A 72,089-nucleotide genomic window follows, 5' to 3' on the forward strand; every position below is an offset into this window, starting at 1 on the left:
GATAACAGATCATTTTGACAAATTATATATTATCTTATTATATAAAATTAGTAACATTTCAATGAAGAAATTAAAAAAAAAAAAAAAGAAAAAAAAAGTGATATTTCTGCTCATTTCCTAATGAAGTAATGTTATTGTCATGACAGACTGACAGCAAAGCTATATGTACTTTGTACACCAGTGCGTAGGCAGCTGACTACAGAAGAATGGGTACAGCGTGTTACCCACACGTTTTTTTCAACAAAAATTTGTGTGACATGTTTGATAAATAAAGGATCGATATAAATTAAACTTATAATTTTTAAGTACGAAAATTATTCTCCATCTAAAAGTTTAAAAGTCTAAATTATGTAGAAGAGTGAATAAATATGTGAATCATTTGAATAATCTAGAAGTCTAAGACACACAATTGTAAATAGTGGAGTTCATTCAATTAATAATCGAATCGAATTGACTTAGGCCTTGTTTGGTAAAAAATTAGCTTATAGGTCAATTTTGGCATATTTGACCACTATTAATTGTTTGATTTAGTTAAAATATCAATATAAATGTTTGGTTAATTAGCTTTTTGCAACTCCAAAAGGTTAAAATTCAAAAAGCTACTCCAATCAACTTTTTCAATTAACTTTTTGAAAAAAGAACTTATACCAAACAGCTAACAGCTAACAGCTAATTTACCAAACACTTTTCTACAATCAGCTAATGTTATCAACTATTTATACCCTCTAATTAACACAATCAGCTAACAGCCATTTTACCAAACCGGGCCTAAATTTCTAAATGTTTTAACCATTAATCAAGTCAAAATTTATATTTCTGAATTAACTGAACTTACGTTTTTTTTGGGTTAACCGATTAACTGAAATATTTTAGTCCAATTTTAAAAAACCTTCAAATTTATAAATAAAATTTCTAAATTTATAATTTCACATAACAAAATAGTCATTACATCAATATCAATATATAAATGATAAATTTTGAAAAAAAAAAAAAAAACTAATCTAACTATATTATTTATGAATTATAAAACATTAAAACATATATATACACCAATTAAAATATTATAAATTTTAAGATTTTTTTAAAATAGGACTAAAATATTTCTGTTAATCGGTTAATCGAAAAAAATTTATGTTTGATTAATTCAAAAATAGGAATTTCGATTCAGTTAATGGCTATTAAAGACTTAAAGCATTTAGAATTTGGCTAATTTAGTTTAGTTATTAATTAAATTAACTGAATGAACACCTCTAGTTTCAATTTTAGTATCTATTATTAAAATTTTATGGTATTATATTTCACATTACTTGAGATTAAGGTTACAAAATATGCTAGGCACGAGACATGTCTAGGTGAAAGTCTTTAAAAAAAGGATTGTGCGTGTGTGTAATATATATATACACACACGCGCGCACACGCACACACAAAAATAAATTACATGTGCGATGCATGAATAATATTTTTTTTATGAGTATGTGGTTGAAAATGTAAGAGATAGAATAAAAAATGGAGAATTATGATAAGGTAAAAAAAAATAAAAAGAATAAAAAAAATAAACTTAAAAGGTATGATTTATGTATTAGTCTCGAAATCATTTAGATACAAATTATATTTGAAAAAATATATCAAAAGGAACCTAATAAAAGTATTAAAACGGCCTAATAATTATAGTACATTAATGAATAATATTATACTTTAAGTATAAAAATATATTAGTATTTTACTTGTGCGATGCACGAAAAAATAGATTTTTTTTTGGGTCAGACTACGAGGTGTTGTGAGCAAATTCTAACTGTAGAATGTACCTTTAACCCCGTATCATACTTAGATTAAAAAATATAAATACATTAAAATGTACAATATAATAATATAGTTACAATTGCATACATTTGGTTAAGTATCTATTTTTCTTTCCAAAAAAAAAATTAAAATTAAAATTTTGTACAATTAATATAGTCTTTATTCATGTACACATATAAATAAATTTATAGAGAAAAATTTAGATAATTAAATTGATTTATTCAAAATTGTATTTCATATGTATATTATAATTCCAATGAATAATAACTAAGAGAATTATATTTGTAAATAAACAAAGATGTAAATTTAAATTTTTGTATTAGTAAATTTAAACTCTAATTTGATGCATTTTCTTAATGATTGTATAATACGTCGCATATGTAAATAATATTCTCTCAATCTCTAATTGATTGTCTCATTTGCTTTTCGTACGGTTTTTAATACAACATAACAAATGTTATTAACTTTTCAATTTTGCCCCTCAAAAGTATGTGTTATTTGTACAAAGTACAATTATACTTACCTCTAGAAATTTGAAAAGTCAAAATGGTAAATTGAAAAATGTAGAGTGATAATTATGTTCAATTTTGAAAGGGTGTTGTCATTTACACCATCCTTTAGTCAAAATGGGGTATAAAGTACCTTGAAAATGTAAAAACTTAAAAAATTTCAATGATTATGTAGGTGGTGTAAATAGCCAAAGTAGTGTTTAAATTGCTATTTGCACCACCTTGGTCAAACCTCATTAAAACATTAATTAACTAAAATATTTTTAAAAAAAAAAACATTAAATAAAAAAAAAAAACGAAGGACATGTCTTCTCCGGTGAAAAGGCACCTATCCAGTGGGTTGTCTTCTCACCAGAGAAGGCAACCTGGGTCGCCTTCTCACCAGAGAAGGTAACCTGGGTCGCCTTCTCCTGTGAGAAGGCAGCCCATCTAGTGGGTTGCCTTCTCACCGGAGAGGGCAACCTGGGCCGCCTTCTCCGGTGAGAAGGCAACTCATCGCCTGCTCACCAGAAAAGTTTTTTTTTAAAAAAATTAGTAATTTGATTATTAAATAAAAATAAATAGTTAATGTTTGACTATATTTAATGAGGTGGTGCAAATAGCACTTTTGTATTTGCACCACCTATAAAGCTACTACACCTATTAAATCAATCGTTATACCCTGCACCCATGGTTGCAGTAGGCGCTAGGCGCTAGTCGGGCGCCCGGACAGCGCCTAGGCGACGCTAGGCGGGCGCAAAAAAAAACAGTGGTAGACTTACAGTTTGACAATTTTAATGAGGTTGTTTTCAACATTTAATCAAATAACACATCCAAATAAATGAATTAATGATAATTCATAAGTCATAACATCAAAACAATGGTTTAAAAAAAAAAAAACATTAAAACAATTTTAAAATTAAAAACACTCAAATACTCCAGTCATTCAAAGTTTCAAAGTATCAAACTAGTCTACGAGTGTATATATGTCATATTATATATATGTATGCGCGCGTGCGCGTACACACACACACACACACACACACACACACACACACACACATATATATATATATATATATATATATATATATATATATATATATATAATAAAAAAATAGGCCGAGCCGATCGGGTTAACTCGACCGAAATGGACGAGTTAACTCGACTAACTTAGACGCTAGGCGGCCAAATCGGCCGAGTTAGGCGCTAGATGGACGCCTAGGCGGCCGGTAACCTAGGCGGGCGCCTAGGGGGAAAATCGCCACGGTCTAGAGGCGCCTAGCGCCTAGACCGATTTTTACAACCATGCCTGCACCACGACGTATATTGCACTGTGCATCTCCCAAAACGACGTCGTTTTGGTAAGTTATGTAGGTAGTTGCCGTGATTATGTATATTATGATATACAATTATGTGTATTTGTTTATACAATTATGTACATCCGAAACAGAAAATTTATGTGTATTATGTTAAGAGTTTATGTGTATTATGTTAAAAGTTTATGTGTATTATGTATTATGTTAGAGCATGTGTATTATCTTTTTAAAAAAATATGTGTATTTTGTTATACAGTTATATACATTCATGTATACAATTATGTGTATTCTAGTATAAAATTGTGTACATTTTTGAACATGAAATTTTTTTTAAAAGAAAATTAACCGCCAACACAAGGTAGCGAAATTTAAAAAAAAAAAAAAAAAAAAAAAAAAAAAAAAAAAAAAAAAACTGAAACGACGTCGTTTTGCATCAGATTTGTTTTGCACTGTGAGATTATGGTGTAGGAAGCTTTAGATTTGTCTTGCTATGTATATGACTGGGATTTTAGTTAGAATATGAACTCTTTATATTATAAACACCTATTGATATTTAGTATTGTTTCCCCTACATGTTTCATATGTTGTGAGATGTGTATCATAGGTTATCATGTGAAAGTATTGAACAAAATATTAATATTTATTATATTTGTATAAAATACTTGGTAAATAAATGTATATAACATGTTTTGTATTATAACTTTGATTTAATTAGAAGATAATGTAAAAAGAAGACAATGGACAATATAGTGAATATAATAAATTAATAAATTTGAAGGTAAGGAATCTTTTAATTGTAGAAAATAAAGATAATATAACTAATGAAATTATATTTCTTTTAAATTTGTTAATAATGAGTAATTTTTTTAAATAAAGCATTATAGACATCTAATTCTAAACTAATTAAATGTATATGTATTATTTTTTGTTGTAACTATTAATTTATTTAATTTTAAAAAAAAAAAGTAATAAAGTGTCGTACATACTTTTCATCAGCAATAATGAAATTAATGATTTTTTTTTTTAATTTACATTCCTTGTTGAGACAAATTATTTTGAGAGTTTGTTAATGACAATTGCTACAATTGCTGCCAATAGAAGATGATCATAAATAATTCAAAATATATGATTAAAATAGATATTGTTATAATGATATATTAAAAATTAACTTACAAATTTCTTTAGAAGTTTTCATGCATTGATAAAATTCTGATGTATAAACTTGTTCAATTAGTAGGATGTTAACATTGTCAATTATTTGGAAAATTGTCATACCGTTTTAGAGTCCATGTGTAATTGTATTTATGATCAACAACGTTGTAGTTAGGCCGCGCAGATCTGACAATGATTTAAGAACAATTTTGTCCGATAAAGAAAAATAATAGTATAATATTTGTAAAGTAATGTACAATTTTACCATTATAAAAAAATACAAAAATTATTAATACCATAATGACCTAAATCATTCCAATAATGCAAAATCTTAATTGCAATATTAAGTTTTGTTCTAAACAATCAAAAGAAGATTAATTAAACGTTAAAAAAAAAAAAAGACTTAAACCTAAATTTATTTATTTTTTTAAAATCCAAGAAAATCAAATGACTTTTAAAGTTTCCGATTTATAATCTTTGATTCTCAACTTTGAATGCTATGTATTTAGTCGGGCTAGTTATATGAACAAAGTTTATGTTAAATTTTATATTATATATTTTTAATACATTTTAACATATTCATAATATATGTTTAATAATTATGTCAACTCTAATTGGGAAGGGTTCGAACCTAAGACCTTTCTTATATAAATTAATGAGTATGTTAAGAATAATAAATAGTTAACTAAATATTCCGTTACTAAAGTTTATACTAACGGAGTTTATGATTATTTAAGGGAAGAAAATCATTTATTTTAAGAAACAACTACTGTCGATATTTTTATTCCAATTAAGAACCTAACATTATTGACTCTTATTAAATTAGTAGATTAGTAGATAGTAGATAGATTAGTAGATATGAGATTCAAGAAAAATATCTATATTAAAATTTTGAAAATGGGAATATAAATTAAAAGTAAAAAATGAGATTCCACATAGTTTTTTTCACTATAGTGTACATGATAGATGACCTCAGTACACGAAAGGACAACACATTTGACAAGGAATCCATACACCTTAGGCATTAAGGTAATGTGGACCACAAGCTTATCATCTTATAATTTAATATATTAAACACTGCCCACACAAACTAAAGCTGAATCCAATTGTTTATACACCAATCAACAATTGCAGGCTTGCAGCTACCTAATTCTTCTGTGAACAATGCATCAGCAAGAAATGATAATCTAAACATTATACCTCTCTTTTTCATGATGATCACTAAAAATGCAATGCACTCTCTATGGATCAACCTGATCTTCAATATATTTGACCTAAATTTGGAATCTTTTTTCTCTATGCACAATCATAGTGTAGATAAGATACAGAAAAATGGTGGGTTAGATCAACAAAGTGTGTTTAGTGGATGCTTTTGCAAGATTGGTGTCCAGATTTCAACTAATTCTCAGGTGTATTTGCATGTCTGTATCATAAAAAGTGTGTGTAAAAAGCAAGAAAGTTGACACAAAGTGAAGATAGCAATTAACAAATAGTCTTTAAGCAAAGAAACACAGACAACACATAGCAGTGCACAAAATTTCTGAGGTTCAAGATGCTTAATGTTAATTCGAGCAGTTTCATCTGGCAAAATAAAAGGAGAGATTCCCTACCCTGTACACTACAGCTAGGAACGGCGGGTGGTGAAAAGAGTCTGTGTTTCTCTCGTCCAAAAGAACCTATACGATAGAAATGTATGTATGTTACAGGGCTCCAAGGTGACGGCTCCTACTCGCCAAGGTGGTCAAAGCCCCCGTTTTCTGGTGACTGGTGCACTCCCTGGCCCGATGCATCAGCCCTCCATTGTAGAGGTGTTGGTTGCATGCCCCGCAACTGAGTCATGAATTGACTTCCACCCATATTTTGATGAGAAGAATTAACCCCCGACTGGAAGCCAACACCTGGCATTGGCGGTGACACGCCAAATTGTGCAGGTGTTTCATGTCTTACACCCCCTGTTATATCCCTCTTTGAGTCAACAACGAACGTTCCTACAATAACCTGTCAACAAAAATCAACAATACAATGATGGAACATAAATTCTTGATGTCAACCATCTTACACCCTAGAGAAAAGGAAACAAAAAACTCGTGATCTTTCTTGATAAAGCACAATCTATCAGGCAATTATATTTACCCAGTTTTCAGTTTTCAGATGATGTTACATAATTTTTATCTTGGTTTACAACCACCCCTAATCAAGTAATCAGAAATATTTGATTTCCTCTTCTTAATATCACACATTTGAGATGGTATAAAACCAAGATCCATTGTCCCAAAAATCCAGTCAAGGCAGTTACATATGCTCATGCACAAGAGTATACTTAAGAAAATTTGTAGAAAATATTTAGCCAAATAGTATGTTTTAGTAGGGTATCTACTATTTAAAAAGCGGTTACTGTCTATATATATGGAAAGGCTCCCAGTGTTTTTGAAAATTAAGAAGACGGGGTTGGCACTTGGCACAACTTATCAGGGTTTTCCATGTTCTCTTAAAATGGATAGAAGATTAATGGAAGTTCTTTTTATTTTAAAAGTATCTTTCTGGTTAAGCCCTTTTCTACAACTGAAAGCAAGCTTTGCACAACAGTTATCCGCTAGAGACATCATATACAACAAAGGATAGCTCTACCAATCTAATTAATTGGATGATTGGGCTAGCATGGCATTCTATTGGAACATTTAGAAGAAAAGGATTGCATCCAGGATAGGATTGTAACACAAAAACAGACCTGGATTTGACCTGCAGCTTTCAAGGGACCCCCAACTCCACCTCCAATGATTTGACCATCACTGCTAGCCAGACATACACTAAGTCCACCAGTTTTCCCTCCACGCCCATTATTTACATATGATCCAGATAATGAAAGGATGTCAAATCTTCCCTGCCATAGTGAAAATAGTTAGAACTTAAAACAGAACTATCAGAAGTGTAGAAGCAGTGCTAATCCAACACAAGCTCTGATCAAAAGTAAAATACGCAGATACAGCAAGAAACATAAGCTTTTATATGCTTATAATAACATCTTAGAGACTTGCTAGCATGCTACAAATAAATCTATATGACCAAAAGTACAATGGTTCTTCAAAAGATTATATAATTTACACCATATCTGATCAAGCATTTTAAAATTTACACCAATATAGATAAAGCAAGACTCTTGTAACACAGTTTATAAGACCACAGGAGATGTAAATTGCTGAACATTTCCCCATTGCTAATTATAAAAAGCTTCATTAGGAAGCACTTCAATATTTCAGGTTAATGATTACTTTTAGATTATGTTATACTAGAACAGACATAGTGATGTTTTTCAAAAATCAGCATTCCATTGATATTCAGCACTGCCAACTTAACTCTTTAAACCCAAAAAAAAAAAAAAAAAAAAAAAAAAAAAAATCTACCTCATATGTAACACTGCCTCCAGAAGTTGATGGTTGGAGCAGAGATGCACTGGAGACTGCACCAGAGGCTGAGAGAATGCATATTTCACGCTTGCTTTGTTGCATGAATGTCATTATTTTGTTGCCCACATCCTATCATATGCAACCAAAAAAAGCAAAAGGAAACAACACAAAGGAGTGATCAATCTTTGCTTTAAAATTTAGACAGGGATCAAGGATATAAATGCAATCACAATATAGGAATTTTCTATAACAGGGCATCCCCTGCTAACCAACAATAATTAGTATTAATGTAAGTATGTAACATGACCATGTAGAATTTGACAACTTTTGCATGTTTTCCTTTTAGATCACCAACAAATTTTCAGTATTTTAAATCTTTTGTTAACTAAACAAATAATTTTATACTATGATGTAAAAATAGTCACATTGAAGCATCCTTTCGAGGAATCATACAATTGCACCAACAAATTGTGATATTAGAAACAACAAAACTACATTAATATTCAAATTTCAATTTGGAACCATAACTCATCAGCCAAAAATAAATCAGAACTCACTATACCATTTAAAGGAGACAAAGGCAACGCAAATGAGGCTTTCTAGCGTAAAATTTGTTATTTTACTTAATTAGTTATTCCATAACTTCAGAAATGTAATAATATAGGCACAGGGAACCTAAGAACATATACACAAGTAGCCACAAATTACTAAGATTCAACCAATCATTAAAAGAAAACCAAAAACACTTTTAGCTAAAGATTACAGCATATACAAGTCCAGGAAATATAGATAAACCATGGATGTGTCGAAATAGAATACAAAGCGATATGAAGAAGGTCTTGGAGCATACCTCTCCAGCAAGCACATTAACGACGTGAGGTGTAAACCCTTGCCCCGCATCACCTGCACCAATAGGTCAGATCTTCAGTAATATTGCACAACCTTATCGCCATGAATACGGAATCATTTTTATCATACATTCATTAGGAGAAAATAAATTCAACCAAAATTTATGGATGATATCTGATATATGGAACATTTGAAGCCAAATTTTCCAACATAGCAAATACATGCAATATATGCTTAAATACCCTGCATGTCACTCATATTGAGCAACTTTACTCTCAAAAATCCCATTTTCATTATCCAAGTAATGACAAGTGAAGGCAGGGGCAGAAAGCTTGTAATCCACATAGGGGTAGCTCCATAATTCCATTTGGGAATTAAAAATAGAGGACATTTCCAAATTCCAAGAAATATCCCATCCATATACCACTTGCATGCATAGAAGCCCATATATATATATATATATATATATGCATATCAATCAATCAAGTGAAAGTGGGCAATATAAATGCTTAAGATTTAGCAATAACTTATAGTTCTACCAGCAAAAATAAAATCAAAATCAAATAAATTATGGCTTTATAAAGGGAAACAAAATGCATAAATGCTTTGACTATAACTTTAGGTTAAGAAGTTGATTAGCCTCGGCATGCGTGAGACTGTGAGAGAATTTACCAATACCAGCAAACTGAGATTTCTTTAAAGAGTATGAAGAGCCGCCGCCTCCTCCTTGTCCTCCGCCGCCACCCAGCGCCGCCTGATCCCTCTTCTTCGGCAGAGAATTAGAAGCGGAAGCAGCGGAAGACATCCGCTTCGCAGCAGCCGCTTGCTCAGGAGTCCCGTACTTCCTAGGCCTCCCGCGCTTCCTCTTAACGGTCTCCATCGGCGACGACACGGCCGATGGCATCGAACCGGGGTACACCATGTGAGAAGCGGCCCCGCCAGCTGCGGCGGCGCTACTATTACCGGCGTTCGGCAAAATTCCATTGGTCGGAACGACGTTGGAGGCCGCTGCAGCCGCTGCCGCCGCGTTGGGGTTAGCGGTGGACGGGTGGACTGTTTGGTGGTGGTAGTAAGAGCTCAGTCCAGTGCTTTCATTCGGCTCCATGGGCGTAGAATTTTTGGATTTGGGAAAAAAAAATTTAATTTTTTTTTTTCGATTTTCAAAAATTATAAATTCTTTTTTGATTTTGCCCTTTTTTATTGCTTTACCGTTCTGCTTTTCTTTTTCGGCGGCTTGGATGCGTCTGTCGTGCCAGGTGGCAACACAACAGCTGTCAGATAGGGTTTCTCCCAATCTTTTCAAGTTTGAAATACTAAATTCAAAGAATCAGATATACTTCTTGAATGCATTTTTATCAATTTATTTATTACTTTCTTTTTCTCTATCAATTCTATTTCATTTCTTGATTCTCTATAAATATTTTACTAATTATTTGTTACTCACCAAAATTCCTTACCTAATTTAAAATTTAAAGATTAATAAACCCTGCTACTATGTTAATCAGATAAGTCATGTATATAACAAGTTACAATATTATCTGACAATTAAATTTACGTGATAACAAATTGAATATGATTGGTGTAATAAATTAAAATCTTTATGAACAACATATAAAGAAATTGTAAATCTTTACGAACATATAAAATATTTACAACACTTATTTAGATAACGACATGCGAATCAATATTGTTAATTGAGTTAATTATTAAAATAGTCCTCTGACTAGCGCAAAATTATCAATTTGGTCCTCAACTATTTTTTTTTATCTAATATAATAAAGTCCTCAACTATGTAAAAGTTAACCAAAATGGTCCTCCATCAGGTCAGCTGTTAAAAAATTGTTTAAGTCAAGGGCAATAGAGGGATTTCACTTTAATTGTTTTTTTTTAAATAAAAGGTTAATTCATTAATCATAAACTGAAATGTTTACAATACATATCGTTAGAATGACAGTGCATTCTTTATAGTCAGACATAGAAACAAATTTCCTAGCAATGTTATAGAAAATTTGGATCGCGGACTGTTTTATAAATTTGAAGCCGAAGTTGTTGGATGAACTCGGTGCTTCTTCACAGATATGGTCAAACATAGTCAAGTCTGACTATGATGTGGCCATTTTATCATTCCACGCTTATAAGGAGAACTCACCAAAGAAACGAGAGGAAAACTAGCCAAAGAAACGAGAGGGAAACACTCGCCAGAGAGACGAGAGAAAACAAACTAGTCAAAGGAACAAAGGGATAACGTAGAACCAAAAGAAAACAAAATAAATGGAAAAGATGATAGAAAACCTGTCAGATCTGGAGAGTCTCTGACGCCTTCTCTGAAAAAACGATCAGAGATAATCTGAGATCTAATGCTTATTCCTAAAACAGCCAGATGATGGAGTCTACAAATGGCACCGCCGGCTCAACCCTCCATTAGAGCGTCAGCCGGCAGCCGAATGATGGAGTCGCAGGAGCAACTGTTATTTTTCTCCTCTTATTTAGCCGATTGAACCCTAGCTTCACGCATCCTTCTTCCATTTGTGAATTCATTCGCTGAATCTCCATTCGAGGACCACGCTTGGACTTCGACAACAATCTTGAAGATATGCAACGTTCGCCGACAGCGAGGAGAGCAATTGTCGTCCCAGTCTGATGCGCTCTCGCTCTCAATGTCGAACCCTAACATTCGAATCAGACATGGTTTGGGGATTTAGAATTAAGAATTAGGATTTTACATTATTACTAAAAAAACTTTAAATTTTCAAGTAAAAATCGTGGGCCGTCCGGGCTGATCGACTAGCGACCTAAAATTTCTTTATTGCCTTTCAATTTAATAGATGTTACACGCTTATTCTGACGGAGGACTATTTTGGTTAACTTTTACATAGTTGAGGACTTCATGATTATGTAAAAAAAAAAATAGTCGAGGACTAAATTGGTAATTTCGCAATAGTCAGAGGACCATTTTGGTAATGAGTTTTTACCCAAAATGGTCCCTCGACTATGCCTCATTCTCAATTTTGCATTTCGACTTTCAATTGCACCCAATGTCGTCCCCTGACTTTTAAAAACTCCCCCAATTTGGTCCTCCGTTAGGTTTTGTGTTAACTCACCGTCAGTTTTGAGGGCATTTTGGTAACTTCACATCCAAATAACAGTTTCAAAGAATTCAGTCAACCAAGTAAGAATTTCAGCCAACCAATGTGATCTCTGTCCTTTCGGATATTCCTCCGAGTTGGTTTTGAGCAACGTTGTGTCGGCGACAGCACCATAAAAGCAGAGATCTGTGGTGGTTGGCAGGGAGCTAGGCCGGCGAAGAAGCCGCTGGATGAAGTCGCCAATGAAGTGGAAGAACTCAACATCGCCGCCGTGGGAGTTGAAGTAAGAGAGAGGGAGAGCAACGCTATGGTCGCTGGAATTAGTGTTTCTGGCCTTCCTTCTCTCCAAAATCCACTATTTTTAGTGTGGCTCTCGAGAAGGTCCAGACGAGTTAGAAAGAAATTCCCGATGTTCGACAAGGTCTGAGTTGCCGGAGCCGGTATTCGACGCGCTTGTGCATTACGCCACGGTTAATAACACGGCGGTGGCTTCTCTCGGCCGCGAAGGTGAGCGTTGTGGCCGTGACGCTCCGCCCGGCTAACACCCTTCCAGGCGTCTCAGCTACAGAGCTTTCCCGTCGTGATCTTTGTCCTTCTAGATAAAGCCTGGTAGCTCCTCACCTGGGAGCTGGACACCACGGCTACCAATCCCCATCGCCTCTGACTTCGAACACCTCTCCAGCCACCACCAAAAGGATGTCCTAGATTTTCACCGCATTGTCCCCGCGTTGCCGGCGGCTCATCCCTCCCATGCAAAGCTGTCGTTCTTGGCTTTTCAAATTACTCTTTTTGCCCAACATGGCATTTCGATTGGGTTCTCGTTGAGCAACATGGCGTCCGATGAGAGGACTTTCGACCAATTATTGAAAACTTGGGCGGCCATTTTCAAGTTGGTATTACAGCTCCACCGGCCGGTCTTGAACAAGAGCTCCTCCAAGGAGTTACGTCGACAACTGCGTCGCGTTCGACCGTGCAACGGCGAGGCAAAACGAGCTGCCCGGAGATAACGGAGTCCTGTTCGCCGCAAAAGAAATAGGGAACACAATCAAGAAACTGGATGAGGATGTTTTGGATGGGGCGGATAATTGGATTGCCGGTGCGACACAGATGACGGAGAGAGAAAGCTAAGCCCAAGAGAGAGAAAAACCTCACAAAACACAATGAAATGACCGAAATGTCCTCAAAATTGACGGTGAGTTAACACAAAACCTAACGGAGGACCAAATTGGGAGAGTTTTTAAAAGTCAGGGGACCACATTGGGTGCAATTGAAAGTCAAAATGCAAAATTGAGAATGAGCCATAGTCAAGGGACCATTTTGAGAAAAAACTCTTTTGGTAATTAACTCCGGTTAATTTTATATAAGGATATGTAATTTAATGTCGTTAATTATATATAATGATATGCAATTCAATATTGTTAGCAGTTCTTGAAAAGTAATATAACCTCACGAAGAATTTAAAAAATAAAAATAAAAAAGTGAAGCCAAATAAAAATTTCATTAATTTTAGATGACAATATGGTATTCAATGACACCATAACAGTGTATACAGTTATATATTACCGGTGCATCAAATATTAGAAAATAATAATTTCTCCATTGAATTGAATTAAGTGGCTTACAACACTCACAAAATGGAATCCAGATTTGTATAATTTTTCTGTATTTATTTGGCAAATACATTCAAAAGATACACAAGCCAATCACCAGGAAAGCAGCATATATATATATATATATATATAGGTCTCAAAGAAATTAATGATTACACTAAAATGTATGTATCACATTACAAGCCCTCATTAGAGTGTGAATACAGAAACCATTTTCCAGGAAGAATTCAAGAGTTCACTATGCAATTGACAACTCTTTAGTAGATGTTTCTATGCTCGAAACGCCTTCGTTAGGATCGTCCGCCTTGGGGTCGTTGGTCTCCTTGGCGAATGCTTTAGCTCTCGAGTTTTTCAGTTCTTCTAACTGCATTAACCGTACAGAAGAGAAGGGAGGGTTAGATACCAAAAACGTCAAGGTTGGAATTTCCGACCACCTGAAAGTGATCTTAAATCAAGTCGAAAGTTTTGTTCCGACCACTTTTGGTATCCGGAAAAACATTTATTGCTATTTCCGACCACTTTTGGCTTTCGAATTGATTTAAGATCACTTTCAGGTGGTCGGAAATTCTATAATTTCCAGTAGTGCGTGCGGGAAGGCTTGAGACAGTTTAGAAAGGGAAATCGTCTTGTCAAACCACGCCTAAAAGTCTCGAGTTACGGGCAGGAGTGCTGGATAGGTATCGCATTTGGACAAAATACAGATGGTTAAAGCCAGAAAAGCATCATTGATTAAGCAGATGTGAAGGGAACTATCAAATAAAAGAGAGAACAGTTAAGAAATTAGGTACTAGGATAGCAACTTGTCTTTGACAGGATTCGAGATTCTCAAATCTTAACCCGATGGAATCCTCGTAAATTTCCTTTACCATCCATGTTGAAGAATGATGGAAGATAAACAATGGAATAAGTTTATACCTCTCTACATTTTTCCTGGTGTGCGGTTAGAAGTTCATTGTACCGAGTTTGCAAATCCGAGAATTCAGCTTGTAGCTTTTCATAATCAGACACTGCCGGGCCGCCCAATTTTTGTTGGACGAATCTGTGAAACAAAACAGGAAGCGGGCATTCAGCATAGACTGGTAAAACTAAAATGATAAAGAGACTAGAGAGCACTTATACATAAGAAAGTAGTTAGTGTTCTAGGCACGTCAAAAATACTATTCCATAATCCATAGTGTTGAGCACATAGCCATTAATGTGCAATCCAACTATTAGTTTAGGCTTTTAGTTGAGATGGAGCACATGCTTCAATTTGGTATCAGAGCCAAACCAAACTGCTTTTAGTTGAGATGTAGTATGAAACTACAAATAGTGATGAATCGAGCAGGGGCTGAACTGTTTTTAGTTGAGATGTAGTATGAAACTACAAATAGTGATGAATCGAGCAGGGGCTGAACTCGGCCGACGCCCAACAAATAGCATTCCAACTTCTAAATGATTTAATCTTTGATTTTAAATGCATCAGAAACTATGATAGAGAACGAACTTCATATTTGAAATGTTGAATTATAAGGCATACTTACTCGATTGCAGAAGAAGGCTTGTCGTTCTGTTCATACAGTGCAACAAGAACTAAAATAAAGTGGGTAGAAGAGACGAAAAATCAGATTGATAACATTTAAAAAATAGAATCGAAGAGAATAAATTGTTCTCTGATGAAATAATAATAGACCTTTTGTCAGACTATCGAGGACTCCACTTGACTCCAGATATTTTCTGAACGCTTCTTTCTTTGCTTCCTTTTCCTGCCAGAGCCACACAATGATGACGAAACCAGAGAGCGGAATATCAACAAGAAAAGAGGCGGCCTTAAAGAACATTGGTTAGAGATATACCAAACAGAATTCATTATTGACTTGTTTTACTCACATTATGAGGGATATGAGAACCATATATTATACACAAATAATTTTTAATGCTCCCAAGCAAACTAATAAGCTTTAAGGAACACCATATTTTGCAGACTTCATATTTATGTTCTCTCAGCATTAACACACTACACAGCCTACACCAATCAACACAAAGTTCATTACACTAAACATTCCCAATTTCCCGCATTAATTAGATAACTAGACAATAAATCCCAAACTTTCTCTTTTAATATTCTCCTTTGAATTTCTTACAAAAAAAATCATCACTCAGAACATCTTTGTTCCGTTAAAAATTTCCAGAATACTGAAGTGCCATGGCCTAAGCACAAAAGTTCATTCCACCTACATTGGACCAGACCCAACTCACACACACAGAGAACCAAGCAAATAACAATAACACTGCAAAGGTTAACATGAACATTCTTTCAAGAGAAAACTCAGATCCTTGCTGCACAGACACGGGTGGCATGGCGCTGAGATTCGAACATGACCTTTGGTCTAGCTCTGATATCAAAATGAAGCATGTGCTCCATCTCAACTAAAAGCCTAAGCTTAGTTTGCACATTAATGGCTATATGCTCAACAGGCTGAGGTCATCCCAGAAAGATCCAAACTTTCCTCAACATTTTCTTGGTTCTCTTTTCCTTTTGCTCCAATAACTTTTGGAATACCCATTTCAGCCCATATAAATTATATATTATCTAAATTATGTATATTGAACTGGAAATTAACTCATTTAACTGCCTAATGCAGCAGAATTTGGCAGTTCATCTAACAATGGGTTCCAAAAAATGAAGCCCCTTATGGAGTTATAGATCTTCAAGCATAATTCAAACAAATTATCAAATATATAAAACATAGCTTACCATTTTCTCCTAGAGTTCAATGCTGAAAATTGTAGTTCAGGCGAGCATGAATGGTGGCAGTTGTGCGCCGGAAGGTGCCGGAGTTGGATTGGGAGGGGAACAGATCGGACTGAATCTTGGATGACTTCCGCTCTCCGGCCTCTGGTTCTCCTTTTGGGAAATTACGCTGAACACCTTGGTGCAATCAACATCTCAGACTTTCGGATGTACCTTTTAAAAAGTTTTTGCACTTGTGTATAGGGTATAAAAGGAATTTTCTCTTTCAAATTTGTAAATTAACTTCCAATTTAATTTTAAACATTTGAATTATGTATATGACCTGTTTAGTAAATGATTGTTAGCTGATTGTGTTAATTAGAATGTATAACTAGTTGATGACATTAGCTGATTATAATAAAATATTTGGTAAATTAACTTTTAACTGTTTGGTATAATTTCTATTCTCAAAAAGCTAATTGAAAAAATTGTTTGGAGTAATTTTTTGAGTTTTAGCATTTTAAAGTTACAAAAAGTTAATTAACCAAACATTTATTTGATATTTTAACTAAATCAAACAATTAATAGTGGTCAAATAAGCCAAAATTAGGGCAAATTATGCTGTGCATCCGTATGCACCATGCATGGTACATACGGATGCCAAAACGACGTCGTTTTAATAAAACGTGCGTCTCCCCTTAAAAAAAAAAATCAGGTTCGATTCCCAGCAACAACATATGAACTATAATTCCATAATCGATGAACTATAATTCCATAATCTAATTTATGAACTAAAAATTCCAGAATGAATGAACTAAAATTCCATAATCTATAAACTAAAATTTCAGAATCGATGAACTACAATTCCATAATAGATGAACTATAATTCTATAATCAATGAACTATAATTCCATAATCTATGAACTAAAATTCCAGAATGAATGAACAATATAATGTTGTTGCTGGGAATCGAACCTGAATTTTTTTTAAAGAGGAGACGCGCGTTTTTTAATAAAACGACGTCATTTTGACATCTGTATGCACCATGGTGCATACAGATGCACAGCATGACGATTGCAAAATTAGCTTATAGGCCAATTTTTTACCGGGGCCAATATCTTTCTAGATTCTTTTTGGAATAAGGTTCAAATTGACCACTGAACGTAACCTGAAAATGCAATTAGGCCACTGAACGAAAAAAAAGTGCAATTAGGCCATTGAACACTCAAAAAAGTGCAATTAGGCCACTGAACTCTCCAAACGTATGCAATTTTACCGGATAGTAGGTTACCATCAATGTTAGCAGGTTACCTGCTTACGTGACAGTTTAGTTAGCATTTTTAATAATTTTTAATAATTAATTTTAATAATAAATTTTATAAAAAAATTGAAAAAAAATTAAATAAAAAATAAAATAAAGTCGTTTTTATTTTTTAAATTTTTTTTAATAAAAAGTTATTATTAAAATTTATTAAAAATTAATTAAAATTTATTAAAAATGCCAACTCAACTGCCACATAAGCAGATAACCTGCTAAAATTGAGGGTAACCTGCTATCAGGTGAAATTGCACATTTTTGGAGTGTTCAGTGGCCTAATTGCACTTTTTTTTTTTCATTCAGTGGCCTAATTGCACTTTCAGGTTACGTTCAGTGGCCAATTTGAACCTTATTCCATTCTTTTTTATGGGTTCGAACTCATTGGGCTGAGAAGCTAAATGACCCAACAGGCCTAGGAAACCGGAGCGATTCGCTTACAACATATTCGATGAGATGCGGAAACACTGAATCCTCATTGTGAGCAAATACACATTCGGACCCCAGGAATTGCAGAAGCTTTTCACTGGAATTTTAGCGGGGGAGATCAACATGGAAAGCAGCAGCAATGGAGACAAGCAAGCGCCCACTGTTTTCCTGGATCGAGCTTCTCGAGCAACCAGAGGGAAACGGTGAATTATCATTCCCCCTTTTTGTTTGTTTGTTTCTTCTCCTGTTCAATGAATACATTAAGAACTGTTTTTTCCTTGTTTCATTTAATTTGTATGTGATCCCTATCGAAACGAAGGATGACCAAATTGCTAGACGAGGAGATAGAAGAGGATGAGACGTTTTGGAATCAAGATGCTCTTAAAGATGTTAGTTCTGCTTCTATTTTTACCCATTAATCAACTTGTATTGCCGCATTACTCTTTCTTCAGTTTTCGTTTTATCTTATACTGTAATTAGAGGTTTTAGACTAGCTGGGTTGTTTGGGCTTCACAGACTCACATTAGCACAATACTAGTGTAATGTGTTGAGGTATAGAGTTCACTAATTAATAAAATTATAAGAATCATATAGAATATCTCTGGAATTTACTTTTTGATAAACATGCTTATTTGTACCAAGAATTATACTATAGAAGTCAAAGGAAAACTACCATCTATTTTGCCCATTTCTTATTATCTCCAATGGTAGAAGGGGATTTTCAGGTTGCAATCATGACTTGTTGCCAATTTTATTCTCAAAGCACTTGCCTTTAGGTCTTCTATAATGCATGTATAAGTAAGCTGTATGCAGGATAATATGAGACATTACCAGGATTGATGAGTACCTGGTTCAGGTCCGTGAGATTGATTTACTCTTTGAATTAAATGACTTTTGCTTTTACATATCTCAGGAGGAGAATGATCAAGAGTATGAAGAAGAAGCAGAAGTTGCCGATGTTTTTGATAGTGATTTTGAAGAAGATGTAAGTTCCATTGGTACTCACGGTTTATTACTTTGGGTTTGTGTTTTAACTTTATGACTAATATCTGCTATATTTGACTTATCTTCAATTTCAATTACCTCTTTTTGTATAGGAACCTGAGGCAGATGAAGAAGGCGAGAATGAACCAGATGACAGGTATTGAATCATTCAAGTCAGAGCAAACTCTTTAATTTTATTCAGGGTGTGTTGAAGATGATAACTTTTTATGCTAGGAAGCAGACAAAAAAGCGATTAATATTTCCGGGAAAACCTCCGGGAAACAAGAAAAAGAAAAAGAAAGTACTTTCTAAGTTAGAGACTGCTTCTGAAGAGAAAAAAACTCCAGAGCAATCCACACCTTCTGAACATCATGATGCACCTGATGATGTTGAAGAGGAGAGAATAATTAGAAAATCAACAAGAACTTCTGTCATTGTAAGACAAGCTGAAAGGGATGCAATACGTGCAGCATTGCAGGCAACTATGAAGGTTAGGTGAAGCGACAATTAGTGTTTTTTTTTTTTTTTTTTTTGTGTGTGTGTGTGTGTGTGTCTCCCCTATTACCCTATATGAAAAAAGGAACTGAAGCTGCAAAATGTAGGATCAGTTTGAGCACAATACTTAAATTCTTTTCATAACTTCTATGAGTCTATCCCTATTTGTTATGCATAATTGGTTAGAACTAATCATTGATGCTTCAGCAGCCAATAAAAAGGAAAAAGGAAGGTGAAGAGAAAAAAATGAGTCAAGAAGAGATGCTTTTGGAGGCAGCTCAGACAGGTTATGATTATGTTTTGAATGTTTCATTCATTAGTTTTCTTGAATCAGGCCTGTTATGAGAATCTTAACTCACTTTTGCAGAGATCATGAACTTGAGGAACTTGGAAAAGGTTTTAGCAAGAGAAGAAGAAGTGAAGAAAAAAGCCATTGTTCATAAAGCAGTCTACAGTGGCCCTCAGATAAGATATCTTTCAAAAGATGGTAAGTTGTGTTCCACAAGATGGTATCTGTAATGTTTCAGTCAGCATTATCTTAATTTGCTGCAGCTGCACCATTCCTAGTGCCTCATATTTGCTAAAATGTTCTTTTAAAATTCAAAATTTGCCTCTGAACTTTGTGTGAACATCATCGTAGGTTGTTCATACCTTGAATTTAGTAATGGTGCATCATTTGAGTCAGAGATATCAACAACATCCACTCCATGTAAGTAATGTGATCCTATGTTGATTTATCATCTTCTTGTTGTGCTAATTGCAGTGTAAAATCACACGATAGCCTAACATTATAATGAACCTGTTTTTGCTGGCAACACCATGAGTATGTAGTCAAAAGCTGTGTAGTACCTATGAATATGTGGAGTCTAAGATGTTGGGTAGGATGTAGGAGAACTTGTTCGATCACAACATGTGCTGAAAAGAAAAAGTTCACCCCATAGTTCATAGTTTTTAACTCTTGTCGTGAACCTGAGGTAGATTTTTTAAATAATGCTGTTAACAAATTCAGCCATGGAAACCAAGCTTATATGTAGTTCAGCATTAGGGTTTACTTTAGTCTTTAGGTTTGTCTTAGAATTCCTTCAGTTAATACCTATATAGTAACTTGAAGCTCTAATAAAGCATTGCTACTTTAGGAAATATCTCTTGCTTTCCCTCCCTTATACTCTGAATATGGCATTGTGCAGGTTGATGGCTTCAGACTGTTCTTCCCTCATCATGTACTTGTTATAGTTTTGACTAATTTTCATCTTTACAGACCCACAGAAGCCGGTGTGTGCAGTTACTGGACTCCCTGCAAAGTACGATCTTTTTCCCAATTCTTGTTTAATTTTCAAATTTATTATATTTTCATGCCTTAGGTGAAATCTCTACATATGTATCACACAAACATGCATGTGTGCAAACCTACTCTCAGACTTGCTCCTCGTGACCCTGATCCAAAACCAAAACTTGCAAAGCCACTATTTCATTTCCTTGCTTAGCATATACTCCACAAACAAATGGCTACACTGTGTGTGTGTGTGTGTTGTTTTTTTTTTTTTTTTTTTTTTTTTTTGGTTCAATGCCAAACAGACAGTTCTTTGTGGTTTGTCCATATAAATTTAACTAGTTACGATCAAACACACACACACACAGATGGGACAACTAAAATCAAATGTGAACTTCAAGAATGGACGGAATATTTTGCTCTTCCTTAGCCTGCCCTTAGTTTTTCTATTTTTTAAAACCCATCTTGTCATTGTATATCACCTAGTAGAAATGCATGTGAAAAACACCAGGCATGCAAAAGACTTGAAGTACTCTTTGTTTATGATCAAGCTGGTCAGCATTTTTTTCAGTATAGTGCTTCGTTTTCATAGTATGAAACTGTTGACTTTGTATTGTTCAGGTATCGTGACCCAAAGACTGGCCTACCTTATGCAACAAAAGAGGCATTCAAGATCATCCGTGAAGGGTACAGATTCATTTGCCTGCATATAATATTTGGTGGATTTAAAACTTCAATAGACTTCTGCATGTTGCTTTTGGAAAAAAAATTGAGCTTAGAAGCTTTGTTGATGAATTAAAAATTGCTTATAGAATATAAGGCCATCCACTTGAATACATACAGGTGACACAGTGTTCATTCTAAGAAAACACACACAGAATATATACAATAATATTGGGGGTATTCTAAAATTCCCATTTTTAACATTTTTGTTCACAGCTACTCATCTATTATGACAGAAAAACAAACCCCCTGTTCAAATGTTCATGTGTATATCAGAAAGTGATGTAATTTTCAGTTCAAATCTATCCACTTTCTCGTCTTCTGAGAAATCATTTATGATATTGCAGGTATTCAATTGAAAAGAACAGCCTTGTTCAGAAAAAGGGCATCATCGATGTTCTATCGAATGCCATATCTGGATCAGGATTTTCTATAAGACGGAAGAGATCAAAACCTCCATACAACAGCAGAGAAATGTCAGATTCCCGGGTTTTTGCCCGGTTTCGCAGGATCCCCATCTATGAAATCCAGGACTCTGAATAGCTCTGCCGTGTAAAAGACTCAAAATTATGAATGTAGATTGCACAAACATGAAAATGAAATGACCAAGTAATGTCTCCGAAACTAGATTCTGGATGTAATCTATACATACTTTTAATTCAAAAAAGCTTACTAATTTATACTAGGTTGTTTCTAGACAAGTGAGTAGACCCACTAGACCCTGAAACTTTATATAAGCAATACCAAAATTATGTTCTTTATGGGCGACAAAAGAAACCCGCAGTTTCTGTGTGACGGGCTCAATTAAAAAGGTGTTAGCAAGAATTAAATTTGTGACTTTTTGGTATAAAAATTATACTTATTTAATCACTCTTTTCGAGGTATTTAAAAGAAAATACAATGCAAGAGCAAAACAATCAAATTATACTACGAAATGTCTAATTTCTTAGAGATTATGCAATTACTCTGTGCTCGATTTTTTTGACACTTATCAAATGTTGTTAATTCTTTCCTAAATTATATCATAATATATAAAATTTTATTAGAATGTTGTTAACGAACCGAACATGAACGAAAGGAGATTGTTCATGTTCGCTTGTTAAGATTTTTAGAGTGTTCGTGTTTGTTTGTTAAGATTTTTGAAAATCTTGTTCGTGTTTTTTTGTTAAGCATTCTTGAGTGATATATATATATATATATATATATATATATATATATATATATATATATATATATATATATGCTTAACTACTTGTAAATATTATTAAACGAACACAAACAAACTTATTCACGAGCTCTTAGCAAATGAGCCTACAACTGTTCAGACTCTGTTTCGCTGTTCGTTTATGAACCAAACTCTAAAATTTGTTTATTTATATTCGTTTACCTTAATAAAAATGAACGTTTATCGAACACAAATATAAATAGTTTAACTAAAGCTCTGTTCGCTAATACCTCTAATGTGAAGTGAATGTTACAACCTAAAATTAGGGGAAAAAACAATTCTTTAATTTAAGAAACGAAGCTTCTAGGGCAAACTTTCCATATTAATCTACCTAGGTAAATTAAATTGGGTGTTGTTTGACTTGTTTCTAGAAGGTACAACTCACTATTTTGACTGGTTACGGCAGCAGAAAATGTAAAGGAGAATGCGTTAATTTTAGTAGTGCATGGTAAGTTCTTTTTTCGACAACTAATAATTCATTGAAGTGAAACAATTCAACCAAAAGTGTTTGCCATAAGCAATGACTATAATACTTCTGCTAAGATATAATAAATAGGTAAATCAAGCAACATATAATCCAGTTGTTATCCAATTAGCATACAAATTTGTGTCTATATCAACAATTTTGATATGACCATTCCACGGTTCCACCTGTGACTTCTACATCTCTATGGTCTTTGCTTTTGATAAAATAGAATATGAAACTTTTTGACCATTAATAAATTTTATGAATATTCTTTGGTCTTTAATTTGCTTTTGATAAGATAGAATATGAAACTTTTTACCATTAATAAATTTTATGAATTTAATGTGAGTTTGTAGGAGTGAAAAATAAATTTTTTTAGGTGTGTTAAACATTTCAAATTAATTTGAATAAATTGAATGTTACAAAGTTACGAGAATATAGTAATACAAACAATGAGACAGATCATTTTTTTTAATGAACATTCATTGTGTTTGGATGCACGAGTTCAGGTTTTTTGAACTCATTTTAGAATTTGATTTGCACTTTTCTTACGCGTTTGAAAGAACCACCATGCAACTACATAATTTAACTTTTTAAACCTACATGCATTTCTAATGTGCGGCAAAAATTACTTCTGCTATCTTCACTTATACAATCACTACTGGAAATTATGAAATTTTCGACCACCTGAAAGTGATATTAAATCAAGTCGAAAGCCTTGTTCCGACCACTTTTGGTATTCGGAAAAACCTTTGTTGCTATTTCCGATAACTTTTTGGTATCAATTTGTTTTAAGATTATTTTCAGGTGGTCGGAAATTTCATAGTGGCTGGAAATTTCATAATTTTCAGTAGTGGGGATCTAATTACACATTTTTTTAATCTAATGACTTAATTGTATTTTTGTGTTCAGTTCGAAAGTCCATTTCAATGTTTTCCTTGAAAATAAGTTGATTATTTAATATTTATAAATTATTGAGTAATGTGGCCTAAATTTTTTACGCCAAATTTTATGATCGACTTGATACTTTTGATTAATTTGTGAAAAAATAAATGATATATGAATATAAAATATTGCGATTAAGGATCTAAACAGAACGTTCTATTTAATTTATTAAGCAACTTAATTGAAAGAGGAGAGATGCATGGATGTAGAGTGAATAGTGATCGAATAATTTTAAATTTAGTAATAATATGTTATTTTAAAAGTGATAAAATATAAAATATTTACTGCTGGAAATTATGGAATTTTCGACCACCTGAAAGTGTATTAAATCAAGTTGAAAGCAAAAAGTGGTCGGAAATAGCAACAAAGGTTTTTTCCGGATACAAAAAGTGGTCGGAACAAGACTTTCGACTTGATTTAAGATCACTTTCAGGTGGTCGAAAATTCATAATTTCCAACAGTATATTCTGTTCTATGTATTCTAGTCCACATACAAGTTTTTGAGATTTCAGGAAAAACATGACATTAATTAGTTTGGAGATTTGGGAAAACTAATAATATTTAATTTAAAAATATAATTAAAAATATGTTTAATTTAATATTCACGTAAGCTTCACGTGGCATGGTAACTTATTGAGGAATGAATCAACATGCTATTTGGTATAATTGAATAAATTTGATTATTTGAGGAATTTAATTACATATTTTTTGAGTTCAATGGTCTGATTGTATTTTTGTACTTAGTTTTTTTTTTTTTTTTTTTTTTTTTTTTTTTTTTTTGAAAACCATAGCATAAAAATTTATTAAACCAAATGTTCAATACAAGATGGAATAGAAAATAACCAACTATTTTTGTACTTAGTTAAATAGCAAATTTCAACATTTTGCCTATTTACAATAATTATTTAATGATTGTGAGAACTGTCAGCAAAATTGATTAACTCAAGCAGCAAATGAAGTGTACACACGTACACATCATATATTTATAATAATAATAATAATAATAATAATAATAATAATAATAATAATAATAATAATAATAATAATAATAATAATATAACTATTATTATATATATTCAATAAAATAATTACTATGCATGTGAACTCAATTTATGAAAAGTACTAAAATTGTTATAAAATTTTAATAATTTTATACGATTTCTTTTAATTTATATATAAAATGGTCCATCAGTCCATGCATGAGCCGGGAGATGCAGTCCCTGCACGGCAAAGTGTCAAGGGAATGGAGTAGACTTTCCAAATTGGAGGCAGTAGTCAAAGCATCATGAAAATCTTTGACTGCTCTAAATTCAAACCATAATTTGATGACCTATTTATTATTTTTTATAGACCCAAAATACTGCGTTGAAACTCTGAAATGGATGACCGAATAGGTGAAGTATGATTTTTGTATTAAAATATCACAAGTTTGATTATTATGAATATTCTCTGTGTTGAATTCATCGCACAAAGTCTTTGTAGTACAATTACCTCTCTTATGTGATTTGCAGGGTTTACCTAATACAGACGTTCGAGTTGTGGCTACGAATTTTGCTCATTATCCCCCCAAAAAAAAAAAAAAAAAAAAAAATCTCTACTCAAAAGAGTTTATTTTACTTTTAACCCTCAATTATAGTGGTATTTTCACTTTGAGAAAATGGCACTTTTAGTCGTAGGGTAAATTTAGTTTAGTAGTTATTCATAGTGTAAATTTAGTCATTCAATTTTATGTAGATTTGGTCTTTTAGGGACCAAATCAATAATTTTATTAAGTGGTATATTGGTAGTGAATTGAATATAGTCCTCAAGATGTCCTTACATGTACTAGGGTAAAGTTCTTTCAGAGGCTGAACCCCAACTAAAAAATAAAATTTTCACAAAATTATACGGAGTAATATTTTGAATATTTAGGATTTAAAGTGAACTAATTTTAGAAGTTGAGAATATAAGTAAAATAAATCAAATTTGAGGATGAAAAGTTAAAAATGTCACTATATATATTTTTTTTAATTTTAAATACTTATGATTCTTTACAAAATAGTATCTGTTTTATACTTTCTCAAACATTTTCAGCTTAAAGAATCTAACTTCTTACCATTGGGGTTTGAACCTTTAACCATCCACTTGGATGGATAATCAGAATGTCATAACACTACATGATAGTTGACAAAATGTCACTATAATTAGTTGACCAAAAATTTAATTTTCTTCTTCCCTTTAGAAAAATAAGATTCAGCTGATTCATATACACGTTGTGTAGAATAACTCTTTACAAATAAAAGGTGACAATTGGATACTCTAGTAGGCTGGACACTCTTTATTAATTTTAAAAAATTATTTATTTATTTATTTATATATTAAAAGACTTCTAATAGACAAATTGTATCATGCACACCGAGCATATTCACCTTACAAGATGAACTATGATACATGTTCATTTTTAGTATATCTCAGTCTAAAAAAAAAACTATACTGTCTACTGAATCATTGAACTAAGTTTGTACGGACAACATTTGAAATATATAAATCACGGTGACTCAATTGTTCAGCAGACATAACCAAATGTCGGTGCGCACAAGAGATCTGCCCACTTTGAGCGTTAATCCCCACACTGCCACTATCGAAAATCAAACTTTAGTCTCTTGACTCTTTTCTTCCAAATATTATCTACTGAACCACTAAACTAAGTCCGTGCAGATAATTATAAGCAATCTAATAATCCTAGGAGTAAGCATTGCTTCTAATATTAGTAGTTTAACTTTCAGCGTGTGTAGTTTGACTATGGTCTAAGACTACATGTAATATAAGTTGTCCATTGTATTTATTTAATGTGCAGTGGTTATGACAGTGCCCAATAACGTACAAATAATCCATCATCAGATTTGTATTTTGAATGGATTATATTTGAATCTAAACATTTAAAAGGTTTTGCTTTGTGTTTCAATCATTTTAATTTATGATATTTGACTGGAATAATCTTGAAGGTTGATATGTTTTTTTTTTTTTTTGAAATTATTTAAATACTCATGGCATAGAATTTAAAAGATCAGAACCTTCTAAATTAAAGAAGAAAATAATTTTTAATTTTCTCACTTGATTTCTAGAAGGCCAGCCTTAATTACTGAGCTCTGATCTGTGTATGATATTTGCCGTAATCATAGATCAGATTTGTTAAGACCAATCAACAAAACATCTTACTTAGTACATATATATTCAAATTACAGTACGAGGACAGCTTATTGTATTTAATTGATTACAAAGATATGACGGCATTTTTAGCTTAAATATGTAATATAATAATTACTATCACATTTATCATTATTATTATCGAAATAACTATAACACCTAAAATGTTTTTTTTTTCTTTCTTTCTGTTCATATCTACTTTCTTAACTTACTAAAGTATAAAGAGTCAATATCGCTCTAACACTGGGCTCAAACTCATGACCTCCCCTTTGAGAGAGTCACTTTATGCCACTAGACTTAAAATGTTAAAACTATACATTTGTTTTAATTCAAATCGCTATACGGTGTTTTTTTGGGTTTGCTTTGAAGGTCGAGTCTACAATCTTGTTATTGCGCTGACTGCTACACAAGTATAGGCAAATAAAGTTGCACATTCGTTATTAGAGATGACAATTAGCCGGCTCATTCGGTTTCTGGCATGCTCTATTGGGCTTATTGATTTTTTTGGTCAGGTTTAAAATTCATGGCAAATTATTATGCTGTGGAATCGTGTCCACCTTGGTTCTAAAACCGTCATAATTGTGAATATAGAGTTCAAAAATTATGAACATAGAGTTCTATAATTATAAACATAGAGTTCTGTAATTGTAAATATAAAGTTCAATAATTGTGAATATGAAGCTCAAAAATTATGAACATAGAGTTCAGTAATTATGAACATAGAGTTCTGTAATTGTGAATATAGAATTCAATAATTGTGAATAGCAAGGTGGACACAGTTCCACGACATAACTAACAATTGAAAATTCATGGCTCTAACCTTAAAACATGGCTATATGATGGGCTCAACCAAAACTTTTGACATTTTAAAATTAGGATTCCAAACTTTCATTTTTAATAAACTAATAAAGCCTTTAGGCTACGTTTGGTAGATCTTATAGGTTATTTTTACATACAAATAAGCTATAAGATGGAGAAGTTAATATAATACCTTATTTTGAAAACGTTATCCAGTGTTTCAATATTAGCTAGTAGCTACTAACTTTTAAGCTCTCAATGTTAACTTACTAGGCATGCCAAACAAAGTCTAACACTAACAGAAAACAGTTAAGAAAAACAAAGAATGAAAACGGAAAAATTAGAAAATAGAAAATAGAAAACAAAGAACAGTTTTTTGTTAGTAAACGGAGCTTAAATTTCAATGTTTGAGAATATGTAAGTGTCATAAATTAACATTAATGCAGGAAAGAAAAAGAAAGTTATTCCAAAATAGTCTTTGTTTTCTGGTAGCTCTTGTCGCATGGATTTTTCCACATTCCATGTCACGCTGCCACTTGCGTTCGTTGTTGGAAATTTTAGTCCGATGCGTCCAGAATCTTCTCCTCTTAAAATTCTAAAAAGTATAAATAATCCCAGTATGCAAGCAAGACTCCTCAGATCACCACCAGAAAAAAACACCCTAAATATACTTACACACATGGAGGGTGGTGGGATTAATACTAATACTAACAAACAAAACCCTACCAGAAAGAGCAGCAAAGAGCCTATAAAAGTGAAGTATATCTCAAGCCCTGTCTTGGTGAACGCCAAAAATGCTTCTGAGTTCCGATCCATTGTCCAGGAGCTCACCGGAAAAGACCCTCCGCAGGACGACGACGGCCGGAAGGTTGAACAGCCGAAGCCGTTTGGCGGTGGCGGTGAGAGTTCCGGTGCCAGAACGCCGCCGCCGCCGCCGCCTTTTGAAATGAATGATAAGGATGGAGATATCTTTTCGGTTTGGGGAAGAAGTTTCAAAGGGTTTGATTCAAGCTGATATATAGTTAAGGTTCCGTTTAATTTATTTCAGTTTTGCTAGTTTTTGTTCTTCTTTTTTCCACTTTTTAAATTTAAAAATGTATAAATAAACACACATTTATAATTTCTGTATTGCTTTCTTTCAGTTTTTCATTTATATATAACTCTACAAATTAAAAATGAAGAATTTATCTGATTAGTAGTTTTTCATTTTTATAATTTGGTGTATTATAAATTAGCTTTAGGGCAATGAACTCTTAGCTTGCTGCATATATGTTTTGGCTATTTGGTGTTATAAGTTGGTGTCTTCGTGAGCAACATTATTAGGATCCACTCACCACAAGTTTGGGTGAGATTATATTTATGTAGTACAATTTTCTGGATTAAGTGTTTATCACTATCCTAAAAATTGTAGGCAAAAGTGTCTTGTGTGATACCATGCGCCTTACAGATCCGTGAATGGGTCGGATTAAAATGAAATATATTACTTATATTTGTAAATGTAATACTAAATTAATAATAAAATGTTTATTACTTATATGAGAAAATGTAATATATACTTTTTTTTTTTTTATGTAAAAGTATTACATTTTCATCAATAGTATTACGCTTTCCTTTATAAGCGCAATATTACTTATAAGGGAAAACATAATATTTTTGATGAAAAAAGTAATACTTTTACATCAAAATATAAAAGTATTACAAATGTAAGTTCATTGTTAAAAACAAATTATTTTGGGAGTTTGTCATCGACAATTGCTAGAGGGTGATGATAAATAATTGGAAATATATGGTTACAATAGATATTGTAGATATAGTGAAAATTAATTTACAATTTTTTTAGAAGTTTTAATACATTGATAAAATTCTGATAATGATGTGTAAACTTGTTCAATTGGAGCTGGTGGGGTGTCATCATTATCAATTGTTTAGACAATGATCCAACTGTTTTAAGTCCATGGGTAATAATTATATTTCTGATCAACAACTTTGCAGTTAGATCACACATGTTTGATAATAACATTTGAAATAGTATACCAAGAGTTGATATCATATACTCCAATGTCGTGATCAAACACTATTGCTTGAACTCGATTTCCTTACATTTAAAATTCTGAATGCAATGTATATAGTCTGGTTAATTAATTGACAAATTAAATTCATGTTAAATTTTATATTATATTTTTTAAATATACTCTAAGATATTCATAGTATATGTTCAACAATTATGCCAACTTTAATTGAGATGAGGTTCGAATCTATGACATTCCTTATAAAAATCAATAAGTTAAAATAATAAATAGTTAATGAAATATTTTGTTACTAAATTTTTTTAATGACAGAGTGCATTAATATTTAGAAAGAGTAATAATCCAACAGAGGATAAAGTAAGAAAACTAAAAAAAAATTAAAATCAAAATAATGTGAACCATTCATTTCATCAAATAATTTAAAGACAGAAATCTAGACTAGGCCAAATTATTCTAATGATATTATGAAGAAAAAAAAAAAACATAATGGTCATAATATAAGATAATAATGATGCGTAATCCATCTAATAATAAGTATAATTGTTAATTAGCTTCCTTATGATGTCATGAATGTCACGATACAAATTCATATAATATTAGTGCAAAACACCATTAATGTTAGTACATGTTATTACTCTCTTTTGTATGTGTGTGTCAATTGTACAACTACTTGGCTCGTACGATTGAACTAATAAAATGATCACTCGTAAATTCTTCATGTGTAATAAAATTTTCTTTCATGTGATCAAGAGTTTTTAACTATATTGATACACGCAATCGTTTCTGCCATAAGCAGGGATAAACAGTCTATCAACGGCGCCTGAAAAGTTGAGATATACGATCCGTGTTCGTCTAGGAGTATTGCCCCAACAGCGGCCTTATTTGTGGTATGGGAATACGTCGCATCAAAAAAACATTTATTCTGTATAATTCCATGAGTTATCCGTGGCAAGGTGGCCAACAACAATATTTAACACTTGCCAAGGAATCACCTCGTTCGTACCTCGGCTATGCCATTGATACTTGGAGAAACCGAATGGTTTCCTTTGATTATGTTTCAGTCAGTTTTGTTCCTAGATCAGATAATTATTTAGCACATGTTTTAGCCACTTCGGCCGTTAATTATTCAGCAGCTATGTATTCGGACTCTGGTCCGCCAGACTCTATTTCAACGTATTTCCAATAAATGCCGCGCAGGCTCCTTTCAAAAAAAACTATATTGATACACATAGTGGAAATGTCATTTTATGACATATTGCACAAATACTTAAAAGAATGAAATGTTAGGGTCCGTTTGGAAAGCAGGAAAATGACTTCTGGAAAATGTTTTCTGGAAAATGAGTCATTTTCCGGAAAACATTTTTCTTTCCAGTGTTTGGTTGCATTATGGAAAACTGTTTTTCTGTGTTTGGTTCATTTTCTGGAAAATGAGTAGAATTGTATAACTAAACATTTTAATTATTTTATTTAGAATATTACAACATGTATAATAATATATAATAATATAATATTAATTTTAAATTAATAAAAAATAGCTAAGTTTTTCAAAAAAAAAATTAATAATATATCAAAAATATTATGGTGGTGGTGTAGTGGTAGTGGTGTTATTTGTTATATAATAATAATAATAATAATAATAATAATAATAATAATAATAATAATAATAATAATAATAATAATAATAATAATAATTGGCGGCGGTGTGATGGCGGTGGTGTGGTGGTGGTGGCGGTGGTATGGTGGTGATGGCAGTGGCGGTGGTATGGTGGTAGTGGTGGCGGCGATGGTGGTTGTGCTGGTATGGTGGTGGTGGCGGTGGTAGCGGCGACGGTGGTTGCAGTGGTATGGTGGTGGTGGTGGCGGCGACGGTGGTTGCGGTGGTATGGTGGCGGTGGCGGCGGCGGTGGTATGGTGGTAGTGGTGGCGGCGACGGTGGTTGCGGTGGTATGGTGGTGGTGGTGGTGGCGGCGGCGGTGGTGTGAAGGTGGTGGTGTGGTGGTGGTGGTGGCGGTGGTATGGTGGTGATGGCGGCGATGGTGGTTGTGGTGGTATGGTGGTGGTGGCGGTGGTAGCGGCGACGGTGGTTGTAGTGGTATGGTGGTAGTGGTGGTGGTGGCGGCGATGGTGGTTGCGGTGGTATGATGGTGATGGGGGCGGCGGTGGTATGGTGGTAGTGGTGGCGGCGACAGTGGTTGCGGTGGTGGTGGCGGCGGCGGTGGTGTGAAGGTGGTGGTGTGGTGGCGGTGGTATGTGGTGGTGGTGGCGGCGGCGATGGTGGTGGTAGTGGTGGTGGTGGTGGTGGTAGTGGTTGCGGTGGTGGTGTGATGGTGGCGGGGGTATAGTGGTGGTGGCGGCGGCAATAGTGGTGGTGATGGTGGTATGGTGTTGATGATGTTGGTGGTGGTGTGATGTTGGTGTAAAAGTTGGAAAATGACTTCCCCCCAAAAAAAGGGGAAGTCATTTTCCTCCAAAACAAGTCTATTTTCCAAAGTCAACGGAAAATGATTTCCGTTGACTTGATTTTCCAGGCACATCCAAACACTGAAAACTTGAAAAATGATTTCCAGAACTCATTTTCCAGGTTTCCAAACACACCCTTAATAGAGAATGCAACACTTTGAGAGGATTGCTCGATAAATGAGGATTGATTAAAATTTAAGTGCATTAATTTCATCATATGGGATGAAAATACAAATAAACAAAAAAGAGAGAAAAATTAGTGTTGGCCATGCTTCTCCTTAAAGAACATTATTGTAAGGATTAATATGAAGTACATTATTGTCATAATTTAGCATTGACCGTATTGGATGTTCTTCTCGAAATAAGTTTATTAATAAAGAATAGGTTCGGAGAAACAAATCAGAGTGGCGCAGCGGAAGCGTGGTGGGCCCATAACCCACAGGTCCCAGGATCGAAACCTGGCTCTGATAGAGTGGCTTCCGGGTTTTTTTAAATACATATCTTTTTTCGATTGATATAGATAGAGATTTAACTACCGAATCGTTATGAGGGGATGTAGCTCAAATGGTAGAGCGCTCGCTTTGCATGCGAGAGGCACGGGGTTCGATCCCCCGCATCTCCAATTTCTGATCTTTGGGTAATTTAAGAGACACTACGGTTCGGACTTCGGAGTGAATTTGATCGTATCAATTATCACACTCATTTTTTATATATTTTCCATTTTTGTTTTTATGTGCAGATAGTTTAATTTAGATTCTGGGTAGGGGTTTGTGTGCAGATACAGAATCATATCTTATATATAAAATGATGGCTTGCAAACTTAGGTCGACTAGTTGAATTGATTGTAGACATTTATAAATTGTTCCGAAAATATTCTAACTAATCAAGAGTAAATCGGTGTTTTAAAAAATTGTTATTGAGTCTAAAAGTTAGGTCGAATTTTTAAGTTATTAGGCTAATTGAACAATTATATAACTCTTTTAAATTTTTATAAAAGTATATCCATTCTCATTATAAATTTATCCGTTTTCAGCTCATCATGAATTACTAACAACTTCACCAAGATATATGTAAAAAATGTATAAAGCGTATTGTACCTACCATTTAGAAAAAAGACTCTTTCAAGTTTCAAGTAGTAATAAAAAAGTTAATGGACAATGTGTGGGTTTGAATCCTATTAGGAATCATTAAGAGATCTTAACCGATCAAATGGATGAATAGGGTTGGGAACTTGATAGCTAATTGGATGACTCGTGATTTACCCTCACAATTCACAACCATAATGCAATGTGCCATTGGGATAATGCATAATTAACTTATAAGTTATAACATATATTATACAACACACTATAGGATATGGTATATATATTTTCTAGTGAAGATTAAAGAGTAAGTCTTGTGTGAGATCGTCTCACATGAAACGATCTTATACAAGATCTATATTGATTTAGAATAAGACGTACAAGTTGAGGGAGAATATAATAAGAATGAACAATTAGAAGGTAGGGATATATGATCACGGCTTAGTTCGAATCGAATGAACAATTAGAATGCACGATTCATTCTAAGTTCTTTTAAAAAAAAAAATTATTATATCAAATATTTAAACTTTATTTAAAAAAAAAAAACTAAAATTCTTTTTCGGTTCCCAATTTTATCAAACCGAAACAAGAACATTTGGGGTTCTAGTTCGATTTCTACCGTGCAATTGTACGTTTTAACAAATCGTGCAATCAAGTCTTTTAGTGGGATAAAATCTTACAAACTGATAAAATAGTGCAATTAAATTATATTATTAGCTAATTTATACTACAAATGCAATATAATGTTGAGTAGGCTAACACATGATGTCATAATGTCTACATGAGTTTTTATCATATAATTTTTTATTTTTTTTTTAAGTTTTAAATTTTAAATATCTTTTTAAAGAAAAATCACCGGGACAACCATGTAAGCAATAGGATATTATGTGTTAGTTTAATACAATTACACATTTGCTAAGAAACGCTTTACTAATATACATGGTTGCAGTAGGCACTAGGCGCTAGTCAGGCGCCCGGGCAGCACCTATGCGGCCTAGGCAAAATCTAGGCGTCAATAGGCAGACGTCAAAAAAATAGTGACAGATTTGCAGTTTGACAATTTTAATGAGGTTGTTTTCAACATTCAATCAAATGACACATCCAAATAATTGAAATAATGATAATTTATAAGTCATACCATCAAAACAATATTAAAAAAATAAAAATAATCAAATATGAAATACTCAATTACTTCAATCATCCAAAGATTCAAAGTATCAAACTAGTCTATGGATGACTGGACCAGATGACATCGGACAAAATTGGACAAAATCGACCGGCTCGGGCAAGTTGGCCGACTTGGCCGATTTTGATCGATTTCGCCGCCTAGGCGGTCGGCCGATTTCTACCGGTTTTGGTCGATTTCGCCGCTTAGGCGGCCGGCCGATTTTTGGGTGCCTAACAATGAAAGCGGAACAACCTAGCGCTTAGGCGTTGCCTAGACTGATTTTTACAACAATGCTATTATAATACAATTACACATTTGTTAGTTATGAAAGTTTTGTTTTTGTTTTGTTTTTTTGTTTTTTTTTGTTTTTTTTGTTTTTGTTTTTGTTTTTTTTTTTTTTTTTTTTTTTTTTGTGACACTTAGTTGGGAAAGTTGTTTCTAAATCAAGTTGTATGAAATGATTTTTCATTCATTTCAATATTTTCCTTGATGGGTTGAATTTTGATATGAATTAATGAATTTCATTGTTTTTCTATTTAAAAAAAAAAAATTGAGAAAGCTCTAATGGGGATTGAGAAAGTGTTAATTATGGGCTGACGGCGAAGGCAACTTTATAAAACCTATAATAATTATATTATAATAGGGCCCTAGTTATCTGCAATCTACCACTTATAAATAAACACTATCCATTTTTGTATTCTCACCTTCTTTCAATTCTATACAAGCCCAGTTTGTCTCAAGTTGTCAACTAGTTAGATCTACTGCAATTCAACATGCATTATAGTTAACTCAACAGGGTAGTTTAAGTGGCAAATAAGCTTTCTTTGTGGGGAAAAATTTCAGAATAATTTGGGTTCAATTCTTACAAGTGATGATTCCCTTTGACAACCGGGTGTACCTTTTTGTTCAATTTAGTCCTTATACTTTTATTTTGTTCAATTTAGTCCTTGTACTTCCAAAAATGGTGCAATTAAGGACAATAGTTAACAATGTTGCGTTTTGTTCAATTTAGTCCTTATACTTTTATTTTGTTCAATTTAGTCCTTGTACTTTCAAAAATGGTGCAATTAAGGACAATAGTTAACAATGTTAATATTATCGTTAACTTAGGTTACGTGACGCTGATGATATTTATATTCCTACTCATATATTACTTTATAAATATTTTAAAAAAAATTATTTTTACCATCAATATATTAAATTAGTATGTCCAAAATAAATAATTACGACCATGTTCGTAATGAGATTTGGATAATTGTCCTTAGTTTTATCACTTTTTAAAATAGAGGGACTAAATTGAACAGAATAAATGTACAAGGACTAAATTGAACAAAACACTATAGTACATGGACTTCATAGGTATTTTGATCAAAAATAATTTGTTTAAATAAAGTTTATATGAATTAAGATTTTTTCATCCGTTAATTCTTGATTTAAACATTATTAACTTTTCAACTTTTCACAATGTGATAGTTTCAATAATATTTCTTATTGGTGGCGCCATGAAACCCCGAGAATTCATTTTATTAAAATAGTCTTGGCCCAAGGGTCCACTTTTATTGGTAAGGAGGAAGAAAACAGCCAACAAAATTTGAACATGTGACTTATATATGGGTTAACTGTTGGGAGCATTTAAAGGAAAGGCTTATTTTAGCTTAACAAAGTTGTTCCACATTGATAGTTTAACCTTCTTTTTCCCTTTTTATATACTCCAAGTCCTTTGAGATGGTTTGAAGTGTTATGAGAAGGGAAAGGAGGTAAACCACGTGCTCGCCGCCGTCCGTCTATATATATATATATATATATACTTCCAGTTCGAACAACACTGCGATCACCACCTTTATATATATCAGCCTGAGAGTCCGTTCTGTTTTGCCGGTTGAAAGCATACGACTCAATCCCTGGTCGTGAATGTTTTTAAGGCAGTGTGATACACACGATAAGAACCGTGTCTTTGTCTTTTTCGTTCCAAAGCTTTCATCCACAGTGCAGGAAAAAACCCAACAGTTAAAAACATTCAGATATCAAGTTTGAGTCAAAAATGTCTGCAACAAACACTGTGTCTGATATTGCTCCTATTCAACCACTCACTGGTGGTTTGAACTACAAGAGATGGACTGCAAAATTAATCATGCTTCTGGAATCAAAGGATGTGGACTATGTCCTTTTTGCAGACCCTGCGAAGTTCAATGTGACAACTGCGCAACTTGCACTGCAGACCACGGCTTCAACTGCTGCGACAGACCCGAAGTCGACAGATGGTACAGCTACTGCGGATGCTTCCACGGACCCGAAGTCATCATCAGTTCAAGATACATCTGCGGCCGAGGCAGCTCGCATCAAATACGAAAAAGATAACAAGACTGCCCGGACAATCATTCTTCAACGTGTAAGTGACCCGTTGTTTGATATGTTTTCTGAATACAAATCTGCAAAGGCAATTTGGGATTTAATGATTGAAAAATATGGGGCTGATGATGTGGGGAGACGCAAATATGCCGTGGGTCGTTGGTTACACTTTAAAATGGTGGAAACCAAGCCTGTAATCGAACATGTCCACGAGTTTGAAAATTTAGTCGGTGACATGAAAGCAGAAGGTGGGATTGTTAATGAAGTAGTCCTATGTGACTCTTTGATTGACAAACTGCCCGACTCCTAGGTGGACTTTAAGAATAAAATGAAACATGATCGAAGGAGCTACACACTGCAACAGCTAATTAATAGCGTGAATATCGAGGAGGAAAACCGCCTGGTTCAAAGGTCTGTTTCTCTTACTAACAATGTTAAAGCTAATATTGTTGAAACTAACTCTGGCTTTGAGAAACCAAAACCTGGTGACAATTCTAGAAACCAAAAGAAGAATTATAAGAACAATAACTCCACTCGCGGCAAGGGTGGAAAAATTCAGAAAAAAGGGAACAATAGTGGTGAATGCTATGTGTGTGGAAAATGGGGCCACCGTGCTGCCCAATGCTATAAACGCCATGGGTCTACGAGTCAGAAACCAAACAACGAGAAGTCGAAGAACCAAGTTAATTTGGCGGAGAACACAGAAGATGCTGATTTAGTAGCTGCAGTAGTAACTGAAGCCAACATGGTGGAAAATCCAGACGAATGGGTTGTGGACACTGGAGCCTCACGACACTTTTGCAACAACAAAAATTCATTCAAAACCTTTGAGCCTATCACTGGTGGAGAACAAGTCTTCATGGGAAACTCCAGCATTTCCGAGGTAAGTGGTAGAGGAAAAGTAGAATTACTGCTTTGTTCTGGAAAACATTTACTGTTGCAAAATGTGCTTTATGTCCCTTCCCTTCGAAGAAATCTGATTTCCGGAGGCCTTCTTAATAAGGCTGGAATTAAGATGGTTTTTGAGTCTGACCGTCTGGTTATGACTCGTTGTGAGAAGTTCATTGGGAAGGGATATCTGCGTGGAGGTCTTTTTGTACTAGATGTCTCTATAGTTAACAATAACTCTGATGTATCTGGCTCTTCTCTGAATGCTCGTGATAATAAGAATGCTTCTTTTGCTTATACCGCTGTATCAGTTAATGTTTGGCATGCTAGATTAGGACATGTTGGTGCAAAGTGTTTATATAGACTGAAAAACGTGAATATGCTACCAGACCTGTCTAATGATACATGTGAACAATGTGAAACATGCGCTGAGGCAAAATTTGCTAGAACATCCTTTTTAACTGTAAAGCATCGTTCTTCATCATTACTAGAATTGGTACACACTGATTTAGCAGATTTTAAAACCACTGAAAGTCGAGGTGGTAAACGTTATTATATAACTTTTATTGATGACTTTTCTCGTTATACCAAATTATATTTGTTGAGAACAAAAAGTGAAGCCGAACAAAAATTTGTTGCTTTTAAAATGAAATAGAAAATCAGTTGGAAAAAAGGATCAAAAGGCTTAGATCCGATAGAGGAGGAGAATATGAATCAACTATTTTGAAAGATCTGTGTGAATCTTCTGGCTGTACACGAAGTAACTGCACCCTACACACCCCAACAAAACGGCATAGCAGAAAGAAAGAATAGAACTCTCAAAGAGATGATCAACGCCATGCTAATCAGTTCAGGTGCCTCTGATTCATTGTGGGGAGAAGCTGTTCTAACAGCTAACCACATTCTAAACCGAGTCTTACACAAAGGGTTTGAAAAAACCCCTTATGAACTGTGGAAAGGGCATGCGCCAAATCTTAAATACTTTAAAGTATGGGGTTGCTAGGCAAAGGTGGGACTTCCGTCCTTTAAAAGGCCTAACTTGGGACCTAAAACCTTAGATGCCGTTTTTATTGGTTATGTTGAAAATAGTGCAGCTTACAGGTTTATGTGTTTAGAAAACCGTACAATATGTGAATCTAGAGATGCAGTTTTCTTTGAACATGTGTTTCCCTTGAAGGGTTCTCTTGAACTAGATACGAATAAAGTTCAACATAATCTATCTTTCCCTGATTTCTCATGTAATTCAGAAGAGCCTAGAAGAAGTAAAAAGCCTAGAATTGAGAAAAACTTTGGCTCTGACTTCATAACGTATATGACTGAATTGAAAGATCCAAATGAACTGTGTGATCATTTTATATGTCAACTTGTGTTAGAAGAAGAACCAAAATCCATTCAAGAAGCCATGCGATCTGTAGACGCTACTCTATGGAGAGAAGCAGTCAAAAGTGAGTTAGACTCTATATAGTCTAATCATACGTGGGAAATAGTGGATTTGCCCAAGGGTTGTAAACCCATAGGCTGTAAATGGATTTTCAAGAGGAAATTGAGACCAGATGGTTCAATTGAAAGATTTAAAGCCAGGCTGGTAGCCAAAGGTTTCACACAGAAATTCGGTGAGGATTACTTCTATACGTATTCACCAGTAACAAAGATATCTACTATACGTGTTCTATTTGCTTTAGCATCTTTGCATAGGTTAATAGTACATCAGATGGATGTAAAAACAGCTTTTCTAAATGGTGAACTAGAAGAGGAGATCTACATGGAACAACCCCTCGGATGTGTTGATCCAGGACAAGAAGGAAATGTATGCAGACTTAAAAGATCTCTTTATGGCTTGAAACAAGCCCCTAAGCAGTGGTATGAAAAGTTTCACAAAACTTTGTTAGAGCTAGGTTATTCCACTAACCGCTCAGATGCCTGCTTATACACAAAAGAGGTAGAGTCTAGCATCGTAATAATCTGTCTCTATGTAGATGACATGCTTATCTTTAGCTCAAGTATAGGAGCTATAAATGAGACTAAAAGAACTCTATGTGACAAGTTTGATATGAAGGATCTAGGGGAGGCTGATGTAATACTCGGGATAAAGGTTACAAAAACTGAGAAAGGTTACCTTTTATCCCAAAGTCATTACACGGAGAAACTCCTGAAGAGGTTTGAGAGTTATGAAGTAACTCCAGCTAAAACCCCCTATGATCCCAGCGTCAAATTATCAAAAAACATAGAGGTCAGTGTGTCTCAAGAAGAATATGCAAAGATAGTTGGGAGTCTAATGTTCTTGATGAACTATATTAGACCAGATCTTGCATTTGTTGTGAATAAACTCAGTCGGTATACTCACAACCCTGGTATCTCACATTGGGATGCACTGAGAAGGGTACTTCGGTATCTAAGAGGCACAATAGACTGGGGCCTTAACTATAAGGGAGACCCAGCTGTGCTCGAGGGGTTCTGTGATGCAAACTGGGTAAACGACGCTGATGATGTAAGCTCAACTAGTGGATACGTGTTCACTATGTGTGGGGCCGCGATATCATGGAAGTCGACCAAACAATCCTGTATAGCCAGATCAACTATGGAATCAGAGTTCATAGCACTAGATCTAGCAAGTCAGGAAGCCGAATGGCTGAGAAATCTTTTGGCAGACGTGCCATTGTGGGGGTGCCCAGCACCTGCTGTTCCCATACATTGTGATTCCCAGACTGCCATTTGTGTTGCGCAAAACAGTGTCTACAATGGGAAACGTAGACACATAAGAGTCAGACATGAGTCTGTACGGCATTTAATAATAAATGGGGTAATCACAATGGTTTTTGTGAGGTCTGAAAGGAATATTGCAGATCCTTTCACAAAGGGCCTAAACAGAAAGGCCGTCCTTGATACATCAAGGGAAATGGGTTTGGGACCCATAGATACTCTGTAGCCAATCATGGTGGTCTGCGTTGAGGTAGACTTGACAGAGTTGCAGGTCTATCCTAGAATAGATCTAACATGGGATATTTCAGGGTCAAGATTATGACCAATTATGGCGACTAGAGCGAATTAAGTGCATTCAAGTTCAAACTTTGTCTATCTGGTGAGTTCAAGATCTAATTCACTCCCGCATAGAGAAGTACTTAATGTCACTATATGACAGTTCAAGTTTTATACACTGGCATGAAAAATTGCTTTGGTCGTATTCAGGCAATGTCAATACCAGCCTAATCCCTTTTCATGGTGGGGGATTGTTGGGAGCATTTAAAGGGAAAGGCTTATTTTAGCTTAACCAAGTTGTCCCACATTGATAGTTTAACCTCTCTTTTCCCTCCTTATATACTCCAAGTCCTTTGAGATGGTTTGAAGTGTTATGAGAAGGGAAAGGAGGTAAACCACGCGCGCGCCGCCGCCTGTCCGGCCCGGCTCGTCATGACGCGTGGTGGGGTCAACGTTTCTTACCCTATTTTTTTGGATCTATTAGTGACCTATGTGCGCAGGGGTGGTCTTCACTGATTTGTAGTCCTATTTTTATGGGTAGTGAACGGTTGGCTATGTTCTTATGTTGTTAAAATGCAAGAGAGGGCTGTTCGAACACCACTGCAGTTCGCATACATATATCAGTTCTTATATATATATATATATATATATATATATATCTGTTTGAGTAATTATATATCTGTTCGCATAGATATATGTTCGCAGATATATCAGTTCGCATATATATATATATATATATATATATATATATATATATATATATATATATATATACTTCCAGTTCGAACAACACTGCGATCACCACCTTTATATATATCAGCCTGAGAGTCCGTTCTGTTTTGCCGGTCGAAAGCATACGACTCAATCCCTGGTCGTGAATGTTTTTAAGGCAGTGTGATACACACGATACAGAACCGTGTCTTTGTCTTTTTCGTTCCAAAGCTTTCATCCACAGTGCAGGAAAAAACCCAACATTAACAACACAAGTACCAATCACCCAAGCTATTCATATTTCAAATACGGGAAGCATGATAATTTACTTACTCATGTGAAGATTGTTGGCATCTAGGTAGTTTGGGGAGGGGGGAGGGGACACGTGTATGGTCAACCATTCGAAAGGTCTTCAACACTATATAAGAGATTTTATGGCTCGCTTAAAATATCATCCCTTGGTCTAAATCTTCTCATTCCAACGGCTTGTGATCCTAACTTTTAACAACACTAGGGTTCAATATTTATTTGAGTTGCCATTTTAAACCATTATCTCAGACTTTGTATGCAGTGTGTACCTGGTGAACTATGCATCATACATACAATGCAAATGATAAGTGATTTAACAATCCTTATACAAAAATATGCTCTGTGTGAACCACATATTGTGACTTTAGTCAACAAAAAAATGTAAACCAACTTGAGTTGCTTATAACTGACAATCTCAAATCCGTAAACATCTTAACTCTCACGAAAAGTTAAACTTAAAATTTTGTAATTACAATAATTATCAAATCAATTACTCCCTACATGTCTAATTAACTTAGGTGCGTGAGTTAAAAAAAAAAAAAAAAAAAAAAAAAAAAAAAAAAAAAAAAACTTAGGTGAGTTTTAATTACTCGGTGGGTGGTGGGGGGAGTTGGGTGATGAGAAATGATGAAGGAAGAAGCACATAAAATATTGAACATAACCTAAACATTTACATTGGTACACTACAACTGCATAAACCTTATCTTAACATATGACATTTGGATCAAAAAGTTCACCACAACACATTCCATTACACATCATAATAAACTAAACACGCACCCTTAGCTTCTACCCGGCCGGCCCGCCACATCGCCGGTCTCAGTGTTCACCATCGCCAGCTTTCAAGTAAAGAGACTCGCCTCCATCCACGGCGGAGCCCCCACCTCGCGCTTCAGAACCGCCCATCTCCGGCTTAAGCCCGGCGGCGCCCAATCCAGCCGCGGCGCGATCAAACTCCCCGAAACTCCCACCGCCGTGAGCCGCCGCCTCGCTCTGCAGTATGTGAAGCCCGCCGCTGGTCCCCACGCCGGAACCCATCCCGAGCTGGCTGTACAACGCCGCCTGCTGCTGCTGCTGCTGCAGCGTCTGCTGGCCGTACATCATGGAGGAGCGCGCGGCCATTAGCGACTGTGTCATCATTTGCTGCGCCTGTTGCGGCTGCAGAAAGTTCGCCCCCGCCTGCACCATCCCACCCGAACCGTACTGACAACGATAACAACACTCAAAACATTAATTTCATGTTACTACAAACATATGCATACCAGAAAAAATAAACTCCCATTCTGATCACACTATAAATCAGTCTAGATTGTCTATAACTGATCGTCAACTACTCCGAGGTGAAGAGTCGAACTTTAACCTTATAGTTACTAAGTCAATAGTTGATAATGCCGAGGTTACCTGAGAATGCATGCTGGGAGGCTGTGGTTGTGAATCGGCAATTGCAGCTAGATACATTAGGTTTCTTTGCAACCTGGCTTGGTTCCTGTTAGGAAAGTAAATCACCATTAATCATAGCATGTGAGGTTCAACTTCTATCCGGACACATAGAATTAGCCCGAGCTAAGTTGATTAGTGTTGAATGGAGATTAGTGAAGGGTCAAATTTAACAATTGTGTGATTGGAAGGCGATCTAAAGGGCTAAGTCCAGCACTATACCTCTCAAAAATATAGAGACATAAAGAAAGTTGTGAATCTATTAGTTATAGTTTTTTGCTAGCATGGTCACGAATTCAAATATTTTATTTATTTTTAAATGACGATAAAAAAATGTAGTTACTTTCAAAAGTAACGTGCATTAGGTAAATTTGCTTTACGATCCTAGTAAAAATTGCTCACAGTCAGATTGTTATAACTGACCGACTTAAACCAAGAACTTGTAAACTTATGATTCTCAAGTTAATACTCTGATTAATTTGATTGAATCTGTCTTAATTTGAACTCTGAGCAACTTAGATTGGCCTAATAAATCTATCTCTTAAGTAACGAGAGCAAGTAAAACCCTCACCATTTGCATAGACTTATTTGACTAACATTGTTTGGTTATTTTATGGGAGTATCAATCATTTAGGTAAATATAGAGTTGAACAACCAAAATAATCTGACAATCTCAATGATGAGCCTGACATTTGAGTACATTGAAAATACAAGGTGAGCATCAAAGAAATGTAATAATGAAGAAGACATTGAAGGGTGTAAATGCTTACTCAGCACACTCGGAGAGTTTCCCAGAGTTCTGGCTCTCCACAATCTTCAGAATCAATGATTTATTCTCATCTAAGTACTGACCAAAAACACAACACCAGAAGGAACAGTGGTGAGGTACTAAAATAACCATTTCTAGTACTGTACAATGTAAGTCCATTATTCACAAAAATTATTGCTGGGAGAGTGGGAGATTCTCCTTTTCATCCCCTATATAATACTAGTATGGTCACAATGAATAAATATACACAATCTTAGTTCTGCTGCAAAGTCAAAGGGAGAAATCTTTTTTGTATTATTGCTTTAAAGGGAAAAAGTAAGCCCATCTTTGAAACTACCAAGAAATAATAATGTGATGCTACCCATAATCTATAAACTTTTGTTATTTAAGTCAGTCATCTATAAACAACTTTAAGGTGAATTATTTTATTCTGATTCTTTACTAATTATGGTTACAATACGATATTTGTTCAGTGAGACCTCAAGTGATTGAAGATTTCCTTGGTCACTCAAAAAAAAAAAAAAAAAGTTGTGCCAAGAACCATACATTGAAAACCAAAAATCATCATCAATTGACAAATTAAAATTCATTTAATTTGCTACAATCTTAGAAGTGTGACTAAAGATCAAGAATGAGAAATACCAAAGGTTAAAACTTTTTTCACTTTTTGTTTCTTGTTGAGCCTAGAGTGTATTGTACCAAAAAACCAACCAAGATCTATCAGAGAGATTATTGTACCCAGAAGTGAAAAACAAGAGACAGCAGGAACACTGCAAGCTAAGCTAAGCAGCTGCCAAGTGTATATATGTGATATTATAATCAACCTAACCAAAAGACAAACAACTCAACAGGCACAGATCAGAGGAGCAGAGAACGAAGAAGATCAGATGAGAGAGGAGAAGAGATTAAAGAAAGAAAGATGGGAATTAATTAATAATTATTAGGGAAAGAAAAAAAAGACCTGTTGAATGTGGTCAGTGGTGACGTTGTTGGGATAGTAGGCTGCCATCATGGGCTGCTGCATTTGTATCAGGTGCTGCTCTATCTTCACCACCTCACCTCCTTTTATACCCACCCCACTTTCCCTGCCCTTCTTCTACTTCTAAATCTTCCAGTTGAGTAAAGAGTAATATATATTTGTGTATAATCAACACTGTATCTATGTATCACTTTCTCTCTCTGTGAGTGTGTGTTGTGTGTGAAAGAGAGAGAGAGAAGTGCAATGAAATGGCCCCCTTCTGTTCAGACCTAAAGAGTGTATGTATTCTGAATACTTAGACTGAAGGATGGGACCTTGAAATGGACAGTGCAAACAATGCAGAAGAGGCTGCTTGCCTGCAGCTACCTATGCAGCTCATATATATATATGGAAAATATTATTCTATGTACACTCAATTTTTACAACTTGTTCATATATATTTTTTCAACTTGTTGAAGTCAAAAAGTCGATATCGTTCTTATTGAGGGGCGAACCAATGGACGATGACCTCTTATTTGGAATAGTCACTTCCATAAAAGTCATTGACTGTATAGTAAAGAACTCCATAATCAAATCATGCAATCAATTCTATGCATTTGAATTAGAAAACAAAAAAAAATATTATTGCACTCTAATTTAACGGAAAAGGTTTACTAACAATCATATTCTACTCACCGGATCACATATTCTAGAATAATCCATTTTGTTCTTTAACTCTTTGATATATTGAAAATTAAAGCTCACAGTCGGTACGGCCGCTTTGAATTCGGTGAAGCGCGTCTTGTAACCCTAATCGTCGCTCACTCTATCATCTCTTCTAAAGTAGGCCAACTTATACTTTAACTCGTGAATTGATTTACAAAAAAGACCATCATATTATCACTATTCGAATGAGCGTTTCGACTTAAGCTTATTTTGTAACTTAACTAGTAATGAACTACAATAAGTTAAGCTATCTTAGGGTTTCCATGACAAATCAATTTAAACCAACAAGGGAATAGATAATTGTCATGAAGAGTCAAACTCAAAACTTGTACTTTAACTCTATAATTTGAGATTATTGGATAACAAATTTGTAATTATTGGGAATGCTCTAGGTATATGATATTTTGGGGGGCTTGGAGTTTTGGTCCAAGTTTGGTACACCATTGTTTCCAGCTGGTGCAGAGGCTACAGCTGTCACCTGCTTCTCTAGGTTTTATACCAAAGTAAGTCACGTGACGGATGATGATAAAATATAGAGAACTTTTACGAGTTACGACACTTCTATCCATGAAGGGACAGACAATATAGCCCACGTTGGACTTCGGGTCGGGGCCCCATCACACGCTATAGGTCCCGCGCTAAACTCTTGACGTCACCCAGTCGTTGAGATATTCGAGAAATTTCAGATTCTCTTTTTTATTTTTTTTTCCTGGTCTTCCACGCGCTATTCGATCCCCTGATGCTCCGCCCGTCGCGTTCTCCCCCGCAACAGTTTGGCGTTGGTTTCACGCGCGGCTGTTTATCCTAGGATTTCCGTTTCAGTTTCGCGAACTCCGAGGCTGGTGAATGGCCACGTTTGTGGTGTCGAAATGGGAAATTATTCTACGAGTTTTATAACATTAAATATGATTTTCGATAATTTAATTATTTTAACAAAACATAAGATCAATCAAACAATATGAAAATACCATGTTCATTCGGACCATTCACAATAAAATTTAAGATGATGTAGTATTATTTATTTATTTATTTTTTGAATGCTACTAGCTCTATTAGATTGTAGTATCTGTTCATATACTTTCTCAACCTACTGAAACACAAAGAGCCAATAACGCCTCCACTGAGGCTCAAAATCACAACCTTCCACTTGAAAGTCCACTCCGGATACCATTACACCACATAGTCCTGGTATGTAGTATTATTTATTAATTTCTAAAACTTGTCATCTTTAATGCACTGTGTGGCGTGTGGATTTAAAATAAAAAATATATATATTTAAATTTAACATGCCGTTGTTGCAATCTTTTTCTCCCAAAAGGTTGAATCCCTAACCTTAAAGATTTTCATACTTCGACTCGAGTGCCCAACATAATATTTGAAAAGATGTAAACTAAATCAAGATAATTTAATAAGACAATAACTCAGCAGACATGCCAAATGCAGTGAGTAGTTATGTTGTGCATCCGTATGCACCATGTATGGTGCATACAGATGCAAAAATGACGTTGTTTTATTAAAAACGCGCGTCTCCCCTTAAAAAAAATCAGGTTCGATTCCCAACAACAGCATTATGTTATTCATTCATTCTGGAATTTTAGTTCATAGATTATGGAATTTTAGTTCATTGATTCTGGAATTATAGTTCATCGATTCTGGAATTGTAGTTCATCGATTCTGAAATTTTAGTTCATAGATTCTGGAATTTTAGTTCATTCATTCTGAAATTTTTAGTTCATAGATTAGATTCTGGAATTATAGTTCATCGATTATGAAATTATAGTTCATCGATTCTGGAATTTTAGTTCATATGTTGTTGCTGAGAATCGAACCTGATTTTTTTTTGTAAGGGGAGACGCGCGTTTTTAATAAAACGAAGTCATGCACAGCATAATTTGCCAAATGCAGTTGTTGCAATCTGCTATATGAATTGGTTGTTAAAAAGTTGGTAAATAGTCACTAATTAGAGAGTCAAAGTTTTAGTCAATAATATAACCATACTATGTTGTGTGGCCAATATCTACCCTAAAATTGTCGGTAAACTTGCCATCTCCTTCCAAGTTAGACTCAATAAGCATGCATGGCATTGATTTTAGAAGAATGATCATTGGGAATAAAATAAAAGCATGTCAAACATGATTATTCAGACAAAAATGATTGTAGATCATCAAACTACGACATTATAACATCAAGTTTAAAGGTTGACAAAATTATCACAATATATTTTTAAAAGATTAATATTATATGACCCCATTTGTGCTTTATTTTTTCTTTTAGATGACGTGGGAACATGCATTTACATACTATCAAATGGTGTATACTAATTAGTAAGCCACTAATATACAAATCACACAAAAAAGATAAACTGAACTATGAAGACTTTGTGCGACGGATTCAAACTATTATAACATTAAGAAAAGGTTTTTTTTTTTTTGGGAAAAAATGAAGGCGGATACCCAATCATAACACGGGTGCTTCCATGATCTCAATCCATTCACAACACTTCTTCAAAGCCAGCTTAGCAAGCCAATCCGCAGTCTCATTAAAATCTCTTGGGACATGAGTGATTCTCACCTCCCAATCTTTCTTGAACCATCTCTTGCATTCCTGAATGATATCCCAGACCGGCCCCTTTATCTCTTCCTCTTTATTGATCTAGTTGACCACCTCTTGCGAGTCACACAGAAACCACACCTTTCTTTCACCCATTTCCCAAGGGTAATTAAGTTCAAGTAGATTCATATATATATTCATCAACCGTACCTTGCTTGTTTAAGTTATATTCAATAATCATTAATTACTTTTGACAATATAATTAAGGAGTATGATAAAGGTTCACCTGACCAAGTGGACAACCTCTAATTATTTAATTTTACACTGTTTAGTGTCATGACCCTAGGAAAAAGGAATACATCCAATTCAACTTTCAACGTACAACCTGAAAAATATTTGGGCAACTATACTATATACATGTACAAATAAAGGTTGTCAAAACATTGTAGCTTGGGCTTCAGAAAACACGTTCAAAGTACACAGACAACAGTCCTATAAATAAGCAATAGTATACAATAATGTACTCCATAGTAGCTAGCATCTGGAAAACATAGGACAATGCTAAGACAATTGAAAAGTGAAGAACCATCAAGAAACCAAATACGCCTAGAGCATTTAGAACTTGGATTTTGTAAAAATAAAGATAATAATATATTTCAGTATGTTTAAACACGTGCATAGAGTATCGTTGGAAACATCATAATAATCGCTGAATGGTGATCACTTCCTTTGTCTTTCTTTTTCTTATTAAGTTGGCTTCCATTTTAATATGGTCAAAGCAACTGATAATTGCTATAGTTATTCATTTTTTTAGGGCCACAAGACATAGTTTATTCAATGTACAATCTCAGATAATGATTACAAGTTTCTCTAGTCATCCAAAAAAAAAAAAAAAATTCAAAATGAATTTTTGCCATTGATCTTGCTCTAAGGTTTCCCTTAGAATGACACGTGACAACTAGCTAGGAATGATAATAAGCAGGTAAGTGGGTCAAGACATACCCCTTATACATTGTGATTGAGCATATTGTACATACAAGTATGAAATGTAAGTTCAATTGTCAAATACTCAAATTATACTTTTAGTTTAGATGATATACACAGTATTATTGTCAAAATCATATATATCAAAAGTCATAAATTTAAATTATGTACGATCATATCACGTGTTGCTTGTACTCCATCACACGTCCTTCAATTGTCCCGCCCTCCATTAATTCCCACCATAGCCTATACACTCTCACCTGCCCCATTCCCCATTGAGATTTGAGGCAAGGATACACACACATAACGTACGCGTTGGGTGAATGTATGTATAATTGTTGTCACCACTAGCTATTGAGGCATTAATGCGTGCAGGGAAATTGTACCGAATGAAGCACCTTAAAAACCAGTCCTTAATAGCTTTTACACTCCATACCTTAATTAACTGGTCATAAAGGACGGATTGTAAAGCTGCCGGTGGCCTATGATTAACGTACCCTACGCACAGTTGGTCCAAACGCGACAGTGCGCAGAGCTGTCCAACATTAAAAAAACAACACATGACCTTGCTGTGAGGTTGGGTGGTATGCATCCACTCTAAACTTCGGGGGTGATTTTTTGTTTTTTGTTTTTTTTTTTTTCCTTTTTTTTGTTGCTTTTGATACATTAGGTATCGCAGTCGTTGAAAGAAGTACATCGCTAGTCACCCCGTCAATTCACAGATTCTCACCCTATCACACTTTATTTTGCATGGGTTTAGCTCAATAGTTCAGTATGTAGTATTTGAGAGAAGAGACCAAGATTTGAACTTCGATGGCGACAGTGTGGAGATTATGTTCAAAATGGACAAATTCTTGTAGGCACTGACATTTGGCCCTGTCTACTGAGCTATTGAGTTATTGTATACTCTGTCGGATTGAAGTATGGGGAATCTTTGGGGTTGAAATGAGATTTTAAGTTGGGCAGCTCAACTGGTTATAGGGTGAAGTTTGGGAAGAATGATCAGGGATCGAGTCTCACCAGCGGCAGTATGGGAGCAACCTCTCAAAGTGAGGGGGCTTCTCATGCGCAGTAAGCAAAAGTCTAGCCTCTATGGTTAAGTTGAGTTACCATGATTTACATTATATTCTTCCAAATGTTTTGTCGGGATTGAGGATTAACCTTTTGAAAAAAAATAAGATTTTAAGATGATTGGTGGAGTTAATTGAGTTAGTCCCCCGGGTGGAATTAATATAACATATTGGAATCATTTCATGAATGATGAAAGAAAAAAAATTAAAGAGAAAGTAGGGATGCTCCCAGCTTTGCAGACATGGAGGGTATCTCTCCTTTTTGTGGACTAGTGTACCTGACGTTGTACTCTATCTTATTCCTTTTCTGTCTTTTCGATACCCTCTCATTTCTCTTTCAATAATTTATCATTTCTTCTTTAGTATAAAAAGTGAAATGATGAATTGAATTATATGATTATTTTTAATAGTGTCATGTCTAAAAATATCTTTATTCAAATTAGAAAGTGACGGGAGCAGAGGAGTAATTTAAAAAAAAAAAAAAAGCTGAATTTATTCCTGCAAATATCTTCCATTCTTAAAAATAGGTTTACTTTCACATCATTCTATTTGCAAATCATTTACTATTCACACTACACTCATGCAAATTCAATCAATCTTCAAAAGTGGACCCCAATTTCACATCATTTTAAAAAATTAATATTTTTTCTTAATAAATATTATTTTGTCTTCAACATTATTTATTTATATCAATATATAAATTATATTTAAATATTAAATATAAAAAATTTGAAAATAACTAATTACATATATATGTATTAATGGAAAAACTAAATGTATGTATTAATGAATTAATTTACGTACATTCATTAATGTACGTATATCAATCTTATAAAAAAAATAAATTTCTCATTCAGCTTATGCAATTAGATACATCAAGTATGAATGAAACGCAAAAACAATTATACGATAAGCAAATGAAGAAATTTTAAATGAGTTAGTATGATGAAATTAATTTGTATGTATTATATTTCTAAATCAATGAAATATTATGTACTCTTTTAATATATTATTTTATTAAAAAATTATTACATTTAAATAAATAAATAAATAAACTAAACTAAACTATGGCAAAACAAACTACACAAATAAAACAAAAAAAAAGTGGTTAAAATTAAACTAAATTAAACAAACAAATTAAAAATATAAAAATTATATTAAAAAAAAAAGTACAAAAAGTTGCCGCAACCGATTGCAAATTTGTAATTCTAGTCACTATAAAAAAAATAAAAAAGAAAAGAAATCCACATGATAACTTTCCACATCAGCTTACAAAGCCCTTCTTGGCTGGAATAAGTTGAGCCTAATAATTAATAAGCACCATTATGCAAAACTTCTTAGCATCGGGTCGGATACGTACGAAGCAGGGCGGTGTGTGTGTGTGTTTTTCTTTATAAAAAATTTAATTTATTTAAAATTATTAAAATATATTGAATTTATTTTTTAAAGTTTATCACCACATCTGCATGCACCGGGGAGTACATCCCACTGTCGGTTTAATTGTATAATTTTTTATTATTTAAGAAACCCATTGCAATTTTTAAATTAAATTATCTAATTACAATTTTGTGTATAATTCAATAGCATATTTCACACTTGTTCCATAAATTTACAAATATCATTTTTCTCTAATTTGTTGTCAATCTATTTAGATGATGTTTGGTACTTTTCTATCAATTAAATTCTTGGAAAGACAATTTTTTTTATCTATATATTTATAAGAGATTTTTAATCTGACACCAAAAATGATAAATACATAATTGAATAAATTTGATAGATTCCTAGTCACCTATGAAAAGAATCCTACCTCTCCTAGGTGGGATTTACTTTCCTTGATATCAAGGGATGTGATTCCTATTGACCTGAACTTTCCTAAATCAAAGATTGCTACAAACATGAGAATAAGTTTCCTACCTTTTAAATTACCAGAAAAGTTAAAACGTAACTTTCCTGGCAACTAAACGCCCCCTTAGTGCAAAATTTAACATCAATCCTTATGTTGTGGACTCTGGTGCATGTGTGTGTGTCTTATGTTGTGAGTTTTTGAGATTTGTATTATGAAATTTTGTACTTTAAGAGTGTTTGGTTCAAGTTATATAAGATAATCAATGTTATATCTGTTTGGAAATATAAAATTCTTATGTTTAGTTCAAGTTATATATTTTTTCCAGGGAATATAACATAACCTCCAAATGAATTTTTAGCTATTTGAAGGGAATGTGAGATACCATCCCCTTCATTTGGTATTCTCACATTCCCTGTCTTTTATTAATTTTTCATTTCATCCATTGATTTTTCTCCCATTCAAGACATAGAATGTTTCTCAAGCTCAAACTCTTTAGTTAATTATTTTTAAATGATTTACTTCTATATTTTCTCATTGTGTTTTTTATTTATTTTAATTTTGAAATTTATTAAAATACATAAAAATATATTAAGGTGATGGATTTAATTAATACGGGGGTATGCCCGAACCAACAAACCCGGATAATAGCGAATAAACGATGAACAATGTTATAAAAGGCCGTGAGACCATATATTGTATTAATTGCCGTAGTATTTGGCTATTACAGAGATTCTTCAGTACAAAGTATGTCCGAAAAGTGGTGAGTGTCCTAACTGGACAAGATGAGGGGTTTTTATACAACCCCCGCCCCTAACCGCCACCCCCCAAAGCGGGGGAGGGGGTGGTTAGATCTGAGTTGACCGCGCCCGGTCTTGCGACCGGGCCGCGTTGTGGGGCCAGGCCGAGCCCGTCGTGGGCTCGGGCCGGGCCCACTAGGAGGACGGCCCGGCCTCCTGGAGAGGCCGGCCCGGCCTCTGCCGTGGCCCGCGCGGGGCCACGTGGCGAGGCCCTCCCGGGGCGGGTACGTGGCGCCGCCCCGGGACCCGTTCTTGCCCGCGCCCCTCGGGTCGGTGCGGGTCGGTTCCTAATATATCCGTCATCAGTCCCCCACTCTCCGAGGTGCGAGTAATCGTCAGTGAAGGAGAGTAAGCGCTCCGGCCGACCAAAAAATGTCGACCCCGAGCCGCGCGCGTCCCCACGCCATAGGTGCCGTCCGGGCATATTTCTCGCGATAATGATGAAACACTCCCTCCGAGGTATGACTCCTTTATCTGTTAGAACACATACATAGTAGAGTCCTTTTAGGTTTTGATCATCCTCCCCAAGTCAACCAACCACACCCATCTTTTCCCCTTTTCCCCCCCTTTTTTTATTTTGAATTTCAAAACTCCCCCTCTTCTTCTCTTCCCTTCTCCTATATAAACCCCTTCTCCCCTCTCATTCTACACTTTCACCACTCCCACTTCACATTCTCCCCCCTCAAACTCTCCCCCATAATCCGGCGACTCCCCCTCCACCGGCGGTCAACGGCGGTCCACGGCGGTCCCCTTCCCCGCGGCGGCGACGTCCCTCCGACCGACCCCGACTTCTCCTCATCGCCGAGCTCCGGGCCCGAGCGCGGTACGGCTCTTCTTCCCCTCCTTTTTCCCCCTTTTTTTTTTCTTTTTTCGCCGCCTATCGCCGGCACGCCGCCGTACCGGCGTCGCCGCGACGCTGCCAGGGGCGGGCCCACGGGCCGCGCCTCCGCGGCCGTGCCGCCCTCCGGTGCTGCGCCTCCGAGGCCGTGCTGCCCCCGGCGTCCATAGCCGCGCCGGCTCGCTGCGCCGACCCCGCCGGCCTTACGTCGGCTACGCCGACCTCGACCTCGGCCTCGGGTCGAGGTCCTCCACAAGCAGCTCTTTTTCTTTTTTTTTTTTTTTTTTTTTTTTTTGTAAACGCCGATACGTCGTTCACCACGGAGCCGGTGCGCCGGTCGCCTCCTCGTCGCCGCCGGCACGGAGCCGGCCTCGTGCGCCGAGGCTGTGCCGCCTCCGGGGTCGGCCCGACCTCGATGTGCCGACCCCGACCTCAGCCTCGGGCCGAGGTCCGCCAATACCGAGCCTCTTGCTCTTTGGTTGTTGTTTTTTTTCTTTTTTTTTTTTTTAGACCCACCGTGCTGCTGCCCCCATCGTGCACCGCGCCGGTCCCCCGGCGGCGGCGGTGCGGTGCTATCCATCGAGGCGCGGCCTGCTGGCCGTGCCGCCCTCCGGGCGCCGAGGTCTCGCCCGGCATTTGGGGTTGGCTCGGCGAGGTCGGGCCGACCCCGGCCGAGGCCGAGGCTCACCATCTCCTCCCTTTTTTTTTTTTTTTTTTTTTTAACCTCGTCCTTATACCCTCTTTCTTTTATCTCGTAGGTTTAGTCGGTGCATGCACACTTCTTCCGGTTCCTTGGACGATTTTTTGGACTCCGTAGACACTCACGTCCTTCCCATGGACGAAACTAGCGACCCCCCCACTCCTTTTCCTGCTCATTCCCCTTCTGGGGAGGTCACCATGCCGTATGAGGGTCCGTTGGACGCCCATCCTCCCGTCATGGAGGATCCCCTCGCGGTCCCATACGAGGATCCCGCCCAGTACACTCCTCTGGAGACACTCATCGCGGCCTCGACTTTGGCTCAGACCTCCGTACAGGAGTTTGAGGAGGCCAAGAGCTATGTTGGGCCTGCGGGCGAGGTGCGCCTGCCCTCCTCATCGGGGAATGTCACCGAGCCGCCGACACCCCTCTTCTTCGGGGTGCACGTGCAATCCATGTACCTTGGTTTTCGCTTCCCTATTCATCCCTTCGTCGAATCCTTCCTCAACCACTACGGCATCGCACCCGGGCAGTTGGTGCCGAATGCCCATTACTTACTTCTTGCCTTCTTGCTTCGCTGCCACACCATTCGTGTCAAGCCCTATATGGATCTCTTCCAGAGTTTGTTTCAAGTCACCTCGTCATCCAGCCAGGCCAGCAGAGGGTTCGTGGGCATAGCGGCCCGGGCGCGTATGAAGACGTTCCACGACTTCAACCAGACCAACCGGGACTGGAAACCGCACTTCGTCTACGTATCGGTTGGTGATCCTCGCCCGTTCCTATCTTGGAACAACAGATTTGTGCGCCACAGGGCTCCCCTCTAGACGGCTGCCGTAGCCCGGGACATCCATGCCTTCCGGGGCGATCGGGGGGAGATCAGCATAGGCGAGATGATTACGCCCGAGAACATGCGCGGCCTGGGCTTCACGTTGGATGGGCCGTTGCCGCCTCGTATCCGTCCGCGCCTTCTGCGTGCGCCCCAGCCGGATGCGCGTCCGTTGATCGATTTGACGGACGACGAGCCGCCAGAGCAGTCTCCGGGATCCTCCGGGTCTTCGGGCGAGGTTTTTGCCGAGCCTGGGTCCTCCGGATCCGCTGTCGGCCCTTCGCGTGCTTCCACTCGTGGTTTGTCCTTCTTCATTTTGTTGAACCTTCGGCTGTACTCATGTCCTCTCGTTTGACCTTTGCTTGTTTCCTTTTGCAGCGAGACCTCCCGTCATGTCTACGTTCCGCCAGCGTCTTGAGCGCGTCGTGGCGCGCGGCCCTGTTGCGAAGAGGCAGAAGGTTACTGCACAATCTGATGTTCCCACTTCTGAGTCTGGTGTGCCCCCCCCCCCCCCCCCCGGGAGGGACACGGCCGCAGGCGAGCCGCCCCCCTGTACCACCGGGTGCCCCACCCCCGCTGCCACCTGCCCCGCACGTGTCGCGGAGCTTGCCCGCTGTCCTCCGGGAGGCCCTTCGGACCATCGAGGTATGCTCGTGATTTCCTTTGTTATGCTTAGTCCTTGTTATTGCCTTGTTATGATTGTGCCCTTGTTTCAGGGTTGGGCTGCGTCCTCTGTGGCCCTTGTCGAGGATGAGCAGGGTCGCGCAGCCGAGCTGGTGCGAGCCTTGGAGGCCGAGACTAGGCGAGCTGATGAGGCGGGTAGGCGGGCTGATGAGGCGGTCAGGCGCGATGCCGAGTCCCGGAAGGCTCTGGAGGCTGAGAGGAAGAGGCACGCGGAGGAGCTTGGACAGGTTATCTCTGCTTACAAGAAGTCTGATGAGTTCGGGAGGGATGCCGAAGAGTATGTTCGCGGGCGTAGCGGCGACATAGTCGCCTCGTGGCTGGCCAGCGACGCCGGGAGGGAGACGATCGCGGAGGAGAGTGCTATGGCCTTCCAGTTGGGCCGATACGCTATGCAGCAGGATATCTACACCGCCCTTCGCCAGAAGGGGGATGCCTTCGACCCGATCGCCCTTGAGTTGCCGGCTGAGATGGAGGACCCCGAGCCAGCGGCCCCTGCCGAAGGCTTCTCACTATCACCCCTCGACCGCGCCGACGAGCTTGTGGATCTGGTGGTTTCCTCGGGCGTTATTGCACCCGCTGTGCCGAGCGATCCTGTTCCTGACTTGGACGAGGGAGCCGAGGGAGTGACCGTCGCCGTCGCGCCGTCGACAGAGCTGCCACTTGCCGCTGCGCCGGGTTCGGACGAGCAGCCTTGATCGTGCTCGTTTTAGTTTACTGCTTCCTATCTCGTGTATCCGGGCATAGACTTTGGATGTATACTCTTGCCCCCTTTTGTTGCTGACTTTCCTTGACAACTCTCCCCGTTTTATTATGTTTTTGGATCTTCAGTATATGCTTAAGACTTATGCTTGATTATGCGCTTCTGCTGTTGTGATCATGTTGATTTTTTTTTTTTTTTTTTTTTTTTTGGTGCCCGGCCAGCGGCGGGGTTCCCGACCTTGGCGCGGCGCACCCCGGCGGCACGGCCAAGGTGCACGTATCATGGGGCACCCCGGCAGCTCGGCCAAGGTGCATGCAGTATGGTGCACCCCGGCAGCTCGGCCGAGGTGCACGCGGCATGGTGCACCCCGGCGCTGCCGGGGTATGATAGGCCTCTTTTTTTTTTTTTTTTTTTTTTTTTTTTTTTTTTTTTTTTTTAGCCTCACAACATAGTCCTACGAGACCACGCCAGCGGGCTCCCCGTCGAAGTTAGTACGCGAGGGCGGGCCTCGTGTCCCCTTTGGGGGTGTCAGCCGCTCAGGCGTAGTCCTTTAGGACCACGCCCCCGGGCTCTTCCGTCGGGGTTGGTACGCGAGGTCGGACCTCGTGCCCCCTTAGGGTGCGCCAAACCGCTCGGGCCTAGTCCTGCCGGACTACGCCACCGGGTTCCTCCGTCGGGGTTTGTACGCGAGGCTACGCCTTGTGCCCCCTTAGGGTGCGCGCCAGCTGCTCGGGCCCAGTCTTTCCAGACTAAGCCCCCGCGCTCTTCCGTCGGGGTTAGTACGCGAGGTCGGCCCTCGTGCCCCCTTAGGGTGCGTCCTCCGTCGGGGTTAGTACGCGAGGTCGGACCTCGTGCCCCTTTAGGGTCCGCGGGGGAGTCATGAGTGAGTACTCGTTCCCCTTTGTTTCGCGATTTTTTTTTTTTTTTTTTTTAAGAGAAGAGAATGGCTGAGGCCAAAGTTGTGGTATTATTGCTGCTCACTAACCAGATAAAACATTATTGGGGAGGGGTGGGATCTTCCTCCTAAGCTAGTCTTTCAACGCCTATCCTTCACGCGGGTCTTATTGGTAGGACCTCAGCAGGTGTTCCGAGTTCCAGACCCTGGCTATCATCTTCCCTTTGGGGGTTTTGAGCTTGTAACTACCCGGGCGGACCACGGCTGCTACAATGTATGGGCCTTCCCAGTTGGGAGCAAATTTTCCTCCCGCTTGCGGCTGGCTTGCCTCTCTCCTCCTAAGCACGTAGTCCCCCGCTTGGAAGTATCGGGGTCGGACTCGCTTGTCATGGTATGCCTTGGTTTGCCTTTGGTAGTTCTCGGCTCGGATCGCAGCTGCTTCGCCCCTGTCATCGACCAGGTGGAGGTCAGTTCTATGGTGTTCTTCGTTCGTGTCGGGGTCGTAGTCTTCCTCCCGCCGGGAAGGTATGACTACCTCTGCCGGGGCTCGAGCTTCGAACCCGTAGGCCAAAGAGAAAGGTGTCTCCCCGGTGGCCCTCCGGGGGGTGGTGCGGTAGGCCTAAAGAATGGCGTCGAGCTCCTCCACCCATGCCCCCCCTGCGGATTCCAATCTCTTTTTCAAGCCGTCCACAATGGTGCGGTTGGCGTTCTCCACCTGCCCATTTGCCTGAGGGTAGCACACGGCCACCCGGCTGTGAGTAATGTGCCATTCTGCACAGAACCCCTTGAATTCTTGCCCCTCGAATTGGCGTCCGTTGTCGGTGATGAGTTGCATCGGGACCCCAAAACGGCACAAGATGTTTTTGTACACGAAGTGCTTGCAACGGGCGCTTGTGATGGTTGCTAGTGGTTCCGCCTCCACCCACTTGGTAAAGTAGTCCACTGCAACTATGAGGTACTTCCTTTTCCCCGACCCCATGGGTAGAGCTCCCACTAGGTCCACTCCCCACCTAGAGAAGGGGATGACCGAGCTGATGGGGGTGTAGCTCGTGGCGGGCCGACCGGGGGTGACCTGGAAGTGTTGGCAGGTCTCGCAACTCCTGGCGTAGTCGGCGCACTCCTTGGCCATTTTGGGCCAGAAGTACCCCTGTATGATGGCCCTTCGGGACATTGCGAAGGCCCCCTGGTGGGCGGAGCAGGTCCCCTCGTGGATTTCTTCCATGACCGACCTGGCTTCGTCCGGGTACAGGCAGCGCAATAAGGCGCCGTTATAGGACCTCTTGTAAAGTGTGTCTCCCATGAGTACGTACGTGGGGGCTCGTCGTGTCACCAATTTGGCGTCGGCCTCGTCGGGAGGCAGGGCGCCTGTCTTTTTATACTCCTTGAGGAAGTCTAACCAGCAGGGAGGCCGGGTTTGCATAGGTAGGACCGGGTAAGCGTCCAGGCTTGACCTCTTGAAGTCTTCGATCCGGGCTATTTTTGAGATGTGCTCCGGGGCCCCTTGGGCGAGTTTGGATAACATGTCCGCGTCTGTGTTTTGGTCTCGGGGCACCTGTAGGACCTCATAATTGATCAGCTGCCCCAGGAGCTGGAGTACCACATCCCGGTACCTTCTCATCCTTTCGTCGCTTGCTTCGAATTCACCTGTAACCTGTCCCACCACGAGCCTGGAGTCACACCGTATTTTGAGTTTTTCCACCCTCATGTTCAATGCGAGGCGGAGCCCCCCCAGGAGCGCCTCGTACTCGGCTTCGTTGTTGGATAACTTGAACGCGAAGCGGAGGGCGTAGTAAGCCCGGAACCCCTCTGGGGTGATGAGGACGACTCCACCCCCGCAATTTTTGGCGCTGGAGGACCCGTCTGTTGAGAGGGTCCACCACTCCTTATCTTCGTCCCGTACTCGCTCCGTGGCCTCCCGGGCGGTGCACTCGACTATGAAATCAGCCAGTGCCTGCCCCTTGATGGCGGGCCTCGGCTTGAATTGTATGTCGAACTAGCTTAGCCGCATGGCCCATCTGACCAATCTGCTGGCCGACCCCGAGGCCCTCAGCACCGCGCCTAGTGGCTGGTTCGTGAGGACCTGTACGGGGTGGGCCTGGAAGTAGTGGTTCAGCTTCTTTGCCGTCGCGTCTACCGCGAAGATGGCCTTCTCCACAGGTGTGTACCTTACCTCCGCCCCCCGTAGAGCTCGGCTCGTATAGTATACGGGCCGTTGGACCCCCCCGTCGTCCCGGACCAGCACGGAGCTGACCGCGGCCTGCGAGATGCCCAAGTACAGGTACAGGACCTCCCCCTTTACGGGTTTGGCCAGGGGGGGAGTGACATTAGGTACGTTTTGAGGTCTTCGAACGCTTTCTGGCATTCTTCGGACCACTCGAAGCCCTTAGTCTTCTTGAGGACGCCGAAGAACGGCAATGATTTTTCGGCCGATCTCGAGAGGAAACGGCCCAGGGCTGCCAACCGCCCGTTGAGGCGCTGGACCTCCCGGAGGGACCTCGGAGGTTCCATGTCGAGGATGGCCTTGACCTTGTCGGGGTTGGGCTCAATGCCCCTCTTCGAGACCATGTACCCCAGGAACTTTCCCCCGTGCACCCCGAAGGTGCATTTTTTGGGGTTCAACCGTAAATTGAAGCGTTGCATTATTGAAAATACCTCGGTAAGGTCGTCCGTGTGGAGGTCGGCGTCAGTGCTCTTGACGATCATGTCGTCGACGTAGGCCTGTAGGTTGCGACCAAGGACCTGCTTGAACACCTTGGCCACCATTCGGGTGTAGGTGGCGCCCGAGTTCTTTAGCCCGAAGGCCATGACCTTGTAGCAATAGACCCCTTCCGGTGTGGTGAAGGCTGTCTTTTCTTCGTCGGCCTCCTCCATGAAAATCTGGTGGTACCCCCTGAACGCGTCTAGGAAGCTCATGAGGGCACAACCTGCTGTCTCGTCCACCAGCTGGTCAATGCTGGGGAGGGGGAAAGGGTCCATAGGGCAGGCCTTATTGAGGTCGGTGTAGTCCACGCACATCCTCCAGGTGGGTGGTTTTGGGGCGAGGACCACGTTGGCTAACCACGTGGGGTATGTGACCTCCCTGACGTGGCCGATCTCTAGCAGGGTGTCGACCTCCTTTTTGACGAACTCCCTCCTCTCGGCGGAGAGGTACCTCTTACGCTGCTGGATGGGATTGACCGCGGGGTCGACAGCCAGCTTGTGCGTGATCACGTCTCGGCTGAGGCCCGGCATATCCTCGGGACCCCATGCGAAGATCTCCTTGTAGCTCCTGATGGTGTTGATTATCTGTGCCCGGAGGTCGGCCCCCGATGGGAGCTCGGAGCTCTATCTTTCGTTTCCCCCGATCGTTCGACCCGGGAGGCCTGCTCGCGGCGCGGGTGGAGTCGGGGGACCCGACCTGCTGACCCGCGCGAGGCTGCCTCGTGTCGCGGCGGGGCGCGGGGCCCACGGCTCGGCGGCCCCCGAGTGACCGATCCCTGTCGTAGCGGCCGGCGGGAGCATGACTCCGCCGCCGGTGGCCCATTGGCCGGCCTCGGACCCAACCTATCCCGGGCTGTCACGCGATCGCCCAATCTCTCCAGGGCGGGCCTGGTTTGGGTCGGCGTCCGTCCATCGTCGTCGCGCTGACGGTCTCGGCGGGAATCTCCACCCCCCCGCCTCCCCGATGGTCGAGGCGAGTTGACCTCCCCCTGGGTGACAGGTGCCTGGGGCGGTCGGGTGCTCGGGCCGCTGCGTCCCCGGGGAGGAGGCGGAGGCGACCCTGGCGCCCCCCCGGCGGCGCCTAGGGCGGCTTGTTCCTCTGCTCGGAGGCCCGCCGCGACGCGCGCCAGCGCGGTGGAAGCTTGCTCGAAGACCGCCACCCCTTCCTGGATGAGTGCGCGAGCTGGAGCGGGGGCGGCGTGGGGAGCTGATGGCGCACCGCTACTACGGTGGTTGGTGAGTTGGGCCCTCAGATCCTCCCCCGATCTGGCAGAGGCGGCCGGTTGGATGCCGGGGGCGGGGGCCCCGTTGGGGCCGTTCCCGTTCGCGACGAGCTGGGTGCCGCGGGAACCATTGGTATGACGAGAGCTGGATCTCGATCGTGCCATCGCTGTCGATGAACAATAGTGGGGAGAGAGCGCTCAAGCTTGTACAGCAGCTCTCAACAAGAGCACCAATGATGGATTTAATTAATACGGGGGTATGCCCGAACCAACAAACCCGGATAATAGCGAATAAACGATGAACAATGTTATAAAAGGCCGTGAGACCATATATTGTATTAATTGCCGTAGTATTTGGCTATTACAGAGATTCTTCAGTACAAAGTATGTCCGAAAAGTGGTGAGTGTCCTAACTGGACAAGATGAGGGGTTTTTATACAACCCCCGCCCCTAACCGCCACCCCCCAAAGCGGGGGGGGGGGGTGGTTAGATCTGAGTTGACCGCGCCCGGTCTTGCGACCGGGCCGCGTTATGGGGCCAGGCCGAGCCCGTCGTGGGCTCGGGCCGGGCCCACTAGGAGGTCGGCCCGGCCTCCTGGAGAGGCCGGCCCGGCCTCTGCCGTGGCCCGCGCGGGGCCACGTGGCGAGGCCCTCCCGGGGCGGGTACGTGGCGCCGCCCCGGGACCCGTTCTTGCCCGCGCCCCTCGGGTCGGTGCGGGTCGGTTCCTAATATATCCGTCATAAGGATATTAAAGCAAAATACTTCCAAAAATAAAAATAAAAAAAATATTAAAAACTCTTAAACCAAACAAGTTTATATGGGAGGTCATGAGATCGAGCCTCAGTGGATGTGGTGTTGACTCTTTGTGCTTCAACATGTTGAGAAAGTATAGATGAACAGATACTACAATGTAATAGAGTCAGTCGCTTTAAAAAAAAAATCAAGTTTATATTACATATTACATACCTCAATTTTAACCAAATACAATAATCTAACATTCCCAGCAATCTAACATTGCATGAACAAAACTCCCCCTAAGAGTATGAATTTTGTACATGAAACAAATTAGTAATTGTGTTTTATGTTATGAATTTTTGTGTTTTGTGTTGTAAAATATTGTGCATATGAACAAAAATTGTGTACCTAAATTAGATTTGAAAAATAAGTAAATATATAACATGTGTATGTGTCTTCTGTTGTGATTTTTTGTGTATTGTGTTATAAAATTTTATACAATAAGAGTATGAATTTTACACATCATTATTTTGATCTAAGGTCTATAATGCTATATGAACTCTGGTTCATAATATAAATTGTCACTAAATAGGAGTACGAGGTAGCATTTACTCAATGATTCGGGCCGAAAGTCCGAAACTGCCACTTTCAACCCAGGTTGATGAAGGCCTTTGTGAATGACGTGGACAGCCTAATTGCGCTTCCAAGTTAGAATTTTCATAATTTTAATGGACAATTTTCATAATTTTATTAAAAAATGCAATTTATTCCTTAATTTCTAAAAATATTTAAATAAATCATTAAATTTTTACAAATAATACATTTAAATCCTTTTACAGACATTGTAAAAGAGTCAGTAATATTAAAAATATATATATATATTTTTACGATTTTATCCCATATAGCAAGTTAATGACATGTTATAATTTATTAGAATGTCACACCAAAATTTTGAACCCCAACTAATCTATTTATTGATATTTTGAATGTCTATAATAATAATAATAATAATAATAATAATAATAATAATAATAATAATAATAATAATATTATTATTATTATTATTATTATTATTATTATTATTATTATTATAGTTGGCATCAAAATTAGCAAAGGTGAATTCACATTCCAAAAATTTGGTGTGGCATTCCAGTTAGCTATAGCTTATTGTTAAAATGTTAGGGGGTAAAAAGGGTTTAATTGCATTATTTTTAAAAGAGTTAATTACCAAAATGGTCCCTTGACTATAGCAAAATTATCAATTTGGTCTTTGATTATTTTTTTGACCAATTAAGTCCCTCAACTTTACAAATTTTAACCAATTTGGTCCTTGACTACTTTTTTGATCAATTAAGTCCCTCAACTTTACAAATTTTAACCAATTTGGTCCTCCGTTTGTTTGACCGTTAGTCAATTGTTAACTTGGGACCAAATTGGTAATTTCGCTATAGTCATCTTGACCATTTTGGTTATTAACTTTAGGGGTGGGCAATTCGGTTTAATTTTCTCGAACTGAACCGTACCAAACCGAACCGAACTAATTTGGTTCGGTAATATACTGAACAACCGAACGGTATTGGATTCTTGTATACCGAACGGTTCGATAAAAAACCGATCCGAACCGATTTGAATTGTTCGGTAAAAAATTGAACTGAATCGAATACCGTTTGATTTTTTAAAAAATATATAGTAATAATAATAATAATAATAAATAAATAAATAAAAAGTAAATCCAAGTCCCTTAATGCTTGCTCTGCCGTTCAGCTCATATTCTCACGGGTATCTCTCCTAAATGTTTTATTTGATTTCTTTATGGTTTGTTATCAAAAGTTCTATATTATGTGTTATGGTGTTTACATAGTCCATATCCAAAGTCTAATATATAACAAAATAGCAATCCAAAGTTCAAACGGTATTCGGTTCGGTTCGGTTTTTACCGAACAAATTCAGTTCGGTTCGAATTTTTACCGAACCGTTCGGTATAGAGGAATCTATTTCCGTTCGGTTGTTTGGTATATTACCGAATCTAACTAGTTTGGTAGGGTTCGGTTCGAGAAAACTAAAATGAATTGCCACCTTTAAAGTTAATTACCAAAATGGTCCCTTGACTATAACAAATTACCAATTTGGTCCCAAGTTAACGGTTGACTAACGGTCAAACAAACGGAGGACCAAATTGGTTAAGATTTTTAAAGTTGAGGGACTTAATTGGTCCAAAAAAATAGTCAAGGACCAAATTGGTAATTTCGCTATAGTCAAGGGACCATTTCGGTAATTAACTCTTTTTAAAATTTTATTAATTTATTTTGAGTTTTTTAGAGTTTGATGGTTTAATTGTATTTATCATAAAATTTGAATGGTCTATTTCACTCTTATTCAATGATTTTTGTTTGCAATATTGCGTGTAGTTATTTTTCCTATGAATGTCTACCTTGATGTGACAATAAAATATTGGGAAAATGGCACTTTTTCTCCATGAGTTATATATTTATAGCACTTTTTCCCCCTCAATTATTTAGGTAAGTACATTAGCCCCCTCAATTATTTAAAAAGTGGTGCTTTTTCCCCCTGATATATTAAATTGACATTTCTACCCTTAAAGTAAACTTTTTATTTATTTTACTTCTCCAACAAATTATTGCGTATACGTAGGGATGACCACGGTTCGGTTTGAACTGAGCCGGACACTAAAGCAATCGAATTAAAAGTTTTCGGTTATGATTCAGATCTAGAACCCAATATTTAGATGTCAATTTATTAAAATTATGTATCAAAAAAATTGAATCTTGAACCGTGAACTGGCGGTTCCGGATCCGGTTCGCGATTTTGAACCGTCTTTATTTTAAAATTTTATTTTTTATTTTAAAATAGTCTAAATTCAACAATAAATGTATTTTATTTTTTCAGTTCGAAACATGAACCGTCTGTTCCGGTTCACGATTTTAATAAACTCTAAATATTGGGTTTCGATTCTAAATTGTAATTGGAATATTTCAGTTTGGTTGCTATAGTGTTTGTTTGGTTTGAACCAAATTATGGTCATAATTTGTTGGAGAAAAAAAAATAAATGAAATATTTATTTTAAGGGTAAATATGTCCATTTAACATTTCAGGAGGAAAAACAGCCACTTCAATAATTCAGGGGGGAAAAATGCTATAGGTATATAACTCAGGGGGAAAAAGTGTCATTTTCCCTAAAATATTTATTCACTAGTTACCGTACCATTAATAAGCAAACCCTATCAAGCTTGATAAATTATACTTATTAACCCATATATTACCATGTAAGGAGGTGAACATTAGAAGGGAAAATCAAATATAGAATGTAGCATTATTTTAGAAAAAAATTTTAAGAATAAAATGTTTTTTTTTTTTAACTTATAGAGAAATATATCAAAGACATTAAATTTTTTGCAAAAGTCCTTTTAGTAATTATATATCAAAGTAGCTACCAAATAAACACAAGCCTACTTCACTCTACCTTAAAACAATGTAATGCTTTATGTTTAAACTAATTCTTCAATAAATCCATTTAGCATATTTAATTTGAATTCCAATCATGGCTCATATAGTTTTATTACAAACAAAAAGAATTTGTATTGAGCAGAATGGCTCAAACAAAAGAATTCATTAAACAATTCTAACAAAAAGTTGTATTTGAAATTTTGTGATTACCAAACTAACTTTTTGACGAAATTTGACGAAACTTAAACCGATGTCGTTTCTATATTCAACCACACTATGAATATTAGTGGTTGACATCCCAATCTCTAACAATAAAAAAGTATAATAATTTTTTTAAAGCAAAATTGAAACTCCCAAAAAAAAAAAAAAAAAAAAAAAAACAGGTATATAGTAGGATCAAAATCTGTACAAATTAAAGTCTCAAGACAACCAAACAGATCCTTCAAGAGTTACTGTTACTCTTCTCCGACGCAGCTTCAAGTCGGGCCACGGCTTCCGGATACGCAGACGCCGCCGTGGGCGGCGGCGGCGGCGTTGACTTGACTTGAGCGGTGTTCTCCATCGTGCACCGCCCCTTCCGCCTTCCGCCGGGGATCTGCGTGCAGGGATTAGCACCAGACGAGGGCAGGGGACCCCTGGGAAGTGATTGAATAACCAGATTATAGTTGAGCCTCAACCATTGCTCTCCGTCGTCTATGACCCTCGCCGCCCAAACATTATGGCAACCCAAAACAACAAACACCACGAAGATGACAGCCACATAAGACGGTTTAGCGTTAAAGGCCGTCATTTTCGTTTTCGTTTTTAATCCTAAAACCAGCAACAATTAAGGTGGCGTACGTTTGTGTTGTGATTTTGATCGAAAAGGATTTGGTGGCGTTTAATTGTTAGTACGCTGGGGGTGTGTTTATGTAGTTGCGGAGGGAGGCGGTGGGGGGTGGTTTGACGGGGAATTAGCCGCGTTTTTAAGGTTTGACAAGTAATCTGGTTGATAAGCCGAACACGGATGGTTGAAGTCCAAATGAAAACAGTTCCGGTTTTGTACATGTGTTTAAGAGAATTGTCTGCATGGCTATGGCGTCACTTGTTTGACACATTGTCGTCAACTCAACTCTCTTAGAACGAGCCTCTCATCTGTTTTCCCTTTTGGAATATGATGTTTGGTTGGCAAAAGGGTGGCTTTGGAGGACACGTACATTTTAGCATTTTAAGAGCCGGTGGGAGTGTTCCACCGCTTCAAACATTCTTTAACTAACAAGGTTGTTTGGATGTCCAAGTGTCCAACTACCCCATATTCACCGTCCCAACTACTCAAGATTAATTTTCACCCAGCCTGCACGGACTTAGCTCACTGATTCAGTAGACCGTATTTAAAAAAATGAGATCAAGATTCAAACCTCAACACGTGCTTTTACAAAAATTGGTCTAGGCGCCCGCCTAGGTGGTGCGCTAGGCACCCCTAAACTATGGCGATTTCCCCCTATGCGCCCAACTAGTGCCTAACTCGGTCAACTTGGCCGCCTAGCCCCTAACTCGACCAAATTTGGCCGAGTTAACTTGTTCGATCGAGTTAGCAGAGTTAACCCGATCGGCTTGGCCTTACTAATATATATATATATATATATGTGTGTGTGTGTGTGTGTGTGAGAGAGAGAGAGAGAGAGAGAAACATATTGAGATATATACACCGACACATGTTCACTACTTTTTTTTTTTACTTAGCCGCATAGGTGCCTGCCTAAGCGCAGTTTAGGCCATCAAGGCGCTAGGCGCTACTCTATCGATTAACTAACGCCTAGAGTCTACTGCAACCATGAACCTCGACAATTTCATAGACAAGAATTCTTGATCCGACCAATCTTACAGATAAGGATTTTTTAAATGATTTTACACAAATTTTTGCCTATTATTTGTGGGCGGTTCATATTATGAACTTTGGACCCAAGAAGTAGGTGGTTTTATGACTTGGCCTGCAAACCTTCTTATTTCCCTTTCATACATCTTTTCATTGCAACTTAGGACGACCGTCATATATACCTCGTTTGATCTAATATACTTGTTGGAAAATCTCTCCCGTCCACACCAACTTGGTGGTCATATACCCAAAAGGTGTAGGGCAAGTGGGAGAGAAAAAAGAAGGTTAAGTGAAAGTATTGATTATTTGGCAATATGCATTAAAATAATACTTGTACTACCATGAGATGTGGTTAATTTTGACCCAAAATAATAATAATAAAAATAAATCCCTTTATCCTTGCCGTTGTTATTGACGATTTGGTTAAGTATGAAGTAGTTATAAGTGTACATTAAGCATTTCTGATCTTCAACTTTTTTTAATCAAGGAGGAATTAGTCATACACTTGACACATTATATTTATTGTCTGACTTTTTCAATTCATACTTGTTCAAATCGTGGACCCATAGAAGTTGCTACTCTTGTTTCTTATTTTCTTTTTCTTTTTTTTTTTTTTTTTTAAGTTAGGGAAGAAATTCTTACTATTTAAGAATGTGCAATGAGTAAATTTTGTTTCTATGCTTTAACTCACAAATTGCACAAAAGAAGTAAAGTACACTAGAAAAACTCTGTGTGATAGACTTAACCAAAAGGGTGCACTTGTGTTTTCATTTTCAAATTTCATGCAAAACAAATTTTGATGTAATATTCTTTTTAAAGGAAAAGATAAAAATAGAAATCTTGATGCATGTAATATTTAAATCCGTCGAGACACGTATCAACAAGGAGTAAGAAATGAATGTAAGTGTAATATTACTCAATTTCAATAGTGATCTCTCCATTATATTGCATATTTTCACTCTACTTTTTGTCCTTGATGAGTTCAAAATTGGCACAGTAGATTTAGTACTTGACTATTAATAATTTGTCACGTTTATTTCTAATACTTTCAATAGTCAAAAATCAAAACTCTTAACGGATTATCGGTAATGGTAGCAGTCCACATAAGAGATACTGGGCTGGCCCATCAACTCCCTTCTTGGATCGTCATGGTCTCAATCTCCTGCAGGATTGGGTCGCAATTAAGTGGCAAATATATAGTGCACCAAGCTTCTAAACGACGTCGTTTCGTTTAATGAAAAGAAACGACACCCGTTTTGCGTCATTCTGTGAAAAGTAACTTTGTTATTCAGTTTCATTTTATATACACTGCAGTTTCATTTCAACACAACTACAATATCATTTTGATATAACTACAGTTTCGCTAAGTAAGATACACTCAAATATGTGAAATTGTTATTCAATTTCATTTTGTATACACTGCAATTTCATTTCAACACAACTACATGATCATGTCATTTCAATTGCAGTTTCACTTGATAATATAAAAATAATACGTGATGCAGTGTCAGTTTAGATACACTGTAGTTTCAGTTTGTAATTAATACACCAAAAATGCGCGCTCCGTTAATTGTAACGGCACCGTTTAATTTCTTTACTAAAAGAAACGACGTAGTTTTTGGACCGCGGTGCACAAACACAGTATAATTGTTGTAATTAAGTTGCATTAAATACATATATAGTTATAGTGGTTTTTTTTTTGAATGCTACTAGCTCTATTACATTGTAGTATCTGTTCATATACTTTCTCAACCTACTGAAACACAAAGAGCCAATAACGCCTCCACTGAGGCTCGAAATCACAACCTTCCACTTGGAAGTCCACCCCGGATACCATTAGACCACATAGTCTTGGTGGATATAGTTATAGTGGTTTAATTTAGTTTAGAGGCAATATCTATCTGATGCATTAATGTAAAACCAAAAATATAGGCTTGCGGTTTTTAAGGTTTTTATCCAAAGGTAAAGCATGCTTTGATACCTTAATCAGCAAAGAAGATAATTCAATACTCAACCTCCAATGGAGACAGCAATAAATATAGCTCAACTGGTGGTAAATATAAAATTTGTCACAAGAAACAAAGGATTGAGTTTCACTAGCGGTAGTATGGGAGAGTCGGTGGTAAGATAGTTGAGCAAAAATGAAGGTGCTCTTTGTGCTGAATTGTGGGCAGTGAGCAAAAATCTAACTTCTATTGGTCAGTTGAGTAATATAATCATAATTTTTCTCTCTATAAATTGTCGGGTCAAAGTGTGGGGCGCCTGAAATTTGCGATTTCACCTTTTCTCAGCAATAAATATTGAAGGATGGAATTCAAAGTGTTATGTAATTTTGCTGCCAACCAAATAGTTATTATGCGGTCATGGTCAAGCAAGCTAGGCAGGAATATGACCATGAATCGGCCCCCTTCCCAATTACTATTCTTCACCTCATTTCACTGCCAAATTATTTGGCTACTAACTATGCTATTCAATGCACTGCATTATTATTACCAACTATCTAATTTTGAATTTCACTTTTGTGATTAAACAATAATGAAGTAATTGACCAAGTTGAGATTTTTTTCTTTTAATGGCGAATGCACAGTGAACTTTCAATAATATTCCTAAAAAATTGCTGTCTAAGTCATCGGAGGACTGAAAGGGAATTTTAATAGTCGAAGGATATAATTAGAGAAGTCAAAATGAGTAGGACGAAATTAGTAAAATCGACATAGTCGAGGGACCATTTTGATAATTTACTCTATGGTAATTGGTAAGATAACTCGATGATTGGAAGAGAATGAGACCCTATAATCTTAGTAAGGACATAAGCCACATAGTTTGTCGGAAAACATTATATTGTTGATCATTTGGCTTAAATGTGATGAAAAAAGTAAAATATATTTAATACAATAAAAATTAATAAAAATAAAACCCCTTAGTCTTAGCTTTGACGTAATTTATGCCTAGTGCAGACCTAATTTGCAAAGTGGTCCATCCCCAAGACCCCAACGGCCAACTTTGCAGCATTTTATGATTTGGACACCCTCATGTCAAATCAAAGTAAAATAATTGAGTTCAGATCACATTTTCAAAAAAAAAAAAAAAAAAATTGAGTTCAGATCACAGTTTAACTTATCATTCACTTCAAAATAATTTTAGAAGTATTGCTTTGCTAGTGATCGCAGTAGTCCGCAGAGAATAAAGTACAAATTTTATCAATGACTAAAAAAGAATATATGAATTTGTCTTTATTGTGTCACTAGTGTATAAGTATTTAAGAATCTATAAGCCAGGTGAAGTATATCCCGATTTACTTCTTCTATACCAATATCAACTGCAGGAACAGAGAGCTAGGAATCCTGGACCATTCCAAGATCTAAGTATATAATACAACGTCCACCGCCGCCATGTTGGTTATTTCCGCCGCATGCACCACCGTACCCTCATCCGCCACCGCGAATTATCCGCCAAAACTCGATGGACCATGCAAGGAGTTGGTATGTCTATTGATTATACGGCGCAGAACGAATAATATATATGATTGCATGGCGGCTCTTATTGTATGATGATTTGGATACTCCACCTCACTTCCAACTAACCCAATCCTACTACAACTATCCCTGAAATAACTAAATAGGTAGCTTTAATTTAATAGCTTCTATGGCCCATTTTTCCTAATCCATTTGACTATTGCATTATTGATGACCATTTAATTTAATTAATATAAAAATAAAACTCCCCAAATAATTAAGCATTGTAAAGATCAGAATATAAGATCAATTACAACAGCATTGATAGATGTAAAGTAGTAAAATTTACCTCTTACGGTAGTAACATAATTTGGAAGGTAATATAAGACACTAGTATAATAAGCTTTTCGATCGTCTCTAACTCATTGAGGCATAAGACCCTTAAGGTGTGATAATATTGAGAATTTTTAAGTTCATGGCCGGGTCTTGTGTGATCAAAAATTCTGATTACTGAAAAAGTAGTTGAAAATTTAATCACAACCAGCCTACTAGACTAAAAACTCTAGATATATGGTCAAAAATCTAGGGGGTGCTCAATAATGGTAACTTGTGAGGTAAGGTTGTAGATAGTGTCCGGCATCATATCGAATCC

The 72,089-nt window shown here is 37.5% G+C and overlaps 4 protein-coding genes and 2 non-coding genes across 7 annotated transcripts; 3 read left to right on the top strand and 3 right to left on the bottom strand.

Annotated features, from left to right (window-relative positions):
- Nucleotides 1-6,218: 6,218 nt before the first annotated feature.
- On the bottom strand, nucleotides 6,219-10,170 carry LOC109148262 (AT-hook motif nuclear-localized protein 14-like). Of its 2 annotated transcripts, none has more exons than XM_019296144.1 (5): nucleotides 9,691-10,170; nucleotides 9,014-9,066; nucleotides 8,161-8,292; nucleotides 7,488-7,640; nucleotides 6,219-6,757 (listed from the first exon to the last, which is right to left on the bottom strand). In XM_019296144.1, exons 1-5 carry the CDS (start codon nucleotides 10,115-10,117, stop codon nucleotides 6,485-6,487), a joined length of 1,038 nt encoding a protein of 345 aa, XP_019151689.1. In that variant the 5' UTR covers nucleotides 10,118-10,170; the 3' UTR covers nucleotides 6,219-6,484. The 2 variants fall into 2 exon arrangements, with proteins under 2 accessions (XP_019151689.1, XP_019151688.1); XM_019296143.1 differs by having other exon boundaries at nucleotides 9,685-10,170.
- A 3,570-nt stretch (nucleotides 10,171-13,740) lies between these two features.
- LOC109148259 (C-Myc-binding protein homolog) lies at nucleotides 13,741-16,716 on the bottom strand. Its single transcript, XM_019296136.1, has 5 exons — nucleotides 16,446-16,716; nucleotides 15,381-15,453; nucleotides 15,232-15,280; nucleotides 14,624-14,747; nucleotides 13,741-14,072 (listed from the first exon to the last, which is right to left on the bottom strand). The coding sequence occupies exons 1-5, from the start codon at nucleotides 16,446-16,448 to the stop codon at nucleotides 13,947-13,949; spliced, it is 375 nt and encodes a 124-aa protein (XP_019151681.1). The 5' UTR covers nucleotides 16,449-16,716; the 3' UTR covers nucleotides 13,741-13,946.
- Nucleotides 16,717-18,151: 1,435 nt separating this feature from the next.
- Nucleotides 18,152-22,467, top strand: LOC109148258 (SWR1 complex subunit 2). The gene is made up of 11 exons (XM_019296135.1): nucleotides 18,152-18,368; nucleotides 18,485-18,554; nucleotides 19,079-19,150; nucleotides 19,263-19,306; nucleotides 19,384-19,639; nucleotides 19,855-19,930; nucleotides 20,012-20,131; nucleotides 20,285-20,353; nucleotides 20,903-20,945; nucleotides 21,536-21,601; nucleotides 21,985-22,467. The coding sequence occupies exons 1-11, from the start codon at nucleotides 18,289-18,291 to the stop codon at nucleotides 22,178-22,180; spliced, it is 1,092 nt and encodes a 363-aa protein (XP_019151680.1). The 5' UTR covers nucleotides 18,152-18,288; the 3' UTR covers nucleotides 22,181-22,467.
- Nucleotides 22,468-33,142: 10,675 nt separating this feature from the next.
- Nucleotides 33,143-33,214, top strand: TRNAM-CAU. The gene has a single exon. It is a non-coding gene; the product is annotated as a tRNA-Met (tRNA).
- Nucleotides 33,215-33,293: 79 nt separating this feature from the next.
- TRNAA-UGC lies at nucleotides 33,294-33,366 on the top strand. Its single transcript has one exon. It is a non-coding gene; the product is annotated as a tRNA-Ala (tRNA).
- A 9,489-nt stretch (nucleotides 33,367-42,855) lies between these two features.
- On the bottom strand, nucleotides 42,856-45,760 carry LOC109147727 (GRF1-interacting factor 1-like). The gene is made up of 4 exons (XM_019295378.1): nucleotides 45,395-45,760; nucleotides 44,435-44,511; nucleotides 43,629-43,713; nucleotides 42,856-43,430 (listed from the first exon to the last, which is right to left on the bottom strand). Exons 1-4 carry the CDS (start codon nucleotides 45,455-45,457, stop codon nucleotides 43,047-43,049), a joined length of 609 nt encoding a protein of 202 aa, XP_019150923.1. The 5' UTR covers nucleotides 45,458-45,760; the 3' UTR covers nucleotides 42,856-43,046.
- Between the last annotated feature and the right edge of the window lie 26,329 nt (nucleotides 45,761-72,089).

This window comes from Ipomoea nil, unplaced genomic scaffold, assembly GCF_001879475.1.
Source record: "Ipomoea nil cultivar Tokyo-kokei standard unplaced genomic scaffold, Asagao_1.1 scaffold2036, whole genome shotgun sequence".
Lineage (NCBI taxonomy): Eukaryota > Viridiplantae > Streptophyta > Magnoliopsida > Solanales > Convolvulaceae > Ipomoea > Ipomoea nil.

Bases quoted from the DNA above. Each gene is read 5' to 3' on its own strand.
- LOC109148258 (XM_019296135.1), top strand. From the start codon at position 18,289: ATGGAAAGCAGCAGCAATGGAGACAAGCAAGCGCCCACTGTTTTCCTG. The intron at 19,640-19,854 runs GTTAGGTGAAGC...ATGCTTCAGCAG, and splicing joins CATTGCAGGCAACTATGAAG to CCAATAAAAAGGAAAAAGGA. The intron at 20,132-20,284 runs GTAAGTTGTGTT...ACATCATCGTAG, and splicing joins AAGATATCTTTCAAAAGATG to GTTGTTCATACCTTGAATTT.
- LOC109148259 (XM_019296136.1), bottom strand. The intron at 15,281-15,380 runs GTCTATTATTAT...ACTTTATTTTAG, and splicing joins CCTCGATAGTCTGACAAAAG to TTCTTGTTGCACTGTATGAA. The intron at 14,073-14,623 runs GTATAAACTTAT...CGGTTAATGCAG, and splicing joins ACCAGGAAAAATGTAGAGAG to TTAGAAGAACTGAAAAACTC.
- LOC109148262 (XM_019296143.1), bottom strand. From the start codon at position 10,117: ATGGAGCCGAATGAAAGCACTGGACTGAGCTCTTACTACCACCACCAA. The intron at 9,067-9,684 runs GTAAATTCTCTC...CTATTGGTGCAG, and splicing joins ATCTCAGTTTGCTGGTATTG to GTGATGCGGGGCAAGGGTTT. The intron at 8,293-9,013 runs GTATGCTCCAAG...TGCATATGATAG, and splicing joins TTAATGTGCTTGCTGGAGAG to GATGTGGGCAACAAAATAAT.
- LOC109147727 (XM_019295378.1), bottom strand. From the start codon at position 45,457: ATGCAGCAGCCCATGATGGCAGCCTACTATCCCAACAACGTCACCACT. The intron at 44,512-45,394 runs GTCTTTTTTTTC...GTTTTTGGTCAG, and splicing joins CCACTGACCACATTCAACAG to TACTTAGATGAGAATAAATC. The intron at 43,714-44,434 runs GTAAGCATTTAC...CTTTCCTAACAG, and splicing joins AAACTCTCCGAGTGTGCTGA to GAACCAAGCCAGGTTGCAAA.